This window comes from Phodopus roborovskii, unplaced genomic scaffold, assembly GCF_943737965.1.
Source record: "Phodopus roborovskii unplaced genomic scaffold, PHOROB, whole genome shotgun sequence".
NCBI classification, from domain to species: domain Eukaryota; kingdom Metazoa; phylum Chordata; class Mammalia; order Rodentia; family Cricetidae; genus Phodopus; species Phodopus roborovskii.
Window position 1 is genome coordinate 637 of NW_026125350.1, and position 72,089 is coordinate 72,725.

Here is a 72,089-nt window from a genome sequence, read left to right on the forward strand (position 1 = left end):
ACCACTCAGCAGTTCTGCAACGCTTCTGGTAATTTCATCCCCTTTCTAGGGCCTTCCTTTTTTTTTTTAATTTCAGAAAATGGTAGCATCACTTAACCATTGCGTTTGCCTCTGTTGGTGCCTGTTTGTCAGTGTTGGGGCTGCGTTCTCCTTCCCTTTCTCTTCTGTCTTCACGCAACCGTGGACTGCATGTCAAGCAAGGGCACTGGTAAGCCTCGGTAGACCTCTCATCTCGGCTCGGCTGACATCTATTGCTTTTCTCCAGACAAGCGACTGGAGTCTGTTCAAAGCATGCTTTCCTATGGTCTTGGGAGTGCCAAGATCATTGTGGAATTTTCTCCGTGAAAGCATGGTAGAGTCCTGGGCTCTGTGCCGCTCTTTTCACCCACATCAGGAGGGTGTGCTGTACGCTTTGCCTAAGACAGAAGACCTGGGCCTGACGTTTATTCAGCTATGAAATCACACGCACCTGAAGCTTTGGGAGGAGGGAAAGGTGCAGGGAATTGTACCTCATCTTACATGTTTAGATCCTGAGGCCCATTTTCTAACGATTGGCCCCTCTTTTGCCAGTGATTGGATTCCACCTGCGTCCGCTGCAGACCTCTGACTCCAGAGGGCAAACAGAGGCCACAGGGGAAAGAGTTCATGAAATGCCTGCCTATGTTCCTTTCTTTCCGATAACCCTAACCCCAAATGCGGCAAAGGGTAAGTGTTGCAGAGCCATGTCAGATAAGCAAGCATCCAAAGTATAGTTTTAACTTGGAAAGAAAAAGTCTGAATGAGTAGGCTTGTGGGGAAGTCCTGTAAAAGTAGAGACGCTGTTTAAAGAAACTCCTCAGTTTTTAGCAGATTTAATCCTCACTGGCACTCATTTTCCACGTGGTGTGGTTCCTGTCCTGCCCGGGCATGTGGATGGAGGCGGATTCACAGGCACAGCGTGAATGAACACACTGGAGATGGAGAGGAGAGGCCCACGCTAGTTCCATTGTGCCAGTGGGCTGAAGGGACAGCATCTCTGCTTTTGGCCATGTTGCCAGAGTTTAAGGTTTAGGTTCTTCTAATCCATGGTGAAAGTATTTTTCTGAGTCCCCAAATGGCCAGACTGCCTGTCTTAGGGTTTCTACTGCTGTGAAGAGGCACTACACCACAGCCACTCATATAAAGGAAAACATTTCATTGGGGCTGACTTACACAGTTTGAGAATTTTAGTCCTACATCTTGATCCACAGGCAGCAGCAGAAGACTGTGCCCACACTGGGCTTGGCTTGAGCATAGAAGACCTCAAAGCCTACAGTGACATACTTCCTCCAGCAAGTCCACACCTAACTCCAGCAAGGCCACACTTCCCTTTATGTGCTCATAGGGGCTAATTACATCTCTAAATTCCACACTCCACTCCCTGGCCCCATAGGCTTGTGTCAATACTATAATGCAAAATTAGTTTAGTTCAACTCCAAAAGTGCCCATAGTCTATAACAGTCTCAAAACTTATTTAAAAGTCTAAAGTTCCAAGTCTCTTCTGAGATCCATGCAATCTCCTAACTGTATTCCCTATAAAATCAAAATGAAAAATCAGATCGCATTCTTCTGACATATAATGACACAGGACATAATTGTGTCATTAAGGAACACACATGAATGACACATCACCATTCCAAAACAAGGGAAGAGAGCACAGTGAGGAAACCCTGGACCAAAGCCAGACCAGAAACCAGCTGGGCCAACCTTCAACTCTGCACCTCCGCGTCTGATGCCACTCTCTTCAGATCTCCTACTCCTGTCGGCTGTGTTTCACGGCAGCCCTCTTTCCCTGGGGCTGGTCCTTCTCCCTGTTATCAGCCCTCTTTCCTGGGGGCTGGTCCCTCCCTGTCATCACTCTTCCCTGGGGCTGGTCCCCTCTCCCTGTTATCAGCCCCTCTTTCCCTGGGGCTGGTCCTCTCCCTGTCATCACCCTTTCCCCTGGGGCTGGTCCCTCTCCCTGTCAGCCCTCTTTCCCTGGGGCTGGTCCCTCTCCCTGTTAGCAGCTCTGAGGCCACCCAATCCCTTTATCCCATTTCTCTAACTGTTTATCTCCTTAAACATGGACTTAGCTCATTCCACTTCCTGATGTGACTTTCCTCCTCAAATTGTACATTTTGTAATTTACCCTGCTCTGCTTGCCCTTTTCATTATCAACTTCACAGAGTCACCACTAATAACCACAGGACAGAGTCTATGCTAGCCTGTTCTGAGATTTCCTTAGCTAATGCAATTAATCCAGAACTACTCACTTTAGCCTCAGGCAGACTCTTCAGATATAGGGCAAATATCACTAAAATAGGCACAAGAACAATCCCTATGCCACATATTAATATTCTTCCCCTCTGAAACCAATCCGCAGTTCAAATTACGCCCAGCACCACTGTCTTGCATGTTCCTATAGAATGGCCCATTAAGCAGTGCTTAAAGCCTTCCACTGCATTCTTAACCAAAAATAACAAAAGTCACCTCAAAACTAAAGTTAGTGTCAGGCCTTTACAACACCCCAGTACTAATACCAACTCCTGTCTTAGGGTTTCTGTTGCTGTGAAGAGACGATATGACTTCACACTTTATAAAGGAAGCTTTCATTGGAGTGGCTTACAGTTAAAGAGGTTTAGTCCATTATCATGGTGGGACATGGCAGGCAGGCAGGCAGGAAAAGGAACTGAGAGTTCTACATCTTTGATCCACAGGCAGCAGGAAGTGAACTGAGACACTGGGCAGTGCCTTGAGCATAGGAGACCAAAGCCCAATCCCTATAGTGACACACTTCCTCCAACAAAGCCACACCTCTTAATAGGTGCCCTCCCCTGTGAGCTAATAGAGGCCACTACATTTAAGTTACCACACCACTTATTACCCACGTGGATAGGAACAGATGTCCCCATGTCTGGCCCAGAGATAGTAAAGATAAGAGGATTGATTTAGTAGAATTTGTAGATGAAAAGTTGAACATCACCTGGGATATAACTCACTGAATGTACTTGTTTTTTTAGTAATCTTTTTACTTGTGTGTGTCATGTCTGTTTTGACATTCCTGCTACCTCTGATGAAGACTACCTCTAAAAAGTAATAGAGTAGAGCTTAGAACTGGTTTTGCTTGTGATTATCGAGGTTATCCTGGAATTTTCTTCATGAAAAGCATGGCCACTTTGGGAATCAGTTAGAAAGTAGTAGCTAAAGGGAATATCTGCTGTGCAGTGTCATGCCAAACACCTCACTGGCTTTGATCCCTCTGTGCACTCCCAGCCTATGGGCATGAGCTGGTGTGCCCATTCACAGAGGAGTTGTTGGGGCTAAGGGGTTGAATCCACTCTGCCAGGGTGGATTCAAGTCCAGGTTTCCCACCTGTCACATAGTAGTGCCAGGTTAACTCTGCATCATGTTTGATATTAAGTAGAATCAGATAGAGAAACAATAGCGCCCATGCACCAGACAAAGTGCCACAGTAAGATAATAAGGCCTCCTGTAGGCCTCCTTCATCCGTCAGGCCAGGACAGGTGCCTTCACCTAGGGTGTTCATACTGTGCTAAAGCCATAGCCGTTCTGACACCCCTGGTTCTTCCTCAGGGAACATGCTGTTTACAGTTCAGCTGTTAATATCATCGGAGATGACACTTATGTTGGGGCCACTTACTTCATGACCTACCACACGGTCCTTAAGACCTCTGCTGACTATATTGACGCCATGAAAAAGCCCAGCTTGTAGCCAGTAACATCACAGAAACCCTGAATTCTAAGGGGAGTAACTACCGCGTGTTCCCGTACAGGTAAAGCAGGGATGGCTATACATACAGGGATGGGATTGGAGGGTGTGGGGGCCGCTGGAGAGCCCCAGCTCTCATTCAGACACCTGCTTCACCCTTAGCCGGGAGCGTTGTGTGAAGGGAATTTGAGGTGAGCATTGGCAGAATCTGGAGCATCCGCTATGCTCTGGGGACTAGACACAGACCTTGGTGTGCTGTCCCAGCCCAGAGAGACACACGGTGAAGTAACAAGCCTTGAGGAAGGGACGTGCCTGTCATCCAGTCATGCAGTCAGCAGCTGCCTGCTTGGTGCCTGGGACAGTACTTGATACAGACTTTTCATTTGCTGGGTTAGAGGTTTTTACTTTCTTGTTGCCACTGCTGCTTTTTCCTTGAAAAACACGGAAGATGCGGCAATCCGATGATTGCTTTTCTCAAGCCATAAGCGTGGTCTCCATTGAAGAATGGCAGCCTCTTCGTGTGGCCATTTAGAGTTTGTATTCTAATTCTCAGACGCAGCTGGGCTTACACTGCCATGGCCTAGGGTAGTTCCCAGACTGGCCCCGGATGCTTAGTTTTTTTCCTAACATAGCAGCCGATGGAATTTCTTTGGCAGGGTTTATAAGGCAGCAGGAATTGGGCGTAAGTAGAAACTGTATGCAAACACACACTTGGGGTTACTTTGGTCGTTTTTGGGTATCAGTGGCCATCAAAGATAGTTGGGAGGCTCAGTGCATTGTGCCGTCTCAGGTGGCTTTCTGGGGTGTCTGCCACATTCCAGCAGTCTCTCCACTTAGCGGGGTGATGGGGTAAAGCAGGAAGACCCCAGGAGTGCCAGCTCTAACCAGACACTCTCCTCCCTAGTGTGTTCTACGTCCTCTACTAACAGTACCTGACCATTATTGATGACACCATCTTTAACCTCAGTGTGTCTCTGGGCTCCATATTTCTGGTGACCTTGGTGGTCCTGGGCTGGGAGCTGTGGTCTGCAGTCATCATGTGTGTCACCATAGCCATGATCCTGGTCAACATGTTCGGGGGTTATGGGGCTGTGGGGCATCAGTCTGAATGCCGTGTCCTTGGTCAACCTAGTGATGGTGAGTCCTGCTCTAAGCTCTTGTGACCTGGGTTTCATGTGAGTTCTGAAGGGGCCTGAAATATGTGGCTGCCTTTTGCTCGTAGGTGCCCAGGGAGAGATGGGATGAGTACTTGAGTCCGCAGGGCACCGAGAACAGGAGTGCACTAGATCACCCGGGAGCAGGCGATCACTCAGTTTCTGAAGCTGGGCAGTCCCAGCCCTCAGGTGGCTGAGGCAGGAAGCTCGTAAGTTCAAGGCTTCGGTCTTATCTCCTTTTGTTTTTAGCTGTAGTGAGTTGTGTAGCCTTCGGTGCTGTGGCATGAAAATGTCTCCACGATCTGTTTGGGTGTGCTGTCCTCCGTTGTCCAGAAAGGACCGTAAAGCCACTTGACCTGGTATGATGGCACACGTTACAATCCCAGCAACCGAGAGGCCCTGCAAGCTAAGAGGCCAGCCTCAACCACAGTAAATTCCAGAACAGCCTAGACTACAAATTGAGATCCTGTCTCAAAAACAAAAAAAAAAAAAAAAAAAAAGGCTGTGGTAGCCAACTCAGCTTTGTAGAGTGCTTGCATAGGATGCATGAACCCAGACTTCAGTCCCGGCATTTTGTAAGCTCTGGAGTGTATACCTGTAGCCCCAGCACCGGGGAAACAGAGGAAGAGGGTCAGAAGTTTCTAAGTCATCATCCCTCAGCTACACAGCAATTTGAGGTCAGCTAGGACTCAATGAGATTGTCTGGAAACAAAGAAATTGTAGCTCAATGACATTAAGACACCCGAGTTTTACATACCAGGTTATTCTGTAGGACTTCCCCACAGTTGCCAGATAGAAAGTATTGAAAATGTAGCCAGGTGTGGTTGGCACACACACCTTTAATCCCAGCACTCGGGAGGCAGAGGCAGGAGGATCTCTGAGTTTGAGACCAACATGGTCTATAGAGCAGTTTCTCAACAGCTGGGACTACATGGAGAAACCATATCTCAAACAAACAACAAACAAACAAACAAAAAACCTGACGATGTGAGCTTGAAAAAGTATTAATGAGATGTCAACATTCAGATTGGAACATGTTGAGAGTGGCATGAGGCCCAGACGGAAGTGACCATGTGCTAGCTCAGTGGGGAAGCACATAGGTAACCTTGAAAGGGTCCAGAAATTCCCCAAATCAAAGCCATGAGGCTTAGAAAAGCTGGGTGCTGGGTAGTGCCTAGAGGACTTCCAAGCTCCCTGGCTGCCGTTGAGGGAGTTTTCAGCTGAAGAGATTGCTTTCTTTCAGAGCTGTAAGATTTCTGTAGAGTTCTGCAGTCACATAACAAGAGCATTCACCGTGAGTACTAAAGGAAGCCGAGTCGGCCGAGCAGAAGACGCGCTGGCCCACATGGGTAGTTCTGTGAGTATGCTAGGCCCCAGGATGGGTGGGGCTACTATTGTGGGTGCCCTCAGAAGACACACAAATTGAGTGGGTAAAACAGAATTGGGATCCATTCCTTAAATGGGAGCTCCCGGCAGTGACAGATTTTCACAGACTCCACTAAATAGCTAGCTACATCTTGAACAGACCTGCAATTCCTCAGAATTGTCCTTGTGTGGTCTCTTTTAGGCAACTAGATGGCTTAAACAGGAAGTCTAGACCTGTGAGAGCTGGAAGCCAGCATTATGTGGCGACAAGAGAAAGAATCTCCTGAGTTGGAGAGCTTGCTGCTCTAGCTGACGCCTAGAGGTGCCTGACCCAGCTCTTTATCCCATCAGTCCCTCTGCCGCTTAAGAAATACCGGTAGAGTGAAAACTTAAGCATCTGTTTTGCAACAATGTCAGATACTTAAACTACTTCCCCAGGCCAGCAAGACAACTGAGTCAGGTCCGAGGTGCTTGTTCCGCGAGCCTCTTTGACCTGCACACCCAAGTGGAAGATAGAAAGTGAGGACGGAACTCCATGCATTTCTCTTGTCCACCCCCGCCCGCACTATCATCTTTTAATTGTCCTAGTTTCCATTCAAGAATGTGTCTTAGTTCAGACACTGCTTGATTTGAACCGAAGCCAAGGCCGCTACAGTTGAGAAGTGGAAGAGAGAGTTTTCTAGAAAAGCATCTTTTACCCCCTTAGCTCTCTTCTGACCTTTTCCAAGACTTTTCTCTAGGGCTGGCTGACTCAGCCAGTGAGGCGCCCACACCAAGCATGAGGATCTGAGTTTGAACCCCAGCACTGGCATGAGGAGATGGGCACACTGGTATGTCTGCAACAACAGCTGTGGTGGGCAGAGATGGCTGGATCCCTGGAGTTCACTGGTCAGCTGTCTGAGCTCCAGTTTCAGTGAGACTGTCTCAGCACTGAGGAGATACTCAGCCTCCAGCCTCCACACCTTTGCACTCAAACATCCTCAGATACAAACAAAGCAATCCTTTTCTTCCGGGCTCAGAAAGCAGAGTTCGGCAGCTGTCCCATGGCCCTTTGGACACCGATACTGGGCAGGTTTGTGTGACGATGCATCCTCGTCAATGCTAACAAGTCATTTCTACCTCCTCAGGTGTTCAGTGGAATCACACTTACAAAATTTGGAGGGATTGCGGTGTTGGCCTTTGCCAAATCTCAAATCTTTGAGATATTTTACTTTAGGATGTACTTAGCCATCGCCTTACTTGGAGCCACTCATGGGCTGCTATTTCTTCCCGCCTTACTCAGCTACATAGGTAAGAGTACTTGCTTTTCACAGGCATGGGAGGAAAACATTTCAGAGAGAGCATTGTATTAGCTGGGCATGGGGTCACAAATGGCAGTCCCAGCCTTGGGAGGTGGAGGACAGATCCAGAGGTCAAGGTCATGTATAGTGTGTTTGAGGCCAGCCTAGGCTCAAAGACTCTTGATGCAGAAAGAAATTTTTAATCTTGAACATTCCTGTGTAGTATTTGAATTTGTACTGGTGGCCACCTGATAGTTCATACTGCATACAAAACTATAAAAGGAAAAAATAAAGGCTCCCTAGACTTTTAGTTAGCCAATTATTTCACTGTTGTTCTGGAAACTCCAACAAAGGCTGGAGTGAGTTTTTGAGTATCATCAGCAGGCTTGAGCTGCTGCCAGCAGTACAGGGCAGCCTGTTTTCCTTCCTGGCAACTGTCCAGAGCTGAATGTTACTGCTGCTCTTGGTGACTCTGCCGCATACAAACGGCCCCTGCTTGAAGAGAATGGGACTGACTTGTTTACAGCTTTGTTAGGGAGTCCAAGAATTAAAATAGAAGAATTGGAGGCCAGAGTGATGGCTCAGTGGTTAAAAGCCCTGGATCCAGGTTTGATTCCCAGCACCCACATGGCAGCTCACAGCTCTCTGTAACAACAGTCTAAGGGGATCTGACACCCCCCTTCTGGTCTCTGGGGGCACTGCACACATATTGTGCATGGCCATATATGCAGGCAAAACACCTGCACACAAAATAGAAAAACCAACAAAACCAGGGGCTTTCTTCCATACCTAAATTATTTATACTTCTTTTCTTTTGTCTCACATAGGACCATCGGTAAATAAAGCTAAAAGACACACCACTCAAGAGCGATACAAAGGGACCGAGAGAGAACGGCTCCTCAACTTTTAGCCTTGTAGCAGGCTTTGGTGACTTTGTCTATGTAGAGGTCAAGTTTCTGCAGAACAGCTGTGCTGGATGCCGCTTGCTCCTAGGCATTAGGCTGGGTCACAGCTGTGGCAAATGCAGCTCCACGCACACTTTTAAACTCAGGAATGCACCTATGACTGTGAAGCAGTATTATGGAAGCTGAAGATGACAGTTCCTGGCCCCTACAGCATTAAAAAAAAAAAACAAAACCTTATCTTGGGCAAGAGGAAGGATACTTGGATGGCTGCAAACGTGACCCAGTTACCATCTGAGAAGCCACTCAGTCCACGTGCTATCTCCTTTTTCAGGAAATAGCCACCACACACATTCTATAGCTTATTTTTTAGCAACATTTGAGGATATTGTAGGTACTTTATTACAACATTCTGTAGTTTAAAGAGCTTTATTAATGCAATAAATTAACTTTGTACATTTTTATATTTAAAAAAAAAAAAAAAACTATCAAGGGACTTCAGAATGTCGTAGGCCTCATCAGAGCTTGTTCTCCAAAAACCTGCTTGAAAAAGGCAACGTGTTCTTCACAGTGTTCTCCTGTGGGGAAATGTAGCCTCAGTCACCAACAGTTATGGCATGGGAAGAAGGGAATGCAGACAGAACTCATGGGTTTTAACTTATTTTTCTTTAATAAAATACCTCATCCTCCTAAAGTTTGAGATCACTTATCACTTTGTATTGCGACCCAGCCAACTGCCCTGTGTTAGACCGATGAGCAGCCTGTCTGCACTATATACACACATCCATACATACACATGCCCAGTAACTGAAGCTCGTTCCCACTTGCACCCCATTTACTACCACTTTCTTAAAAGACCCCTGAATTCCTCTCCTGAGTCTCAGAGGGTGGGTAGTTCTGATCCATCAGATTCTGTATCTTCTTGAATGCAGACCCCAGGCCAAAGGTGTTGGGAACTTCAGAATGTTTCCACCCAGGAGTATACTCTATTGTTTGTGGTCACCCCAGGCCTTCCCTTACCTGGTGTGAAGTTAGGGTTCCCTCGCAAACGCTGGTTTCGCTGTTCAAAGAAACGGAATATAGTATAGAAGAGCATGACATCATCTGTCTGCTTGGCAGCATCTAAGAATTTGGGTGCAGAAATGTTGTCATGGCCACCAATGCCCCGGATGAACCTAGGGCAGCCAACACTTGGTGTTTGGATAGAAGAACTTCTACAATCTCATCATTTGCTGTTGAAAGTCTCTGGAAGCAAGAAAGGAGGAGGTCAGGGCAACCACAGGAAGGGACGCTGGTGACCCCAAAGCTGTGGCAGGCAGAGCACTTACCTTCAGCATGTCCAGAGATAGCTGGTGGGCAGGAGGGTAAAAGCTTTCCAGGGACAGCAGCAGGCAGGCCTGAAAGACAAGAGTCAACTAGCGTCAGCTGCAAGGTTAGCACTGGGAGGTTTTGGTGGCTACAGCAGTGAAGACCCAGTGGTACTGACCAAAGGTTTGGAGTCGCTGAGCACGTGGTACTGCAGAAACTGGTGCAACATGTAAAAGAGGTTGTGCTGGACAAGTGTCTTGATGACAAGTTCATGGAAGTAATGCTAGGAACACAAGAAAGGTAAAGGACGTTACCAAGTCACCCAACCATGACTGGCTGAGGGCTGCAACAGCCTGGACCCCAGGCCACAGTTTAGGGGTAACGGCACTCTCAACCAAACTTTGCATTCCTGCTGAAAGCAACTGCCATGTTGGGGCTGCATGTGAAAAAGCCCGACAATACATGTCTGACCTGATGCCTAAGACAGCAAACACCTCTCTGAAGGTACCTGTACTGGAATCTGAAACTGGCTCAGAGAACGAATATACTCCGTCAGTACAGCTATCACTAACTTGTGTGGCATCTCCTATGGAGAAAGAAGGTCTTCTCGGTTGCAGAAGGGGCTGCAGGCACCCCACGGTCCCCAGGAGAGTGGTCCAGGGTCGTGCTTTGCTGGGGTTAAACAAACCCTTGTCTTTATTAGAAGCCAACCTGACTGACAGCCCCAGGCCCTCCCCCAGTACCACTAACTGAATCACAGTGTGAGTCCTGTTGCTGCCTCACAGTCGCCCATTCAGGAGGCCAGAAAGCATAACACACCTTATTTCCCACGAATGGGACAGCACGTGCGTGTACACGGGGACTGGTCCACCACCGCTTGGGTCCGCACCGGCCTTTTGAGAGGTGGGTTGCTCCGGCTTTGCCCTGCTTCTACTGCCTAAAGAGACAAGTTGTGACCTTAATCATCTTCCACAGGAATAGCACCCATTACAGTTAACCCCAGACTGAATTCCTAGACAAACCTAATGTGAGTAAGACACTTGACAAGCCAACCAAACCTTGCCGATGCAGAGCTGGTCCCCTGGCAAACACTCCAGGGTTGTTAGTAGTGCAAGATTGAAATTAAATTAAGTCACAGTTGCACTTTTTCTAACCTCTGAAGACTTGTAACCGATCCGGCTTCTTTTTAACCCTTTGAGCTACACCCACCCCCATTTATAAAGCTCTACTGGGCAGTAAACGGCTCCTAGACTGGGTCTATGCTGGAATTTTTTTTTACTCGTTTTTGTAGTGTTTGAAATGGATGCAGGGCCTCGCCCATCTCTGCTTCTACCACCATCTAGGCCACCATTGATGAGGTCAATGGTGACCAAGCGCTCCCCCAAAGACTGAGCAGAGCTGCTCCAGCTCTGTCCCTGGTGAACAGGTTCAACTTCAGTGTGTACGGCTTGTCCCTCACACCTCGTGATGACAGGGCGGGAAACAGTGTCTCCCACTGTCACAAGCCTCCTTGCCAAACTAGAAGTACTAAATGGACAGTAATAAGCCACTCTAATTCCCCCAACCTTTCACTGAACATGTGATGTCTATTAACTGGAACACACATTAACCAATGTCTCAGGGATCCTGATGGTGACAGTATCCTAGCATATCCTTTTTTGCTATTGTAAGATAAAACCATTTTGTGATGCTGCCAGTAAATGATGGTGAAGGCAGAGACCAGAAACATGGCTGCTCAAAATGCTAAGGACCACTGACTGTTAAATACTTAACTCTTAACTCTTTTCTGAGGCTCAAGAAGAAGCAATGTAAAAAAAAAAAAAAAAAAAAAAAAACAGCATTTGCAGCCCTTCCCCCATCTTCTATCTATAGAGCTTGACACAGCAATCACAACATGATCTTACAACAGCTGTGATGGCCCAGGCCTGTCAGCCATCAATCATGGATCTAGGAGGAGCGCATAGGACCCCAACCCTCCCTGAACTACTGGCTACTGATGAAATCTGGGGGAGAGACGGCTATGGCCTTCAGGTGTGCACCCAACAGTGATCCAGGCTCCAATGGACATTTTCAAGCCTGTGCACACAGTCCTTGTTAAAATCTGGGTCACAAAACAAAGCCATCAAAATGGGACAGAGACTTAGCCAGGCACAGGCTAAGTGGCGATGCCTTTAATCCCAACACTCAGGAGGCAGAGGCAAGTGAATCTACTAGTACAAGGACAGCCTGGTCTACTGAGGGAGTTCCAGGACAGGCTCCAAAACTGCAGATAAACCCTGTCTCGAACACCGCCCCCCCCAAAAAAAGACTTGTAGGGAGGAGGGGGTGACAGGAGAGAAAAGGGAGGGGCAAGGTAATAGGGGGAGGGTTAGAGTAAATAGTATGCCGCACACACATACGAAATTGTCAAAGAACAAATTCCAATAAAATGTGTTGGCGAGGTACCTTGGGACATTCCTTTAATACCGGCACTTGGGATTAAAGTGCTCTCTGACTTTTAAGGCCAACCTGGTCTACATAGCAAGTTCTAGGCCAGCTAGAAATACACAGGGAGACCCTGTCTAAAAAAAATGTTTAACTGGAATAAAAATAATTATTAAAATTTACTTGAGTTTTCATACAGGTACATGTTGTACGTTGTGCACACCTCACCCATACTTCTAGATAGCCTTATATTTGTAAATATTGCTAAAGTGAAGGGAAGAAGGCGTAGCTAATAATGGAGATCACACTTAATTTACTAAGTGCAGGCTCTGGCCAAAGCCCCGGCTGACTTTCTTCCCACAGAATAGAAGCAGACCAAGAGCATGTGCACAGGTGAGCTCAGACTTTGAAAAGCAGAAGCAGTGAAGGTGCTGAGTCGGAGCCTCATGCCAGCGGCACAGAGGGACCCTGGGTACACCACTGTCACCTTGCCCTGCCATGTGTCAAACCTCCGACATTATGCTATCTAACCCACACCATACAGCGGGACTCCTTCACAATCTAACTTACCATTGTGTAGCTCTGCTCGGCATCCAAGTACTTTTTATACTCATGGTTGAGTTTATCAAAAACAGTGGCTACCACCGGCAGCGTGGCTCTGTCTGACTCGGTCAGCACTGGAAAGGACAATACACAAGATCGGACCCAGTGTAATCAGAATCTCAGTGTGGCGGTGACAAGGAAATCTCAAAGGGGAACCAATGGAAACACTGATTTAAAGGACCTTCAAAGAAATGTTTTAGAGAACCAGCACCTCAAAATCAGTCAGGACCCCTGTTGGTGACGAGAGGCAACAAGCAAGGCAGGTGTCACTAAAGGACACTGGCTGTGCAAGCAGCTTTCCCCTGGAGCCACCTGCCTACAGCTGCTCTCTACCAAAGTCTACAAGTCATTTGTGTGTTTCCCAATATTTCCGATGGGTTAAGTAACCCATCCTTCAAACATGCAGCCCTGAGTACAAAGATGAAAGATGGATGGGTGTGCCCTGGCAAAATGGTTCAGCAGGCAATAAGCAAATACTCACCAGGCCTGGCTGTGTTCAATCTCAGGGGCCCGTGCTAGAGAGCAGACTCCTGTAAGTTGTCCTCGGACATCCAGCTGTGTACCATGGTACGTGCTCACACATATGCACACAAGTAAAATTCATAGTTGTTTCTAAAGATGGTGGTGGGCTGGGCAGTGGTGATGCACACCTTCAATCCCAGCACTCAGAAGGCAGAGGAAGGCAGATTTCCTGAGTTCAAGGCCTGCCTGGTCTACAAAGGGACAACCAGGGCTACATAGAAAGCCTGTCTTGAAAATCCAGAACAATAACAAAAAAAGTGGGAACACAGAGCTGTGGGGAGGGTGAGTCCACTTACTCTGTGAACAGACAGACAGGATAACCGTCTTGCACCCTTCCTCTGGAGAAGAAAGTCCATCAACCTCCCCTTATCTGGCAAGAGATTGACTATGGGCTGAAGTTTCACCTGGAGGTTCCAGAGGTAACCTAGGTGTTAAGAGACAGCAAGTTCAGCAATATAGTACAAGCCAGAGCCAAAGCCAACAAAGAATGCCCTCGACCTCTTCAGGTTAAGGACTGCAAATACAGTCAGTGTCCCTCTCTTCCTAATCAACGTGGAGCCAGGAGATTCAGGGAGGTGGCTGATTGTGGAAAAACTGAGTCACGCTATCTTGAAAACATGGCTCACAATGAACAACATTTACAGCCACACCAATGGTTATCTCCATGGAGACAAGGACAGCAGCTCAATTCCCTAGCTGGGCCTAGCTGTGTATGCTAGTTTCTCCTCTACTAGTTCATGGGTGCAACAGGTAACTCCACAAACTGTCAGTGAACTCTCCATCCACTCATCGGCCTATGCATGTACTAACAAGCAACCTTGTGTCACGTTTCTCAGGGTCCCATGGGAGAAAGGTGTCACATTAAAAATAATTTGAGGGACCAACTTCTCAGCTTTGCAAATCTAGCACTGTTGTCAATGTATGGGGAGAAGTGATTTGGTTACTTGCAGTGGGTGTCTGACATTCAAGCTAACCCTCCCCGCTAGAGGATGAGACTAGAAGATCCTCAAAATGATTAAGGATTAGTACTAAGTTCTCAGATGCAAAACCAGAGAAAACGGGATGAAGGAGACATCACCAGCAAGACAGAATAAAGGATGAAGTTTCTTAGGCAGAGTTACATGGGAGGTGGGGTCAGAGGTGAGAATTTGCACCCCTCACTATGGGACGGCTTTTTGAAATGGCTATGGGAATAGAATGGACTGGCCATTCTTAGTCACTTGAGTTATCACACATGTTCATAAAAAATAAATAAATAAAAATAAATAATGACGCTACAAAGGACAGTGTAAGGTGAAAGGCAATCCCACTCAAGACTGAATCACGAGAAGATTCATACTGAAGGGCACTGGCTGTGATGAACCTAAGTCAGCACTGTTTTCTACACTGACAATGTACCCTCAGACCTACCTTGGCTCGCACTGATAATGATGTCTGGTTGAAAGACGATCCATGATGAAGAGTCTATACGTTAAAGGAAATTCCAAATTGGGGGAAACAGATAATAAAAGGCAAGTCCCATTTCACTTAGCACTCGATCAGCTCCCACATGCTGAGGCCACAAAAGGCCTGCTTCCCCAGGAGTGGCCCCCAGGGCTGTGTGGTGGGGACACCGGCTTTGTGAGGATACAGAGTTTACAGGGAACTGGAGACTGGTTGGTCACAGCAGCAGGACCTACAAATCAAGAACACAAGTATAACCAGGCAGCCAGGAAATCCTGCAAGAACTCCAACAGACTCGAAAGGAAATGCTTTGTACTTACTGCCTTGAGCAGACATTACTAGACTACATTAAGTGAGGAGAAGGATGTGACTATCCTGTCTCACTAATGACACACCTTGGAAGAAGGACAGTGTCAGCTACAGTCCATGCAAGTGTGTCCCCAGGAAGAGGAGGCATTTTAAAGTTCACTTTTAAATGTTTCATGGGTTGAGTGTTTTGCCCGAGTGTGTATGCATGCACCACAAACATGTATGGAACCCGATGAGGCCAGAAGATGGTGTTGGATCCCTGAAACTGGAGTCACCGGACAGTCGTCCACCACGTGGGTGCTGCGAACCAAACCCAGGTCCTTTGCAAGTGCAGCAAGCGCCCTTAACCAGTGAGCCATGGCTCTGGCCCCAGGTTTGTTTCCAACCAGAGATGACACATCACCATTAAATGTGTACATTAAACCCTGAGGAACTGACCTGGGTGACTGAAAGGAATACCCAGATTCACTGGTGGGCCAGATGAAGACGCCTTGTGGTTTCTTCACCTAAACAAGCTCCATTACCCACTGCACGGCACTGAGCAACTCTAGGCATAAGAGAACTCACCAAAAAGCACCTCCCACCTCATGTGGCAGGGACCCATCCCAACCAGTTCCAACCAGTTCTTCTGACTGTGTGTCCCGCTCTTCAAGCGAAATAGGGCAGTCAGTGTTGGTGAGCGGCCTAGGGAAGATGGTCACTCTGAAAACATCACCCCCCCAGATGAGGGCCGTGCACAGGCAGACAAGCTTCAGGAAGGCACTGCACACCACTCTGGAGAGGAAACTCCGCTGCCTAGGCCATGCCTCAGTGCAGAGCCTGGAAGTTCAGTCTTCAGAGACCCCAGGTGACTAACGCAACTAAACAAAAGCCACCTGTTCAACAGACAAAACCAACACATCTCTCAAAATCAGTTCCAATGTCAGCACCTGGTGGGCAAGAGTCTTGGATTTTTCTAGGGGCTCATGGTCCAGCAGGAAACACAGCATGAAAGGCCATCATGCACGAATGCTCTACCCGTGCAGACACCCTCGAAGCCCAGGAACCAGCTGGATTCTTCACCTCTGCTACCAGCCGTTCCCCCGCACTAATCCAACACTCTTCAATGAGCAGCCTTGGTCAAGCACTTAGCTCTGTACTGATTCCTTACTACTGCAGCAGAGTCGAGGGTTTTCCCAGTCAGTCATCTGCCATCATCTAATACATACTGCTCATGTTATTATCCAAGGGAGCCAGATGCCAGGAAGCACACAGGTCCTCTGTGCCTTTTGCTGAGCCAGCAAGATGGGTCACCTGCCCCAGTACTAAATGCTTGCTGATCGACCACCTAGAGCGAGGCCTCAACTGTCTCTACAAAAAGCACAAGGCAGTCACAGGCTGAGCAACTGCCACATGGCGGCAGACATGCCTGCTGCCTAAGGAAACACAAACCATGGGTGACTCAGGACTTCAATCAGCTAACTCACTGCAGTCTCCTAAAAACTGCAGGCAACACAGTTCCACTGGAGACTCTGTCCTGAGTGGGTTATCTCTTTCCTCAATCCCTGACCTGCTACTACTCTGATTTCCTCCCCGGCCTTAGCAGGAGGAATGATCTGGAATAAACTCAAGAACCATACCTGTACGCAGTTAGTGTGAGCACTGGCCATCTACTTAACCCAACACAAGGGTGTGGCTCGGTGGTTAGGAGCACTTGCTGCCCTGACAAAGGACCTGGGTTTAGTTTGCAGCACCCACGTGGTGGTAGACGACTGTGACTCCAGTTTAGGGGATCCAACACCCTCTTCTGGCCTTGTCAGGCACCAGACATATATGTGGTGCACACATACACTCTGGGGAAAACAGTCAATCCATAAAACATTTAAAAAGTGAACTTGAACATCAGCCACAGCAAGGGAAGCTTTGACATGCTTCCTCTCTAAGGAGATATTTTCATGGATTGCTGGGAATGCAGCACCCTCTTCTCCCTTCTGACAGTACCCATACATATGCAGATGCACACAAACACAATAAAAGGCAACCTAAAAAAGTAACATAGAATGTTAACCATAAAGAGCCATGTGACTCCATTAAAATAACAGCCTCAATGGGCTGAATTTAATTCCAGGGTCACAGAGCCAGGGAAACAGAAAATGCTAAGGAATTATCAACAATAAAAGAATACATGGCAACCAGGTGTGATGACCCGTGCCTTTAATCCCAGCACTTAGAGGCAGAGGGTGGCATATCTATATTGAGTTAGAGCAAGTTCCAAGACAGCCAGGGCTAACCAGAGAAACCCTGTCTTGGGAAGGACAGAGAGAGAGAGAGAAAGAGAGAGAGAGAGAGAGAGAGAGAGAGAGAGAGAGAGAAGGGCGGGAATGGGAAGTTACTTTCTCCAAGGGAAGATTTCTTTCTCATACAACGGCAGCTCAGAGAGGCAGCAGCAGTTTGTTCTGTTTTCACAAAACAAGACTGGAGATGTAGCTCAGTGGTCAAGCATTTGCTTAGTGAGGTTAAGGTCCTGAGTTCAATCCCCAGGCCCAAAGCAAGCATCCCTCTGAAAACAGAAGACCTGGGAGTCTCTTTCTCTTGTTCCACCCTGAACAAGGCCCCTGACGATCCCAGAGGGATACGGCCACATGGGAAAAAAGCAGTGTTGCTAACTAGTGAATCGCCCTTACCTGCCACGGGGATCTGGTACGGTTGAATTGATCGGGCTGGAAGCACAGGATGATGGAAAGTAACAGTGCCATCGAACTCTCCCGTAACTTGATGTCAAATATTACTGAGGTCTACAGAGTAGGGGAAATGCATCACGTGTCAGTTTGGAAGCCTCTGCCTGCACCCACCCCATGGCCCAGCGCACCGGTGGGGACTGCTGTTGATCGCAACTCTCCTCTCTACTCTGGTCACCTTCACAAAGACTCCCTGCACTGGGGCCTGCTTCCTTGTAAGGAGGTAGAGAAACACAGGCGGCTTCAGAGACAGAGACAGCAGTGTGACCCCCTCCACCCCCAGGAAGCAGGGAGGGGGGAGGCTGGCCTGCTACCAGGGGCTCAGTTAGCCATTCAGAGAAGATCTGTCGCAGACTGGCGGGCCCGACATCCGCAAATACTCTTATCCACACCCACACACAAAGGCCACAGGCTCAAGTGACATCACGGATCTGAAGTGAAGTCCCAACCCAGCTGGCTCAATTGAGGAAGAGTTCCAAAGATCAAATCAAATCTTTTCTCCAAGTTTCTAGCCTCTTTGGTTCCTTTGGACAGGGTCTCCCGTAGCCCAGGTTGCCCTCAAGTGCACTACAGTGCAAAGAAAGACTGTGAACCTCCGACCCTCCTGCCTCTGCCTCCCAATAGGTGTGCCCATCACGGCTGGTTTTTAATCTGGGGATGGGACACGCTAGGGAAGCACTCAAGCAAGCAAGCTCTGTGCCCGTACAAGGTGGATCTGAGTTCAAGGCCAGCCCACTCTGCAAAGTGAGTTCCAGCACAGCCAGAACTACGCAGAGAAAGCCTGTCTGGAAAAAGAGCCCGGAGCAGACAGCAGCATGGCTCCCCTGCACAAGCCTCCTACCTCTGTGTCCTGATGGTGGACCACTACCAGGTTGTCCACGACATTGAGAGCAAACTTCCCCGTCCTGTTTAACTTCAGTATGTGCATCTTCTTACATGCACCCTCCCTGTGAGAAAACACAACACAGGGGTGGTGGCAGGAGGCCGGCAAGCCTTAGCTCGAGTCTAAGATCAGAGCGGGAGAGACCGTGAGGCAGCACGTACCGTGGGAGATGATACAAAACCACCTCTGCTCCCGCACTATTGCAGGTCCGAGAATGATGTCGCAGGAAGAGGACGTAGAGCTGCCCGTATCTAAGCAGAGACAGAGGCACACAGTCACATCTGGACATGTGAGAGCCCCTCCTCCCCTGAGCTGGGCATGTAACTTGGTAGAATAAGGCTTCCTAGCTGCACAGAACTCTGGGTTTGAACACCCAACATAGCATAAACTTGGTATGGTGGCTTAGCTCCTAATTCTGACACTCAGGAGGATCAAGAGTTCAAGGTCATCTTGACTGCAAAACAAGTTCCAGCCCTGCCTAGGCCATATAAGCCCCTGTCTTCAAGGGGTAATAAAACCCCTCCACATATGGATTATGGTCTTCTGTAAGAAAGCCACAAAGCCAAGCACTGAATGCCAAAGCAGGGAAGAAACAGAGGCCAGCAGTCAGGACAAGTGACACTTATTTTACTTCTATCTTTGCATGTTCTTTCATAGTCTGAGGACGTATCCCATTTAAAAAAAAAAAAAAAAGGACAGGACATTCGCTCCTCACAGTAGCTGTCACCTCTAGCTCTGGAATGTGCTCCTCTGTCCCAGCAATGAATTCAGCGCTGGGCCTGCCTCAGTGGCAAGGAGACCAAAGGAAGGGAACAAGAACCCAGCCACTCCAGCCAGGACTGTGCTCACTTCGCAGCTCTCAGAAAGGAAACGGGGAGTACATTCTACTAAAAAATACAATACTAGCCTGGTGACGGTGGGCACCTTTAATCCCAGCACTCAGGAGGCAGAGGCAGGAGGATCTCGTGAGTTCCCCGACAGGCTCCAACACTACAGAGAAACCCTGTCTCGAGAAACCCTGTCTCGAAAAACCAAATAGTAGTACTTTTTTAAAGTTAAGTTGGGAAAGTGAGCGAAGAGCTAAAAACGGTTTAGAATTTGGTTTTCGGACTGGGGATAAACCTTACACATGCTGGGCACTATATTTCACCTCAGCTCCTGGAGCCAAACCGTGACAACTGCCGATGCAGAGACACAGCGTAGAAATGGTTCTTTGTGTCAATTCCATGTTTGCTTGCCAGTTTTCAGTATGAAACTCTTGAGCTATCTGTATTTCCAAGCAGTTACAGAATTTTCCACATAAACAATTCCACTCCATGTTTGTTAGAGGTTTAAAATTTATATTTTGAGGGCCAGGCAGTGGTGGCGCACACCTTTAACCTGAGCATTTGGGAGGCAGAGGCAGGAGGATCTCTGTGAGTTCAAAACCTGCCTGGTCTACAGAGTGAGTTCCAGGACAGCCAGGGCTTTGCAGAGAAACTCTGTCTCAAAAAAAAAAAATCAAAAGAATTAATGTTTCATTGAAATTGTTTCAGTGTTGTCATTGTGTCAGACAAGAGAAGTTAAAAAAAAAAAAAAAATCATCCTTAGACCACAAACTAATACAATAAAAAGAAAATGCCAGGCCTGGAAAGATGGTTCAGCAATTAAGAGCACTTGCTATTTTTCAAAGGACCCAGACTCAATTTCCAGCACCCACAGGGCAGCAGCTAATAATTATTTCTAACCCCACTTCAAGGGAACGTGATGCCCTCTTCTGACCTCTGTGGGCACTGCACACAAGGTGCATACACACACACTCATAAATAATATTTAAAAATAACTATTTTTTTTAGAGTGGCAAAGGACCTTAGATTTTTCTGTATTTGCTAAATTCAAGTACAAAACCAAAAAAGGGAAGTTCTTGTTATTTGTTTTAAGGGTTTTACTGTGAGCTCCTAACACACTCTTATTACTTAGGTCACTAAAGGCAATTACAAAAGGAACCCTCTGAAGACATACATGATTGCCATTGCAATGTCTCGTTCTGAAAGGCTAAGTTTGGTTGACTTCGGTGCAGCTGGTAATTCAATCTCAAACTTGGGGAGTTTCGACATGGTGCCAGCCTGTTTGGGGGAAAGTTTGGGAAAGTTTACAACCACTCCTTCCATGTTTTAGTTTGCTCTACATTAAATCAACAAAGACACACACTATCTTCTAATCCTCTCCATAGTCCCAGCCAGCCATTCCTGGAACTGGACGGTCGGTGAAGTATGCCCCCTAGTGGTCAGAGATGCAAGGTTCATGTTTAGGACAGGGTTCATTTCAGGGAGAGCTGAGTGAGGGAAGGGGGCTGGGGAGTTATTTTAAGGGGGTTGGGGCTCACGCTTACCCTAAAATAAAAAGGCTGCAGAACATTTTCGAGAACTGTGGTGGACAGCAGGATCACGGAACTCTCAGGACAGTACATGTACCAGTTCACATTAATGTTGTGGCTCTTCAGGAGTTTGAGACTTCGTTTCTCAGGCAACACCTGGGACCAAGGTCAAGAAACAGAACAGAATCTTCAGATTAAAAAACTGCTACAACAAATTAGGTAAAGACAGCCCAAAAGGCCACTGAGGGCTAAGGACAGGCCCAACTGGTAGAGTATGGTGACTTTTTTGTTAATGATCTAACAAATAAAGCTTTCCTGAAGATCAGAGTGCAAAGCTAGCCACAGCCATAGAGGTCAGGCAGTGGTGGTACACACCTTTATTCCCAGAGCTCAGGAGTCAGAGGCAGACGGATCTTTGTTAGTTCAGGGCCAGCCTGAGCTATGTGAAATCGATCCAGTCTAAAAGAGAAACAGCACTCACACAAAGGTGATCTCAGCACTCGGGATCCCACACCTTTAATCCCAGCACCAGAGAGGAGTATAAGGAGGGAGGAGACAGGAGCTCAGTGCAGTCTGAGGTTTGGTGGAGAGCAGAGCAGTCTGGAGATGCCGTCTGAGGGCAGGATCGCCCTTTGGTCTGAGCGTTGGTAGAGGGGAGAACTCTCTAGAAGCTGGCCACTTTGCCTCTCTGATCTTCAGCTTGAAGGCTAGGCAGTATTGGCACACTCCTTTGATTTCAGCACTCAGGAGGCAGAGGCAGAGGCAGGTGGATCTCTGAGTTCAAGGCCAGCCTGGTCTACAAAGCAAACTGCAGGACAACAGAGCTGTTACACAGCTGGAAGAAGAAGAAAAAAACCAAAAAAAAAACTGAAACTGAAAGATCCTAATACCTTCTACATAATCGCCAATTAAGAGATCACAGAGGCAGCGTCTACAGGCCACAGAGCGTATTAAAGGATGGACAGATGGGGCTGCTATGGACAGTGAGAAAAGACCCCCACAGGCAGGAGAAACACACCTGCGGTTTTAGCATATACAAACAACTACAACCCAAGAGCAAATAACCCAGTGGAAAACAGGCAGGGAGCCGAAAGAGTGCTTTCCTCAAAGACAAGACACATGGCCCCAGCTCACAAAGCATGCTCCAGGCTGGCTGAAGCCATACCAAGAAGCAGGCCCTAGGTCTGAGCTGGGCAGCTGTGGGAAGGGGGTGTTGCTAACCGTCGGAGAAGTGGGCGTCAAAACTACAGTGAGAGCGGGGGGGGGGGGGGGTGTCCTTTAGACAGATATTAGCAAAGCAAAACCAAGACTGCCAGGCATGGCGACAACCCTGATCTAGCAGCTGAGAAGCTGAAGCAGGGAGATTGTCAGGAGTTCCCAGGCAGCTTGCCCAGCATGCAGAAGAGCATGGGTTTGAACCTCAGAACAGCAGTAGCAAGTGCTGGCAAGGAGTGTGGAAAACTAGAGCCCTGTATGCTTCTGCAAGGGGACAGATCGATGATCCAGCATGGCAAAGTCTAAACTTAAAACAGAGCTACCACAGGGGCCAGCAGTCCACTCTGACTACACGCATCTAAAACAACAGAAGCAGAACTGTGACAATTTATCTGCACACCCATGATTCACAAAAACATAAAGAGGCAGTCAAATGCCCACCATTGGATGAGTGGACAGAAAAACATAGTCCAGTGACTGTATCCCAGCCTTAAGATGGAAACCCTGTCATAAGCGACAACATGGAGGAACAAGACAGTTCTGTATTCACTGATATTATGTGAAGAACACTGTCACACTTAACTGAGAGTCCAGTGACGGTGGCTGTAGGCTGGGGAAGGGAGAAAGGAAACTAGGAACACTTCACAAGGAGACTAAAGATGCTTCTTTCCTTTTTTGTTTTTTTTTTTTTTTTTTTTTTTTGGCACAGGGTTTCTCTATGTAGCTTTGGAACCTGGAACTCACTCACATAGATCCGACTGCCTCTGTCTCCCAAGTGCATGCACCTCCTCCTTACCCCCCAGCTGCTGAAGATGTTTAATGCTACTCAACTACAGGCTTTCTCCAAAGCCAAAGAAAATTAAAGTGGTCCAATAAGTGGGCAATGTCCAAATGAGAAGATCCTTCTTTCTAGATCAGTGGTTCTCTGTGGGATGTCCTGTATGCTGCAAATATGTGTTGTTTTTATTGGTTAATGAATGAAGCTGTTTCAGCCCAATGGCCAGGGAAAATGTAGCTAGATAGGAATTCCAAACAAAGATACAGAGAACAAGTAGGCAGAGTTGAGGGGATGCCATGTAGCCTTGGGGGAGGACATCACCAGTAAGCCACAGTCACATAGTAATACAGATTAGAAGAAATGGGTTAATTTATAAGAGAGAGAGCTAGCCAGTAATAAGCCTAAGCCATTGGCCAAACAACTATAAATATATATTAAGCCTCTGAGTGGGTTATTTCATAAGCGGCTGTGGGGTCCTGGTGGGCAGAGAAAAGGCCCAGTGGGACCAGGCAACATGGAGAAAAACCTTCCAATTACAGTTCTCAACCATACTAAAGCTGCAGCCCTTTAATACAGTTCCTCGTGTTATGGTGACCCCCGCCCCCAACCATAAGTATCTGTGTTTCCTGATGGGCTTAGGTGACCCGTGAAAGGGTTATCTGACACTAAAGGAGTCAAGACCACACGTCGAGAACCACTGTGATCGTCAGACAGTGAGACTCTTTCTCTTTGATGGCAATAAGATCCAAGACCAGCAACAGTGTGCAAAAAAAAAAAAAAAAAAAAAAAAAAATGCCCACACTGCTACTGAAAGTGCAAACTGCTTGGCGGTGGTGGTGCACACCTTTAATCCCAGCACTCGGGAGGCAGAAGCAGGTAGATCTCTGTGAGTTCAAGGCCAGCCTGGTCTACAGAGTAAGTTCCAGGACAGCCAGGACTCTGCAGAGAGACCCTGTGTCAAAAAAACAAAAAGAAAAAAGAAAGAAGGAAAAGAAAGTGAAAACTTCTACGACAAATATAGGTACTGTTTCACCCATGAACATGAAGAAACATGTGAGCGGGCTCACTGAACTTTCTAACTGTAATGATAAAACGGTGAAACGGAGCCAGACATCCTTTTAACAGAAAGTGGTGAGCAGAGATGTTCTCAGAACAGCCTGGAAAAACAGTCTGGGAAAAACAGCCAAAGCAGACAGCTATGCAGGAAAAGACTAGGCTGCAGAAGTTTACACGCAAACAACAACGACAGAGGAAAGGGGAAGGAGGTGTGAAGCCCCACTATTGCAACTTTTGCTTTCTGTGCAATGCTTCCTCAAGTAAGAGGCTGGTTCCAGAGCCCTGTGTACTACACGGGCTGCCAAACTGCCCTTGCTTTCTCTAGCAAACCTAACAACCAGTATGATACCTGGTAAAATTCAATGCCTTGATCCGTTATGAAGACAATTTCCGTAGAACTGGTCCAGCAGAATCCTAGTATGTTGGCATTCTTGGTCTGGAAGAATTACAGAAAGAATGGTTTTAGCTGGCTGTGGCTGTGCACGCCTTTAATCCCAGCACCTAGAAGAATCAGGAATTCAAAGCCATCCTTCAAGTTGAAGGCCAGTCTGAGCTACATGAGACATTATGTCCAAAAAAATAAATAAATAAAAATTAACAAAAGGGGCAAGGGAGACACCTTTCGTGGGTAAGAGCACCTGCTGCACAAGGACTTGAGTTCAAATCCCCCAACACACCCAAAAATCACCAAGAGAAGCCATAACCCTAGCACTGGGGTCAGGGGAACAGAGACAGGAAGGCCTCTTGGGCTTGCTGGCTGCCAGCCAGGTTCAGAGAGACCTGCCACATGGGTCTAAGATGGAGAGCACAGAGCAGGACTGAAATGATTACTTATACTATTCTATTATTAAATACAACTGGGGAGTCAGATATTGGGATATAAACCTAATTGGTCAGATAAGCAGTGAAAAGTGGCCAATGTCCTCCTCTCTCTCTCTCTCTCTCCTTCCTTGATCCAAAAGGGCCTTCAAATCTTTCAATGCAAAGGGGCCGACAATCCTACTAAGCCTCTCCATACTACTTCCTCTCTATATGTCCTGGGTCCTCCAAAACCTCTATGGCTAATTCTGGTTAGCTAGTAGCTAGCTCCACCCTCTGATTCAAGGTAAACTTATTGGCAGTCTCAGGAATGTCAGGGTGCGATCAAAATATCCCACAACACATCATCCACTGACCTGCGAGGGCATGCATACCACACACAAGTAAAATTAATATAGTAGTTTTTAAAAGTTTAAAGTTTCTAATTTGTTAATAAGAAAGGTTGTGCTACTCTTCCAAAGCTCAAGTGCTCAGACGTCACTGTCACTTATTAATGAGTTTCTCAGAATGGTTACTCATTGACAAACTTCCCCCCCCCAAACAAGATCTCACTATTATAACAGAGGCGGCCTCGATCTACATCCCCGAAACAAGATCTCACTATTGTAATAGAGGTGGCCTCCATCCAACAAGATCTCACTATTATAACAGAGGCGGCCTCGATCTACATCCCCGAAACAAGATCTCACTATTGTAATAGAGGTGGCCTCCATCCAACAAGATCTCACTATTATAACAGAGGCGGCCTCGATCTACATCCCCGAAACAAGGTCTCACTATTGTAACAGTGGTCTCAGGCTGTGCCTCCCAGTCCCTACCTCCCGAGTGTACCACCACTGTCCGGCTCAAATTCTCTTTTAAATACAACTTTCCTGATTTTGTCCTAACACAAAATTCTGAACCTTAATTCCTTCCACTCTGCCTAACAGAGGAGGAAGCCTGCGTTTACAAAAAGATAATACCCAAGGCACAGAAATTCCAACTTCTGCTTTCAAACTGTTGACATTCTCCCAGTCATTACCATAACGCAGGGCCTGATTGTACAGTGAACACAAAGATGAGCTGCAGCAGCCTGAGACCAGAGAGGGCGGTCCCAGGGCAGGCAGGCCCCGCCAGGCCTCAGACAAGGAGCCGTTTCATACTTAAGGCCCCTGAAGGGCTGGGAGGAACTTGGCCTAAGTGGTGGAGTTTCCTTCCATCTTGAGTACCACTTACCAAGAGCAGTAAGATGCCAAAGTCACTGCCATCTACTGACAGCTCTGGTCACCCTCCCAGCTGCCCCTGGGAGCTCTCTTCGGCCTCATTTATTAAACCCGGCTAATGTAATTCGGACAGACTAGGGTCTATGCCTACACAGAGTGTAAGGAGCAGGGAGGGGACTCATCAAGGGAAGAGCACTTCCGAGAACATCACAAGAAGGCACGGTGGGTCCCTGGCCGGACACACAAGGCAGGCGGCAAGTGCCACAAGGGAGCCCCACCCAGCACTGTGGAGAACCTTTTCACCCATGCATCCCTCCAGTCTACAGCTGAAGAGACAGAGCTCCACAACAGGGGCAACAGTCCAGCATGACAGTTAACCCTCCCACGCCACCTCCGAGGCTCATCACCAACAGACATCTCCCCAGATGGGGACCCCCAGCCTGTGTCTCCACTACCCGACCCAACAGTGGAAGATGCAGGCCAGGAATGAGGCGCCACCCCTCCCCCCCCACCCCTCCCCCCCACCCCACCCCACCCCACCCCACCTCACCCCACTGTACCTTGCATTCTTGTGTGTACTCCAGCTGAGAGTTATCAGGAATGAAATTACAAAAGTCCTGAAAGACAGAAAAGAAAAATGAAGGGAAAATGTCAGATGGAACAGACTGCTATGAGATAAAATGGACAAATGCTTTTGTTTTGTTTTGAGGCAGGGTCTCACGATATAGCTCTGGCTGTCCTGGAACTCGCTGAGAGCTACCTGCCTCTGCCTAATAAGTGCTGGGAGGAAGTTAAAGGTGTGAGCCACTATGCCCAACAAACAGATTTTTTTTGGTTTTGGTTTTGGTTTTTCAAGACAGGGTTTCTCTGAATAGCTTTGGAGTCTGTCTTGGAACTCACTCTGTAGACCAGGTTAGTCTCAAACTCACAGAGGTCTGCCTGCCTCTGCCTCCCAAGTGCTAGGATTGAAGGCCTGTACCATTACCAAGCTCTGACAGGGTTTTTTTTTTTTTTTTTTTTAACATTTATTTATTATGCAGTGTTCTGCCTGCATGTATGCCTGCTCGCCAGTAGAGGGCACCAGATCTCACTACAGATAGTTGTGAGCAATCATGTGGTTGCTGGGGATTGAACCTGATCTTCTGGAAGAGTAGCCAGTGCTCTTAACCTCTGAGCCATTTCTCCAGCCCCAAACAGATTTTTTAAATGATTAGAAAATAGTTCATGTTGGGCAGTAGTGACACACTCCTTTAATCCCAGCACTCAGGAGGCAGAGACAGGGGGATGTCTGTGAGTTCAAGACCAGTCTGGTCTACAGAGTGAGTTCCAGGACAACCAGAGCTATACAGTGAAACAAAAACAAAAATAAACGAAAATAGCTAAACAAACCCCCACAGACAAAACACATAAAGCCCAATTATGGTCAGCTGTCAGCAGCACAAAGTTATCAGTGGTGGTTTGAAAGAAAATGACCCCCAGAGGGAGTGGCTCTATTAGGAGGTGTGGCCTTGCTGGAGGAAGTGTGTCACTGTGGGAGTGGGCTTTGAGGTCTCTTTTGCTCGAGCTTCATTTACAATGGCACACAGTAGAATTCTTGGCTCTTTCTCCAGCACCATGTCTGCCTGCATGCCACCATGTCGCACCATGAGTCGCTGTGGTCACAGTAACTCTTCACAGCAATAGAAATTCTAAGACATCAGTCAGCTAAAGAGTCCATCCAAATACTCAGCTGAAACTCATGAACAGACTTTGAAAATTCATCCCTCAGATCAGGTATGGCAGCTCACACCTAGGATTTCAGCACCCAAGAAGCTGAGGCTTAGAGGCTCTAAGTTCAACACCAACCTGGACTGTCGTAAGTTCCAGGCCAAGCTGGGCCATAAAAGGAGGTCTTGTTGGAGAGAAATAGAGAGGAGAAAGGAAGAGAAAGGAAGGGCAAAGGGAAAGAAGACAAAGTAAAGAGGAAGCAGAGGGAAGGGGGGAGGGAAGAGGAAGGGAAGAAAGAAGTAAATTCCTCATATTAGTGACATCAGGGAAATGTACCGGCTTTCCCTCGGGCTTCCTGAAAATATAATACTAAAGCAGCAGCGAGCTCTGGAGTCTGCTGTTACATGATATTTTGATTGCATTCTGACATTAAATCTCCTTTGAGTCAGAAGGCAGAGATAGCCACTAGCTGACCAAAATTAACCATAGATGTTTTGGAGGACTGAGGACAGATAGGAGACAGGAAGGAGTAAGGCAGAGATTAGAGAGGATCTCAGCCTTTGGATGGCAGAAGAGAGAGAATGTCACTGGTCAGTTCTCTGGTCATTCAGGTCCTTACCCTGATATCTGACTCCTGATTTCTTATTGATAAAGAATAATTAGATAGGGGCTAGAGAGATGGCTCAGCACTGGCTACTCTTCCAGAAGCCCTGAGTTCAATTCCCAGCTACCGCATGGTGGCTCACAGCCATCTGTAATGAGACCTGGTGCCCTCTTCTGGCAATACAGGCAGAACACTGTTTACATAATAAATACATCTTTAAAAAAGAATAATTAGACAAACACATTAGTGTGCTTATCTTCCCTGATTTACAGGCGGCAATAGAGAACCCAATGAGCAGCACTGGTTTAAATGATGAATGTGAGTAAAGACAGGAGCTCCTGTATGCTAGGCTAAATTACAGCTGCATCCCATCCCAAGATGGGAATGGTGATGATTTCCAAGAGATGAGCGCCAGCAAGCCGCTGCAACTATGTTTATCTACCTATTCCTACCCAATCCGGCGAGCAGACATGAGAAACACCGGCTGAAGAAGTGACTTGAATAAGATTAATTCACCAAGCTATGTTGTCAGCTAGGAAGCAAAGATGCAGGACAATCCAAATTACATTTTAAAAATAGAGGCTGGAGAGATGGCTCAAAAGTTTAGAGCAGTGGCTGCTCCAGGAGCCAGATTCAATTCCCAGCACCTACATGGCAGCTAATAGCCACCTGTAGCTCCAGCTCCCGGGGATCCTATGACCTCTTCTGAACTCCCTCAGGTACTGCACACACATGATGCATGGACGTACATACAGGCAAAACATTCATACACATAATCAAGTATTCATTTGTAGAAAAGGGCCAACTTGGAAAGAGGGACGTGAGGAGAGGGAGACGGGAGGAGATAATGGGGACAGAGCATGGGCACAGAACATAATACACATGTATGAAAAATGCCATTACACTCATCCCGTTAAATCATGAGGACACACTGTTTTTGAAAGTCAGACTGATGCTGAGCTCATTCATCCACTCATCTGTCTTTCTTGTCTGAAATTGCTCTCAGCATCCCTACATGACTGGATGTTGTCCATCATCAGGGAGAGGAGACAACTAGAATTCAGCAACTCTGCTTCCGAGCACATGTCTATGTTCTTCCTGGCACTGCTCTAAGCTGTCTTACCACTGTCTTCGCAGTCCTCTGGACAGCCAGTATCTTATTTTCTAAAGAAAACTTAATGCACTTCACTTCTCCTCTGTCGTCCATTCTGAAAGAGAAAGAACTTGTTAAGAAAGAAACCGCCCTGAATTCTAGCTCTTATCGCTATTGACAAGAAGTCACATAACTCTTTGGGAAGCAGCAAGCCCTAGCCTGAAGCTGTGAACAAAATTTATTGACAACAACTTGCTAGTGAAGTGGACACAGGACATAGCCAAGTGGTTGGAGAATTAGGGTCACACACACACACCACCTGAGACGTACTCATTAACATGATGATAGTAACGTTTCCTGGGTGTATAAATATCTCATTATCTAGTCAGTGTGCAACATACTGTGAGCCGATTATAACTCAATAAAGCTGTTTAAAAGAAATGTTTGGGCGCAGTTGGCTCACAGAGACCTGAATGTGATCTCCTAAATGTAAACCTATGTTTAAAAAAAAAAAAAAAAAAAAAAAAAACTTGACACTGTGGCATTATAATTCCAGTGCTGGAGATGAAGACAAGCAGGCCCCTGAGGGTCACTTGCCCTGCTAATGTGAAGGAGACTGTGTCTCAAAACACGAGGACAGGAAAAATGCATACACACATACACAGGTTAAAGGCTGTATCCTACTAATACTTCAGGCTCCTCAGAACCCTGTTTTCCCATGCCTGTGCCGGCTGTCCACAAGACTGCACCTCAGAGCCCCATGGCCTCTGGTAACACATAGTCTAGCAGAGTTATTGCTGTCTCTGCTCCCAACAGCATCAGGAATGCAGACATTATTTCCAAATGCTGAAGTAGCCTCACCACCCCTGATCTGACAGATTTTCACCATCAAGGAAGAGCCCTGATCCCATAGGGAATGTATAAGGTTAAGGCAGGACCTGCCAGTGGGTACATCTTCCATGTGTCCTTCCCTACACAAACACCCTGTTCATGATGTTAGCTAGGTCTAGTCTCCAAGCAGAAATCACTCCTGTCATACCTTAAAGCCTGGCTCAACCCCATCTTGAGGCCAAAGCTGCTTCCCCTAAGGCTCCTTCCCACATCCTGAACAAAGCCTCTAGCACAGAGCTTATCATAGCCAGCAGTATTTGCTGAATCTCTTCTCTCCTACTTTAAGTCTGGGTTCTGGAGGGGGCGCAGGCTAATACAAGATCCCCACCATTTGCCACCGTCGGTGTGTGCTGAACAAGGACAATGAAAGAAGACCACCCTGGCTGTTTGCTACTTCCAACAGCGGGTGCATGGCAAAAGTGATCTGTTTTTCTGATTTTTCCGTTTTTGAAACAGGGTCTTGCTATGCTGTGCAGACTGCCTCTGCCTCGGGACCTGCAAACTACCTCTCTGAGCTTCCCAGAGGGCTGGGATGATAGACAGGCCTGTGCCACAACTGAACTGAGGCCACAAAAATTAAGAATTGGTGGTACTGGGCTGGGAGAGATGGCTCAGAGGTTAGGAACACTGGCTACTCTTCCAGGGGTCCTGAGTTCAATTCCCAGCACCCACATGGTGGCTCACAACCATCTGTAATGAGATCTGGTGACCTCTTCTGGGCTGCAGGGATACATGCAGGAGGAACCATGTATACACAATAAATAAATCTTTAAGAAAAAGAGTTGATGGTACTGCTTATCAAGGGACTGCTATTGTCAACAACACTCACACAACTCTTATAAAGTGGGACAGCCGGTCTGTCACTCTAACCTCAGGGGACCCCTGATTTTTCTCCATTACATTAGGAAGACTACATTTTCCTCCACCCTGCAAAAACTCTAGGAAGCCCTGGGATAAATGAGGAATTGAATGCAAGGACACAAGGACTCGGTTACCTCAAGTACCAAGAAGCAGGTGCCCTGGTAAATTCTGACCCCCACAATTCACTCTGACAGTTGCAAACTGCACCCGCAGGTGCCTGCTGCTTTCCCTACACACGGGATTCCATCCCAGGCTGCTTAGACGAGACCAGAACAAAATGATTCAACTCTGTGAATCAGAAAATCCTAGTGTTTACACGTGAATATTATTCTGAAAAGGGCAAATTACCTAAAAGAGATGGGATTCCTATCATCTGGCCCTTTAACGACCACTCCAGTAGCTCCGCCCGATCGAACAGCAAAAACCTGAGGAAGACGCAACGTTAATGGTCAGAGCTTTGTACAGACCTAGACTCAACCCCTCAAGGATCTCGCTTACCGCACCACACCCTTGATTCATCTTATTTCTAGGTAGGTGCTTAGACGAATTTTAGGAAGAAAGTGCGCACACAGAGCGCCGTGCAAGGACAGGCCAGCCCGAGTCAGCTCGCTCGCACTGTGGCACCGCCCGTGCACTGACGGGCACACCGGGTCGCAGTTCCCGTACGGAACACCGGGCTCGCGGCGCTAACCCTGAGCGCGCACCGGGGCCACGGCGACGCTAACTAAGCGCCTGGGCGCCGGGCCTCGCACGGGCGCCGCTCACCTGCTTGTTGGCCTCGTCGAAGAACACGCAGTTGACCGGGTTCGCCTTCTCGAACTGCACCGGCCGCTCGCACAGCTCCAGGTAGTAGTCCTCGCCGCCCATGGCTGGGACCCGCCGAGCACCGCAGCCCAGGATGCCGACCACGATCGCCGGCGCCGCCGCTGCCGCCGCCGCTCAGGCCGCTGCCCTAGGCCCCGCCCCTCACTCACGTGACTCGCGGCTTCGGCGCTTCAGTGGGCCCGGATAGGTCCCACCACCGTGGCCACGCCCCTAGGGGGAGGAGCTGCATCATGTGACCCGGAAGCCTGCTGACTGCTGGGAGACTGCCGGCTTTCAACGGTGACTGGTCGCCTACGCGCAGGGTTTCTGCCTGTCACTTAGTCAGACAGGCGAGGCAGGAGGCTGGCTGTAATCACACAGCAGAGGAGGGACCAGGCAACCTCTCCCCTCACGGAGATCTGTGCCTCTCCCCGGGAACTGAGGTTTTGAACGATCTGTCAGCTAAACCGGCAGTGTCTGCCCCTCCGCCCCAAGTTTGCGTGTTGAACTTTTAACCCGCAGTATCTCAGAATGTGCCCGCTTTTGGAGCTTCAAAGACGTAGTTAAGGCAAGATGAAGTCATCAGATGGGTCCCTAAACCGATATGACTGGTGCTTTTATTTAAAGAAGAAGAAAAAAAAGACTGATAAGGGCATTAAGTTCCCAGCCTACCGGTGTCCATCAACAAGATGGCTCGGAAAGGAAAGGCATTCACCACCCACCCAGTATGATGACTTGAGTATGATCCTTGAGACCTACAGGGATGAAAGAACAGAAGAACCTCAGCAAGCTGCCCTCTGACCTCCACACATCACTGTAGCAAGTGAGCGCCTACATGCATACACGGACACAAACAAATGTAATAAAATAATAATAATAATAATAATATAATAATAATAATACTCTTTGTTGAGACAGAAGCTCTCTAGGTAGTACTGTTTTGCCTGGAACTCACTATGTAGAGCAGGCTGGCCTCAAACTCAGAGAGATCATCTGCCTGTGCCTCCCGAGTGCTGGGATTACACCTGGAAAAATGTAATAAAATTTAAAAAAAAGAAATGGAACAGGCCTGCTGACCCTAACTTTGAGCCGTCTGCCTTAAGCGGTGATGGGATAACTGTTGAAGCCCCTAACCCGTGGTACGTTGTCGCTGCAGCAGCAGCAACAGCGAATAACATGGGAAGCCCCTGGTCACAGTGTTCTTGACAAGTGCTGTGGGCTCAGGAGAGACTCCAGCCACCACAGCCTGCAGGAATCCAGACGTCCAGAATCAAGTCTTTTGCCCTCCAGGTATTGTCTCTTTCTAGTGCAAACATAACTTTTATTTATTTTTAAATGTGTATGTGTGGTGCATTGACTATGAGTAGTTAGATATCTGTGTGAAGGTTAGAGGTCTGCATTGAGTGTCTTCCTCTGACACTCAAGTTTTTGAGACAGGGTCATTCATTAACTCAAAACTCATTGGCTAGAATGACTCCCCAGTGAGCTCCAGGGATCTGCTTAGCCCAGCAGGGGTTACTTAACGTTTACCTGGGTGCTGGGGATCTGAACTCAGGTGCTCATACTTGCATTACAGGCACTCTACCAACTAAGCCATTAAGGAGCCTTGTCGTGGCGCCCCCTGCTGGCCTGACATGTACTTCTGTTTTCCAAAGATTTTCCCCAGATTTCTTTTGCTACTAAAGGAGATACCTTCTTTTCCCATTTCTTTTTTGTTTGTTTGGTTGGTTGGTTTTTGTTTTGTTTTTCAAGACAGGGTTACTTTGTAGCTTTGAAGGCTGTCCTTGAACTCACTCTGTAGACCAAGCTGGCCTCGAACTCACAGAGATTTCCCTGCCTGTGCCTCCCGAGTGCTGAAAAGTGTGCATCACAGATGCCCAGCTTTTTTTTTCTTTTTTAGGTGTGTGTGTGTGTGTGTGTGTGTGTGTGTGTGTGTCCACATGAGTGCAGATGACTTTAGAAGCCAGAAGAGGTATGCATGCTAGGCCCCCACATTCCACCTACCACTCACCTCTCAAGAGCCAGGATTACAAAACTACTCAACAACTTTTGCTTCATCTAAAAGCTAAAATATTGGGACATGAACCAAAAATTATCAAACTAACATCATCGTAGAGTCCTTTTACTAGTCATAAAGGCCCTGGAATGCTCCCAAGACAGCCAGAGCCTAAGAGGCTGAGCCTGGGTGAATGCTGACGCTAGCCGCCACTTTGCTCCAATATGAGTGTGCTGATTTGAAAGTGGTAAGTGAGGGGCTGTGCCTAATGGAGAAGATAAGAAGTTGAAGGACTAACCCAAACACACAGGGCTGGAGTCGTAAAAACAAAACCCAAACCAACAAGTAAAGGAAGGTTTAGTTAGAGCCATAGAGCTGGCAAACACCAAACTTTCTATGGGGACGCTAGGGGAGATTCCTACCTGGGAATAGGTGAGTTCAGATCAGGGTGAGCATGCCCTGACGCCCCAGGGGAGAGTGAGTGAGCAGCCCCTTACTTGACTCCTGGCCGGTGTTTTCCAGAGCTCAGAAGCTCTGGCCTGTGTGATAAGCAGGAGAGCCTGACATTGTCTAGAACCTGAAAGTGCATCGATTTCCTGTTGCTGTTTTCTTGTTTTGGGTTTTGTTGCCTTGATGGGAGATGTCATTCTGTAAATAAGTTTCTCTTATTGGTTAATGAATAAAGCACTGTTGGCAAATAGGAAAGCAAGATAGGCAGACTATGAGACAAGAGGGATTCTGGGAGATGTAGTAGTAGGAGCTTCCAGATTTAGGGACTTGAGAGAGGAAGAGGTCCAGACCCTCTCTCCGGTAAGATAAGACCACGTGAAAATACTTAGATTGATAGGAATAGGTTAATATTTAAGACAGAGCTAGCCAATAAGAAATGCTAGTAACAGGGCAACAGCTTTATATCTAATACAGCATCTCTGTGTGTCATTTGGGGCTGATGCGGCTGTGGGGCCATGGGCCAGGCTGGTGGGGAAACTGCACATCACATAACATTGCCTATTCTTTCTGAGACTGTGTGACAGACGACCAAAGGACCGTTTACCATAGTTCCTAGAGTGCTTCTCACTGCTTAGTCACTGTTTGGGTGACTTCTGCTTTTCTCTCTGAGCTTCCTAAATAGCTTTTGGTTAGAAAGTAAGCATGAATATTATAAGAGGAACTAGTTTTAGAAGTATGTGTGTGAGGTACAGCCCAGTATTGCTGCCAGCAGTCTGGAGGAGTTCCCTTCCTATTGAGAGGACTAGTCAGGGCAGCTGGTTGACCCTTGACCGTGAGGCACAAAAGCTAAGCCAGAGTGAAGAAGTTAGTGAATGTGTTTATTAAGATTAGGGAGACTGTGTTTGTAGGTGTGGGGGGAGAAATTGAGAGAGACAGAGAGAAATGTTGGCAAATTACAGCATACAACAAAGACAGGTGTAGGCTCTGGAAGACAATGTTCCCAGGTGCCTTCACAGCGTGTGTGTATGGATACATGATTCATGGCTTCTCAGAAGCCTATAATTTAAAGATTGGGTGTTTAAAAATTAAGTAATACACACATATATGAGCTGCTTACTTATTTGCTTAGTTTTGTTTTTGTTTTTTGTTTTCTTGTTTTGGTTTTTGAAGACAGGGTCTCTCTGTGGCTTTGGAACTAGCTCTTGTAGACCAGGCTGGCCTCAAACTCACAGAGATCTGCTTGCCTCTGCCCCCCCAAGTGCTGGGATTAAAGAGTGTACCGCCACTACCTGGCGTATTTATTTCCTCTTAAAGAGTATCCTTCTGTAAATAAAGTTCTGAAAACATACACTGTCTGTTGTGGCATCTGTGGCCTTCTCAATTGTGTTGATGTTTCCTGTCAGTCACCAGGAAAGACAAAGTAGATCCTAGCATAAGTGTTTCTTTCCCTTCGTAGTCCTTAATGTTCCATCTCCCCCCTTGCTGCCTGTCTACCTGTGTCTATTCCCTGCATGTTACCCATTCTTCCTAGCAAGCTTTGAACATGTGTCACTGCTTTCTGACCTGCTGCACTTATATGTTCTGGGTCACAGGGCAAGTTTCTTTGCATAGTTACATGCAAATATAAAAATTGTGATGAAGTGTTGCTGGGTCCTAAAGGCTTCCTCAGGAGGGGGTGATAAGGGGCGTTGTCAACAACACAGACACCAAGAGTCAGATGAAAGGAAAAACAGGAGACTCATTAATTTAGCAATGGGGGGAACCTTATATATGAAGAGACCAGACCCTTACCCAGATCCCTGTTAGGAGTAGTTTTTCCCTGTAGCAAGTCTGGTCCCACCGCCACACCAGCCCCAAATAACACACAGAGACCTTGTATTAGGTATAAAGCTGTTTCTTTTATCTGGTAAACAACAACATTGCTAAAATGAAATCCATAGCTGTATTAGCTGCGGTCTATCCAAGATGGTGGCGGGTACTTTTACTGCCAGAACTGAGAGCTGTGCTCACTGCCTTGGTCTCTGCTACCATCCAGCAGCATGCTGCCAGCTTAGAGATGTGGTCACTGCCATTGCCAGCTTTTTTTTTTTTTTTTTTTTTTTTTTTTGGCTGCTTATACTGAGTCAGGAAACCTCCCTTAAAGGAATCCCACAAATCTCTGCTTGTCTCTAGCAAAACAGAATCCACCGAGAAAAATGCTGTTACCAAGAAGCCTTGCTTATCTCTGTTCTTTTGTTTCTAAAACCATTTTTTAAGCTTTTGTTAAGTTTTAAGTGTAACTTCTTATTAGCCACATTGAAGGCACCAATATGTTAGGAATAGTTTTTTCCCTGTAGCAAGTCTGGTCCCACTGCCACACCAGCCCCAAATAACACACAGACACACTGTATTAGATATAAAGGTGGTGGCCAGTTTCTGATGTTTCTTATCAGCTGGTTCTGTCTTAATGATTAACCCATTTCTATTAACTATTTCCACATGGTCTCATCTTACTGGAGAGAAGGGCTGGTGTTCTCTCCGTCCTCAGTCCTCCATCTTGGAATTCCTCCCTACTACTTCCTCTCTCCTCCTCGTCTCCTATTCCCGCCTATCTTGCTTTCCTATTGCCCAACAGTTCTTTATTCATTAACTAATATGAGAAACATATTTACAGAATGACATCTCCCATCAGCTCCCTGCTTTAGCAGCCTTGACAGGCTGCAGAAAAGACCCAGCAAGATGTAGATCTCTGATTCGGCACCTGTTGCTGAGTTTCTGGTTTTCTGACCTTGCCAGACCTGCCCTGGTCATTAAGAGGTCAGATAACCTCCATGTGACAAGGAACCAATCAGAAGTTAGCTGGCAGCTCTGGATGTGCTTTATGGTAATAGTGGCATACAGAACATAGTAACCACCCTGGGAGGGCCTTCAGGCCATAGCAACCAGGTAACTAATCAGCACAGAACAGGTTGCCCAAGCCCAGAAGTGATCCTGAGACTGCTGTGAACCCCTAGAAACTCTTCTTGCTCACCCCAATAAATTCACTGCCTCTTGGGACCTTCAGGTCCTTCTTGTCCTACCTGCTGTGTCGTTAAATAATAAAAGATTCTTACTTTTGCATCAGAATCTTGGTGATTTGGGGATTCAGAATTTGGGCAAACAATATATTCTCCCAGCACCCAGGCAATCTGATCAATAGCCTGCCCTCATTGGCTAGGCACAATCTGGACCTCTGACAGTGCCAGGCAGACTCCAGGTTGGTTCATCTCTTGGCCTGGTAGGCCTTAACTTCTTATATATCCACCCTTTTTATTTATTGCATGGACACTCAGTGGGAGCCAGAGTTCTTTGCTCAGGCCATACTGATCCTGCCTCAGGAGGGCACAGGAACTGGACTGTGCCTGTCTGTCGTAGGTTGGTCTGTGAAACAAACTCTTACCCATCATTGACTACCAGCCCTCAAAGAACATCCATTCCTGAAGAGCTGCCTGGGCAGGGGTGGGAGGGCAGGGGTGGGTAGCCTTTTGAATTTCAGGTAGCCAGGCAGCATAACCTCCTGTGGAGGACTTTTAAAGGAATCCTAAGAGCCATTAACACCTGAAGAATTGCCTTAATTGCTGCCTGCTGCTGTCAAATATGCTGCAGAAGACTAAAGAGAATGAGGATTAACGATACCACCTGCCAATTAAGGCATATGTGAGCATCCAGGAGGAATCAATTAGCCATTTTATATTATGCCAAACTTTAAAAAGCAAAGAGTCAAAGGTCTTAATAAATCAATGTCTTTGGGGGGTGGCAATGAGAACAAGAAAGGGGAGTATATACATTGCCCATCGGGGTTATTTCCCCTTCCTGGAAGCAGGCTGATCCAGGGCCGGGCACACATCTCTTAACAGGACTCATATTGGTGATGTGGCAGTCTCAGGAAATACAAGCATATCCTAGCCTACTGGTTAGTAAGGGCGCTGGCAGCTGCCATTGGAGGGAGGTGGGATCTCACTAGGGGCAGGTGTGTTCCTTGGCAGAAATGCACATTGCCTGTAGGCTGGGCTGAGCCCTTGTCATCAAAACTGAGAAAGTTCATATGGGAAAGGACCTCTGTTAAGACAGATGATCTCTCCTAGCCTGTGGTGAAATGGTCCTAGCCAACAGTTCCTTAATAGCTCTGTTGGACCTCTCCACAATGGCTTGTCCCTATGGGGGCCGGTCTCATCCAAAGCACGGCACTGGCCTTTGTCCAACAACTCAGAATATCTTTTTTGACACAAACCTGCCTGCCTGCTGTGCAAAACATATAGCCAAAAAGAGGTGTGGTGTTCCCATTAACGTGTTATTGAGTCTTATCACACTCCCTACCAAAAACTCTAGCACCTGAGACACCAGCACCCGCTCATGAGTGGGACTACTTTGGATTGTCCAGTCCCACTCAGCCCTTTGGATGACTAGCATTCAGCTGACCACTGTTTCTCATTCTATCACGTGAAACTCAGGAGATCAAACTCAGGTTATCAGGCTTGTTAAAAAGTGTCTTTACCCACTGTGCCATCTCACAAGCCCCAAATCTTACTAAATCTTAATGTAGGTCCTACAACAATCCAATAGAAAAATATATACCTCCATAAGCCATAAGTATAATCAGATGAGTGTCATCTCCGTATTTCAAAGGTGCTAGAAATGCTTGGAATGTGCAGTCAGCAATCTCTTCCGATGGCCAGTCTGGAAAGCCCACTCCCAGTGACACACCTCCTCCAAGGCCACTCCTCCTAATAGTTCACAAACAGCTCCATCAACTGGGGACCAAATATTCATAGATATGAGCCTGTGGAGGCATTCCCATTCAAGCCACCTGTCCCCATCTTCCCAAGGGAGTCAGCCTTATGTAACATCTCCCCATCAGCTGCCTGACTTCATTCTGCTTCTGTCCATCCATTTTATTTTATTAAGATTTATTTATTTCATGTATGAGTGGTCTATCTGCATGTATCCCATGAGGCCAGAAGAGGGCATCAGAGCTCATTACCGATGAGCCACCATGTGGGTGCTGGGAATTGAACTCAGGATCTCTGGAAGAGCAGCCAGTGCTCTTAACCACTAAGTCATCTCTCCAGCCCCTTATTTTGTTTCCCTAGGCAGAATCTAGGGCTGGCCTCAAACTTGTAGCAGTCCTCCTGCCTCATCTCCACAGTGCTAGGAATTTTTTTTTTTGTGAGAAAGGGTCTCTAACTATGTGTCCAAGGCTAGCCTGGAACTCATTATATATAGACTAGGTTGACCCAAACTTAACAGAGTCTTGTAGTGAGGTAGTCCTTCTGTAGCACTGACCACGCCCATTGGGGGGTGGAGCGATGGGCGGAGGTGACCTGAGGAAGGAGGTCGGAGGGGGCGAGGAAGGCGCTCTCTTTCTGGCGTGACTCGGACAGGAGAGGATCGGGTTGAATTTCCTGGTGTTCATCTGTCTAGGTTGTAAGTTATTTCTCCCTGAATAAACATCTATTCGGCTTATTTGTTTATCCTGACCCTTATTTACCGCAATATCTGGTGTCAGAAGCGGAATTTACCTGGGTTTTGCCCCCAGGCGGCAGAAGCCGCCCCCTCCCCCACCTTCCCCAACGGGCAGGGTTTAACCAGGTGGACTCACCACAGCTTTGGGACATTTGCCTCTTCCTTACTGCAAAGGAGATCTTTGCCGCTAAAGCAGACCTGAGAAGGCACTTACCGCTTAACATTTTTTGCCCATTTCCGCACGGGACTTTGCATTCGCGCAGAGCCTCTCGGGCGGCACCCGCCCGGGGCGGCACCCGCCTGGCGGCACCCGCCCCGGCTTGCACGCGTTTGGTCTTGTGTTACAAGTAACTCCAAAAGTCCCCTTTTAACAAAATTCTGCTTGCCATAGTTTGTTAAGAACTTTTTACAGGAACCGGGATCAGACGAGCCTGGGCGGCTAGGCGCTATTTGATGACACACCTCCAGGCGTAGCTACCACAAGCGGAGATATACAACTAAAAGCATCAAAGTTCCAGGACAGCAGAATTACACCTAAGGTAATTGTAACATCTTTTGCAATTTAAGCTGATATAAAATCTGAGATAAATTGTTCTATAACTATGGCAGATAATTTTACTATGCAGAACTTTAGGAATTATTTTACTTCATATGTAGAAGGGATTTTAGCAGAAGAAACTTATGACTGGACCAATATATACTTTTATTTTGTAATAGCAATGGGTTTCATCATTAACATGATATTCTTAAAGAAATGGTTTGAGATTACAGCAAACAATAAGGAACTTGTACAAACTATGGGAGACTTAGTAACAAAGATTCGAAACATTGAAAATGATAGAATTCAAAGCATAGAGACAAGGATTCAAAACATTGAAAATGATGGAATTCAAAGCATAGAGACTAAGATTCGAAACATTGAAAATGATAGAATTCAAAGCATAGAAAATATAGAAAGAAAGATTCAGAATATTGAAGATGGCGTTGGCGAGCTGAAAGGTATAATTTGTTTAATGTCAGATACTTCAATAACCAGAACAGAAACAATGCAATGCATTAACAAACTAGCAGAAACAGCCCACTCCTGGTCGGAGGAAGCTACTAATAAGTTTAAAAAACTGGAACATCAGATAGAAAGACTAGATGACAGAATCTCTTCCATGTCTGAGGATAATGACAAGCTAGCAGATAGAACATTGTTTCTGGAAGGCAGTTTACACGCCATTCAGATAATATCTAAGGATGATAAGATTAAAAACATGGAATCATTTGTAGTTGGAGAAAGTAAGAAACTGACTGATACAATGAAGTCTCTAGAAAGTTATTTGATTCAAGAAGTTCAGACACTCAAAGAAACAATGGTGAATAGATTTCAGGCTTTAGAAGACCTTCAGTCTGATACATCAGAAGAAGAACTACAGGTAATAGGGCATGAAAAAGATTTAAAATTTTCCACACCATTTAGGGTCAGGGGAGCTTTCCCTGTATCTATTCATGAAAAGCCAGCAACGAAGAAACATCCAAAAGGTGTCGTTGCATATCAGTGGGAACCAATACGTATGAAAGATTTAAAAGGTATAAAGGAAGCAGTAGTCTCTTATGGCATGCATTCACCTTATGTGAAGCAATTAGTAGAATCATGGGCATGGAATAACAAGGTAACCCCTAAGGATTGGGATCAATTAATATCAGCTGTCCTTGAAAGCGCCTCTCAAATAGAATGGAGGGCTTTATGGAGAGAGGAAGCAAAAGCTCTTGAACTTCAGGGCTTAAAGAAAGGGTATAAAGCTCCCCAAGATAAAATTCTTGGTGAGGGTCTCTATGCTGACCCAGAAACCCAAGCTGCCTATGATGAACACATCTTGTCTCTATGCAGTACAGCAGCTTTGAATGCTTGGGATAAGGTTCATGAATTAGGAGAGAGGATAGAACCTTATACCAAGATAAAGCAAGGACCTAGAGAACGTTTTAGTATCTTTTTAGAAAGATTATCTAGGGCAGTACAATTAGAGATAGCAGACATAGATGCTAGGCGAATACTCATAGAATCTTTAGCTTATACGAATGCGAATCCTCAATGCAAACAGGTGCTTTGGCCTTTAAAAATGCGATCAGCACCCTTGGATGAATGGGTCCTATATACAGGCAACATTGAGTATAATGACAATAAGACTGAAGCATGGATAGGAGAAGCCATATCTAAAGGTCAGAGAAGATATCAAGATAACAGAGTTCCTTACTATGGTGACTTAGAAGCTTGGGTAGGAGAAGCCATCCCCAAAGGTTTGAAAAGATATCATAATGTCAGATGTTATAACTGTGGTAAGATAGGACATCTAAAAAGAAATTGTAGGCAAAGCTTCCCTAGAAGTAACACCCCCAGGAATGAATCAAACAGAAGGCCTCAGCCTTCTGGGTTATGTAGAAGGTGTGGCAAAGGCAGACACTGGACAAATGAGTGTAGATCGACCAGAGACAAGCAAGGAAACCCTTTATCATCGGGAAACTCCTTGGGGGGGCTCTCGAAGGCCCCCACATCACAGGTGGTTCGAACATTCCCAGTCACAGTGGAAGACAATCTCCCACAGGACAATTAGAAAATTCTGTGCCTATTATAAAAACTCATACTGCTCTGGATGACGAACTAGTGACGGAAGTTGAATCAAACATGACAGAAGGAAATGAAAAACGTATATTTTGGCAAACTGCTATAAATAGTCATAGGCCTAGATTGATAGTTAAGATGAATAATAGACTGTTTGAGGGTCTGGTGGACACTGGAGCTGATGTAACTATCATATCTAATAAATCTTGGCCTCAAAGATGGCCCCCTGCATGAGGTAAATGTTCAATTCTTAGGGATTGGAACCCTGGCTCAGGTAAAACAAAGCACGAGATGGATTGACTGTATAGGACCAGAAGGACAGAGAGGGAGGTTGAGACCATATGTGGCTGATGTAGTGATAAATTTATGGGGTCGTGATCTATTACAGCAATGGAATACACAGATTAACATTCCTCCTGTATTAGATAGGAACCATAGACGACCTCATGATTGTGGAAAGAATACTGTTAAGTACTATACAAGACAGAGACCAAATATCCAGGCAGTACAAAAACAAAATACAAATGCTGAACAAACAGAGGAACCAAAAGCCCTACCTTTAAAATGGCTAACAGAGGAACCTGTCTGGGTAGGACAATGGCCTATGACCTCTGAGAAGTTAGAAGCTTTAGAAAGCCTGGTTCAGGAACAGCTAAATGCTGGACATATTGAGGAATCAACCAGCCCTTGGAATTCTCCTGTATTTGTGATCAAAAAGAAATCTGGTAAATGGAGAATGCTTACAGACCTGAGAGCCATCAATAAAGTTATCCAGCCAATGGGCTCTCTACAGCCTGGAATGCCCTTGCCTTCTTTGATACCCAAAGAATGGCCTATTATAGTTATTGATTTAAAGGATTGCTTCTTCACTATACCTTTACAAGAACAAGACAAAGAGAAATTTGCCTTCACGGTACCTAATTATAACAATTCTCAACCGGTGAAGAGATATCAATGGAAGGTTTTGCCACAGGGAATGCTAAATAGCCCCCACCCTGTGCCAATATTTCGTACAAAAGCCGTTAGAAATAATTCGTAAACAGTTTCCACAATCCATAATCTATCATTACATGGATGATATATTGTTAGCTGACTCTAAAGGAGAAAGATTAGAAAAAATGTTTGAGAAAGTAAAGGAAGTTTTACCTCGCTGGGGATTACAAATTGCACCTGAAAAAATACAAAAAGGAGAGTCTATCAACTACTTAGGATATAAAATAGGTCTACAGAAAATTAGACCACAAAAAGTACAGATCAGAAGAGATCGCTACCAGACTCTTAATGATCTTCAAAAATTACTAGGAGAGATTTCTCAACTGCAAACCATAATTGGAGTAGAAGGGCATGATTTGAAAAACTTGAAAATGGCCCTAAAGGAGATAAGGACTTGAATAGTCCACGAATACTATCAGCTGAAGCTGAGAAGGAATTAGAATGGGTAGAAAAGAGGATACTAGAAGCACATGTGGACCGTGTGGATCCAAACCTAGACTGTATTCTGGTTATATTACCATCTAGAGAATATCCTTCAGGGATTTTGATGCAGAGAGAAGATATCATATTAGAATGGATATTCCTACCACATAAACAGAATAAAAAACTGAAAACATATATAGAAAAGATCTCTGACTTGATTATAAAAGGTAAATTAAGACTTCGTCAGCTAATAGGAAGGGACCCAGCAGAAATTATAGTACCTTTAACTAATGAGGAAATTTCTTCCTTATGGAAAGATAACGAATATTGGCAGAGAGCTTGCAGTAACTTTTTGGGAACAATTAGCAACAACTATCCCAAAACTGAGAGAATCAAATTCATAAAGAAAACGATTTGGATTCTTCCACGCATTGTAAGAAAAACACCTATTTCTGGAGTTCATACATTCTACACTGATGCAAATAAATCAGGTAAGGCAGGATATAAATCAGGAAATATTAGTAAAGTGGTTCAAAGCCCTTACAATTCTGTACAAAAGGCAGAATTGTATGCCATTCTCATGGTACTTATGGATTTTAAAGAACCCCTCAATATAGTTACTGACTCTCAATACGCAGAGAGAGTCGTTTTTACACATTGAGACTGCAGAATTTATTCCTGACAATACAGAATTAACTTCATTGTTTATACAGTTACAAGATACTATCAGAAAGAGGACTCATCCTATATATATAACACACATCAGATCCCATACGGGTCTGCCAGGTCCTCTAGCACAAGGCAATGATGAAATTGATCGTTTATTGATAGGAAGTGTGCTAGAAGCCTCAGAGTTTCATAAGAAACACCACGTGAACAGCAAAGGTTTAAAAAGGATTTTTCTATCACTTGGGAACAAGCCAAGGAAATAGTAAGGAAATGTCCTACTTGCTCATTCTATAACCAAACTCCTTTACCACCAGGCAGTAACCCTAAAGGTATAAATAGGAATGAAATATGGCAAATGGATGTGTTTCATTTTGCAGAATTTGGAAAATTAAAATATGTACATCACACTATAGATACATTTTCAGGGTTTCAGTGGGCTACTGCTCTGAGCTCTGAAAAGGCTGATTCTGTTATAACGCACCTTTTAGAGGTAATGGCCATTATGGGCATACCTGCACAAATAAAAACTGACAATGCTCCAGCATATGTCTCCAGCAAATTGAAACAGTTTTTTGAGTATTACAAGATAAAGCACATAACTGGTATACCACACAATCCTACAGGACAAGCAGTGGTTGAGAGATCCAATCGTACTTTAAAAGAAATGCTCCATAAACAGGCAGGAGGAACCAAAACACCCAAACACAGATTACATAATGCTTTATTAACATTAAACTTTCTTAATGCTGATGAAAAAGGAAAAACAGCTGCAGAAAGACACTGGACAATAGAAAAAACTTCTGAACTAAATCAGCCAGTGTATTTCAAGGATGTACTGACCTCAGAATGGAAAGCAGGATATGTGTTACGTTGGGGTAGGGGTTTTGCATTTGTATCTACAGGAGAAGAAAAACTATGGATACCATCTAAGTTAATCAAGATCCGAGTTGAACAAGAGAAGCATCTTAATGAAGAGAAATGACAAGTCATCCAACAAACTAGGTCCTATGAGGTGTGCGGAGGCCTCTCAAAGGTAGGGGAAGTGTTCTGTTCTTGTTTTTACAGGAAAACAGAGAAAACCTATCATCAAACAGCCAAAAGACACTGAACATGTAGGTGCCTACAGAAGAGAAGACAGCTTTTCAGAAACAATCACTTAAGGAAGCAGAATCTGATATATGGTAAAAAAAAAAAAAAAAAAAAAAAAAAAAAATTTAATTGTAGTAAACTATTTCTATATAGAAATCTATTTCTCTCTATTATCTAGTATTCCTGAAGTCCCAAATTTTGTAAACCAATGCTGGCTTTGGAGTTGGATTTGGCTTTCCTTCTCTAAATTCAAGCATGTTGTTAAGATTAAATTCATGGTTTCTGCCTTAAATCAAGAAGCCAATTGGTGTAAGGCAGAAGAAACAAAATCTGGGGACTCATATCTTATGCAATTTTCTCTCTGAAATCCTAATTTTCTCACATACTTTTAATGCTTATTGTTGTCTTTCCCTAATGCATACCTTAAAACTTGAAAATTTTACTTTAATATTGATGTGTAACTTTTCCACAAGGAATAATAACGATTCCTAACAGCAGTCTTTGAACTTTCCGGAAAGAAGATGGGGCCCCACATCATCATTTCCACTTGACTCAACCTGATGCATCGGAACTACAAACATCACCCTAAAACCGGTTTGAGACTGTTTTGCTCGAGACAACTCATGACTAGCTAGCTGTAATGGTGCACCTTTTTATTACACCCTGGCCAGTTTCAAATAGAACTACAGTCAAGAATTTTCTGCCACACAGTGACTAACTACATATGTCACAGCCAGTTCTGTTGAGAAATTTCGTTGCTAAAAATTTTCTTCCTACAGGATCCATTGGAGCAATCATCGTCCCATTTCAGCAGGAAGTAATCTTAATATGACTACGCCCCCTTTCCCTACCCCTTGGAAATTTGGGATAATAGTCATCGTCTTTGGGTTGGTTTTAGTTATTTGGGATTGGGTGATGCTTACACTGGGTTTATCTTTTTAGACAGGAATAGGGAATGGTGGGTAAAGGTATGGTTTAGATGGGATATAAGTAGATTAGCCTATTTCCTTGAGAATTTGAGTATGAATGAGATAGTATTTTACAGCTTACATTGTTATGTATTCCTATGTGGTAAGCTATGTAAAATTAAGTTTATATTTTGTTATATTGTGTTAAATGTTTCCACTTATAATATTTATGCACATTATTTTTTACCATATTCTATGTATGTATACTTTTCTTGTGTTCAAGACATTTTGTATATTGATACAATTTGGGATATTTATCTTGCTGCCCTTTATAGTTCTACCTCTTGTCTTGACACTTATACTCTACCTCTATTTTAGGGATTTACATGTAGGTATATGTAAATAGTTATATTGTTTAAGTATTTGTTCCTGCTTTACTCAGGAAAGTTTTAATCAGTCTTTTTAGCTAAGTTCCCAGTATTATAGATTATCTTCACTCACATTTCCTGTACCTATGAGATTAGTCAGATATAGATGCTTAATCTTCAATCCTTCATAGACATGCAGAACATGGCATTTAAATGTTTTAATATTAGTACTCCTTTGACATGAGACACTGTTGCTCCTGACAGCACCGTGCATTTTCCCGAAAATATGTTGGACACTGTTGTTGCTCCTGCTGGAGTTCAATCTCGCCTCAGCTAATGGCCTGTTGGGCATAGAATTGCCCCCACCTTGACCACTGATTTGGACATGCAGTCCTATGTGCTTGCAGGAGACAAATATAGAAGACTGCTTGACCTTGCCAAGTCAGGGTAAGACAGCCATTCTATTTCCCTGCTGTTGTTGTGGTCTGTCAAGTTCTCTTGGCCTTAGCCAAATCTGGGTGTACCAACGTCGCTGTGAGACCTAGGGGTGACTGTTCAGGTGGCTTGCTGTTTCTGTCCTTGCTGCACCGTTTTGGAAGTTGTCCATCCGCATTTCCTGTCTACTCTAGTATTGTTATTTTCCTTCTCAGGTCTTGATGAGGTTGAAGATTAAACTATCACAATTATTATTCTCTCTTCCTAGTTAGATATATTAGGTACTAGACTTACGTTTTCCAGCTTAGGACAACTCTATTGTAAACTCCATTATGCCCTCACCCTAGGACTAGATATGTAGGTCATTTTGTTCTCGATTTTCCTTTTCTTAGAGCACACTTGTTATTCACTGTTTTGTATATAGTTTTGTATTAAGCCTAAATCTTTTCTTTAGACTAAAAGGGGAATTGTAGTGAGGTAGTCCTTCTGTAGCACTGACCACGCCCATTGGGGGGGTGGAGCGATGGGCGGAGGTGACCTGAGGAAGGAGGTCGGAGGGGGCGAGGAAGGCGCTCTCTTTCTGGCGTGACTCGGACAGGAGAGGATCGGGTTGAATTTCCTGGTGTTCATCTGTCTAGGTTGTAAGTTATTTCTCCCTGAATAAACATCTATTCGGCTTATTTGTTTATCCTGACCCTTATTTACCGCAATAGAGTCTACCTCTACCTTCAAGTACTGGAGTCTAATTCTTCATATATATCAAGGACACTGAAATAGAGGTTCTTTCCAATCATCCTTATGTTGGAAACTTATTTTTATAGTCATTTATATTCAATGTCAATAAAGTGAGGCAAAACATTTCTATTTACTTATACATACACACTCTACTGGAATATTTATCAAACCACTACTTTCTACATCATTTTCCTGCTATGTGAAAAATGTCCTTACCTCATAAGAGGGAAAAACTTATTTATAATGTAAGATATTTTGTGAGTAAAACTCAAACACAAGTGTGTGTGTGTGTTTAAAATAGCACTGCTTACTTTGCTATGGAAAGGCTGTCTTGAGGCCACGACATTAAAATAAGGAATAGGAATAAACCACGCAAGGAACCAATTCTAAAATGATCTCATTTTTAATTCTTGAAAGGCAAATTCAGAGCACACTCCAAGCAATGGTTTGAAAATGAATATGTCAAGAAAGAAAACAAAGTTTTAAATGATTATTTCAAGTGAGTTCTTTGGAATTTCTGTTCAGCCAATAATTAATCATCATTTAAATCTTTGTTGCAAAGCAGCAAAGTGGAACAAGCCACCTCATGTCACATTCTTCTGAAATGCAACTAAAAGCACTATAACAGAAACAAAAATAAATAGTCCTACAAAGAACATATTTGACGTTTTAAGATATTGTTAAAATCTTTCAAATATAAATTACGTTTTTAATCTTTATAACCAGACAGAGTTAGGCTGTTCATTGGATCCAGTCTGACTCCCCGGACCTGGGGTAATAGGGAAGCTAAAGCGAGAGCAAGCAACCAATGGCTTCCAGAACACTGCTCACTTTTTCAAAGCAGAAACTAGCCTGTGTAAAGACTGGTAAACAGAGGCCAAATGGATAAGTTGGTTGGGTAATTTGCTACTTGAATTGTTCTGGACAGAACTCAAGTTGTTTTGCCCTTATTTCACAGCTCCAATTACTTTGCTCTCTCTCTCTCTCTGAAAACAACTAGCAATCAATATGTGAACAATTTTAAGAAACGGCACACTGAAATTAGTTTCATTGCCTTCTTAATATGTGTCAAATACAATTCTTAAGTCTGTCCTTCCAGATAGTTTGCACTTTCTTTATAAATGTACATGAATTACATCCCAACCTAAATGAAGAAAACCCAAAAGTTAAATTTCAATATTTAATTAGTTAAGAAATCCTTCTACATTTATCTTTCAGAAAGCTGCCATTTTCCTGGGTATAAGATGGAAGTGCAGAATTCCATACATTTTCGTGATGTACCACTAGAAGGACATTGCTTGTATCTATGTCCACTGTCCGTCCTGAAACAAATCCCCACTTAAGGACAGGTGAGGAGGGCTAAATTAGAATGGTAACATTTGCAGAAAGATGCTACACAAGCAGGGGAGAGGAGCACGGTGCAGCAGCAAACCTCCCCTGTAAACGCCTCACAGCTCCCCACGCTCCAAACACTACCTACGCTTAAAAACCCTCAAGATGTTTCAGATCATGAGTTGTGTAAAATCCAAACTGGAACGAGACATTATACCTGTTAAAGAATTATCCTTTTTATGAGATGAGAGGTAGTGACATTTTATTCTTTCAATGCCGAGTTAAAAATTCCACACATCTGGCACGTGGGTTCCACGTGGGAAGCACAGGAGTGGCACTGTCCACTCCTGCTTTGGTATTTCAAGTCACCCACACTTGTTGGCTACCGGCAGCTGGCGATCACTGCTGTTGGCAGGGGCAGGCACTGGCGCTATTCTGCATCCAGCACAGGTGGACCTCCATCATCTTTCAGAAATGCAGCTGCTTTCCTCCCGTTCTTCTGCACATGATCTTCATTCATTTTCTCCAAAGCTTCTATCTACAGAACAATATATTAAATCCCTTTGTCAAGTTCTGATTGTATCGACTGATGTCGGGTATTTCCCGGCTTCTAACACTTGGCTGGTCTTTCCTGATGTGCTGGTCTTGAAAATTAGAATCTCTCTTCCTCTTACCTGCCTTCTTCCTCTCCCCACCCACGTTGCACATACGTGCGTGATATGTGTGCAAATATACCTATTTGCTTTTCATTTGATTATATTACTGAGGTTAGTACTGAGTATCTTTATGAAGCCAGAAACTAAACTCTGATCAGTCTTGCTATGTGCTGTAAAAAGCTTACATTTAAGAGTGTCAACACCAGCTGACTGAGCTACCAGATTTCTGCCACTTCCTACCTGGCCTTATGTTCTCCCAGAGCTTGGCCAAACTCAAGTCACACATGGGAATTCCAGCACAGACTAACCACTCTCTGCTTTGTGGGTAAAATGCTAGGAATAATGAGCTGCGAGCTGCGCCCTCTCTCTCTCTCTCTCTCTCTCTCTCTCTCACACACACACACACACACACACACACTACATATATATGTTTTTAAAGAGAGCATCTCACTATGCAGCCTGGCTGGCAGGCCTGGAGTTCTCTATATAATACAGTCCAGGCTTTCTGCCTCTTTGTCCCTGTGGCTCTGGCACTACAATGAAGGCATGTCTGCATGTAGTTACTTCTAGTTTTCTAAGTTCTGCGAAGGGCAGGTACTCTTTTGATATCACACTGGGTGTTGACCAGTCATCATCCTCATTCTTCAAACTGGAGAAATGAGAGTAAGTTGGGAATGTGCTATTGCCCATCTTTTCTTTTTAGGCCCTTGGCATGGAACACACTATGTACTATGTAGGCCAAGCTGCCCTAAAACGCATAGAGCTCCTTCTGCTTCTGCTGGGATAAAAGATATGTACCACACCCAGCCTGTTGTTACCCATTTTAACCAAACTATGATGAACTCTGTGAAGACATGTGTGTTTGGGGTATGTTGGTGTGTGTGTGTGTGTGTGTGTGTGTGTGTGTGTGTGTGTGTAAGTTTTATGCCTGAAAAGAAAGAAACCATGTAGAGAGAAGGAAGAGCCAAGGTTTGGAGGAGAGTACTGAGCTCCTCTGGGCAGCTCTCCCCAGCAGCAGCAGACAAAAAGCTGTGTGCCAGCCACTCACCTCAGCTAAGAAATCAGCTTCGTTGTCTGCTGAGATGTTCAGGCCAGAAACAGCATTGAACAGCTCCCGCTCATTAAGGGCTTCCTTCACGCCTCCTTTCTGGAAAAACTAGCAATGATGCACACACAATCAGAAGGCCAGCAAAGACCTTACACAGCAGACACATAAGCTGCACTTCGGCCCTTCACCATTTGCAGCCATCGTGCGTTCCCTCTCAAGGTTAACCAGCCCAGGCTCTACACGGTATTGTCTGTCTTCAGTAACTCTTCTGCTTCCTACTACGTCTTCTTCAGTTATGAACCTGTGCCCTGTGTACAATGGCTTTGGCACTCTTATGTGTGGAAAGATGCAATGCATTCACTAAACTCCCTGAATTACAATTTTAAGCAGGCCCACAGATTACCTACAGGTTATTCTTTCGCTTGCATCTGTTACTAGCAAATCCTTTCCCTTAGAAATGGAAACCACCAGGCTGGGCAGTGGTGGCACATGCCTTTAATCCCAGCAGCACTTGGGAGACAGAGGTAGGCAGATCTCAGTGGGTTCAAGGCCAGGCTCATCCACAGAGTGAATTCCAGAACAGGCTCCAAAGCTACAGAGAAACCCTGCCTCAAAACCAAACCAAACCAAAACAAAACAAAACAAACAAACAAACAAACAAAAAAAAAAAAAAAAAAAAAAAAAAGAAAGAAAGAAATGGGACCAGACTTTGTGCTTAAGGCATGAATTTCAAAATGTTTTCACTCTACTTCAGAGTGACAGTGAGTATAGGACAGACAGTGTCCCGTTGAGGAAGTTGGTCTCCTCCTCCTCAGAACAGTAATGAGAGGAGTAATGGTCCAGCTTTGGTGCAGCACTACACATGCATTAAGTCTACTTGCTCCTTAAATAGCAGGCGCCAAACCAAAAATTAATCTCTTAGAAATGGAGGCCACTTGAGTCCATGAATGAGTTCTGAAAATTCTCCTTTATCTCCTTACCCTAATAGTAGCCGACATCCCTCCCTTCAGTTCCCATAAATATGATTCTCTTAGAGGGGAGAAAAATATTTGAACCTGTTACATCCTTAGAAGACATTGCTTTGCACACTAACCTGTGAAACATTCCCACAGTCACGGAATAAGAACTCCAGGCCATGAGGATGGGTTGGTTCTACAGACTGACTGACATCAATCAACCAGACCTAGTTAACATAAAGCACAGACTGAGGTATTTACAGCCAATAATTTACACCAGGAAATGTAATCTGAATATTAACGGAAATATGTTACTTACCTTTCCAGAGTGCCACAACATGTTATACTCGCTGAGGTCAGCGTGCACAAGGGTACACTCATTGTATAATCGCTGCATCAACTGTGAGAAGGGAAATGAAGGCACAACTCTAATACATCTCTATTAAATAAACCAGATCACTAGTTAAAATGAATGTGTCAACAAATACAAGTTAAAAACCTATTTCATGGGTGACAGTGACACTTTTAATCCCAGCACTCAGGAGACAGAGGCAGGCAGATCTCTGAGTTCGAGGCCAGCCTGGTCTATAGAACTAGTTCCAGGACAGCTAAGGCTACACAAAGAAAAGCCTGTCTTGAAAGACAACACATCTTGTTCCTTCCTTTCTTATTTTTTGTTTTGGTCACACTAATGATTGACCTCAAAGACACATACACACATTCTACAGCTGAGTCACAGACTCATTCCCAAACCCTTATCTCCTCTCTCTTTTAGTCAATTAGGACTGCATTTCTGTTGTTGTATTAGTGGTGTTTGGGAGAATGAGGGAACAGCAGGATACTGTCACTGAACTCCTGTACGACATTCTACTTCCTTGCTGTGACCAGCAAGGAACCAGGCCAAGGCTCAGATTCCAATGGCATCTGTCATCTAACCAGGGGGACCAAGACAAGCCACTTCCTCTGTAAAAGGACAAGTGTTTCACTAAGACCTCCATGGAGGAGACACAATCCCAAGTAGAAAATACTTCCTGCCAGTGATGGTAGAAGACGTTCTTGTTTGTGAGCCAGTGTCTTGGTATATAGCCTAGGATGGTCCTGAACTCATGAACTCATGCCACAGACTCCCAGAGGGTAGCACTAGCACATGTGGTTTCCAACCTTTAAATTAAATAGCATCACAAATTCATCATCAATGATAACCCCTAACTTTATACCTGAAAACTTTGTTTGCTACCTCTCACAGACTCTATAAGAGAAGTTCATGACTTCACCTCTTCCCCAGCCTCCACACTGCCCAAAGCATCCAGAAAAGGGTTTCTTTTTTCTTTTTTTTGGTGTTCTCCTCTTGGCAGCGAAGTGTCTCTTATATTCGTGAATGTACATGTGGGGTGTGCAGGTGCACGCATGTGGGGTTTGCAGGTGCACGCATGTGGAAGCCAGAGATGCGTGCCGGGTGTCCTTCCCCATTGCTCTCCACCTTAGTTCCTGAGACAGCGCCTCTCACTACCACAGATTCAGCTGGAGTAGCTGGCCAGCAAGCCCGGGGGCCCTCCTGTTTCCCCTCAGGGCTGGGACTAAGGCACACACCCGGCTCTTACAGGGTACTAGGGGTGCAAACTCAGTCTTGGGCTTTGCACACAAGTATGCTGGCTTTGAGTCCACTTCCTCCCCTGAAAACCCTGCAGAGGGATCATGACAGCATCAGGGACATTTTCTTAAGCAGGAGGGAGGCTTCAAACTTAATTTAGTTGTTGTCCCCAAACACACGTAACTGTCAAGATCCTGACATGGGCTCTCCAACCTTAGCACCTGGACCCCGTTGTCGCCCCCCTACCTTCCTTAATGTCATCATCACTTTGCCACAATGACATCACTCTGCTTCCCTCTGCTTCCCAACCACAGCTGCAGGCCTGCCCTTCTCTTGCTCTTTCTTTGGTTTTTTGAGACAAGGTTTCTCTAGGTAGCCCTGGCTGTTCTGAAACCCTAGACCAGGCTGGCCTTGAATTCAGAGCTCTGCCTGCCCCCACCTGACAGGTAGTAAGCGCTGGGATTACAGGTGTGCACCACCATCACCTGGGCCCTTCCATTACTGCTAAAGAACCATAACCTTTAAGGAGTCAGACAAAGGGATTCCATCTGCTAAACTTGACTGGAAGTGCTGCGAAATGGTTTCATATTCTAAGTCAGTAATGCTAAGAATGAAGTGTGCCTTTGCTCCATAAATATTTTAGTTTCCTGAAACCATTCAACACACAAACAGATTGACAGGAAAACCACTCTTTCTGTTGAGATGGGGGTCTCACTAAGGAGGTCAAGCTGGCCTTCAACTTGGCAATCCTTCAGCCTTAGCTGCTCAAGTTGTGGGGTTACAGGCAGCTTTAATGTTTAAATAAAGATTATTTATGCTTACTCTGTGTGTATGTGTGAGTTCTTGCATGCATTGTATATGCATCAGATCCTCCAGAACTAGAATTACAGGCGGTTGTAAATCATCTGACATGGGTGCAGGGAACAGAACCTTATCCTCTGTAAGAGCAGCAACTCTGTTCTTAATCACTAAGTCATCACTCTAGCTGTCTTAATAAATAGTTTACTTGACTGAAGCTTAATATAGACAAGGCCAGCCTCCAACTTGTGACTATCTTCTTCTCTTTGCCTTCTCAAGTGCGCAGGTGTGTTCCATCATGCCTGTCCAAAAGACAACTTCAATATCAACAATCCTTCGCAAGATTCTGTTTATCCTTCTTATGCTACTTCAAAAGTATGATTCCATGATTTTTTTAAAAAAAGTATCACCATTAGTAAGATAGGTTCTTGTGCTATGTTCCTCCAGGTTGGCCTTGAACAGCTGCACTTATGTGCCTCAGCCTCCCAAGTAGCTGGGACTACAGGCACACTCTAACCTGGGTAAAAGAAATGTATTTATGAGACAGTGTGTAGGAGCACAACTTACATGGAGGGTCTGACAGTAGGCGTCCTTCATTTCTTCACTACTAAGCTGTACTTCTTTTAGTTTAGGGGCTGGAACTTGATCATGGCCAATGAAAGACATAACTAAAATGTGCTTCTTAAGTAGCACAACTGTTGGACAAGGGATTCCAGCCTTCTGCATTCTGTATAGAAAGAAATGATCAGGAGTATAAAGATCAGAAGGAGAAAACATGCCACTAACTCAACAAATACCTAACGAGGGTCTGTGATGAGCTGCTACTATGTTCCACCCAGGAGGTACGGGAATGCAAAACCAGGTAAGATACAGCCCCTAGTGGTAGGAACCCTGACAGGTGTAAGGGCATTGTGTAAAGATTGGCGTGGGTGTGGTGGGCGCCCTGCAAGCACTGAGATCCCTCAGAAAGACTGTCAGAGGTTGTCATATAGGATGGGACATCCTCACAGAGGACACCTTAGCTTCCTTGAATGTCACTAAAGGAAAACGCCTCTTCAGTCACAACCTTTGAATTCTGGTTCAAAGCATGGGAATATTTTGTGACAAAAAGCCTTCTGAGCACAAGACAGTCAAGGTCTTTTGTTATTTCTGTAACGCTGCTTAAAAGATAGCATGGGGCTTGGTCTGCCTAAGTCCTGGTACAAAGGGCAATTCCTAAGGTCACCTGCCACACCACTGTTTTCTTTACCTTGTGAGATTGTGCATTTCTTTCTCTGCCCACATGCGGATGATCTTACGTGGATTTAGTTTACTGAAGCGGTCTTTAAACCTGAAATCATCTTTAATGTATTTGTCACGATTCTTAAACTCATTAAGGGTTGTTTTAAATACCTTGATGGCACATTCGGTTGGTATAGCTTTTACTGCCTTCCCTGTGATCCTCCAGGCTGAAGGAAAAGAAGAACAAAGTGATTGAGTGAGTGAGTGAGCGGTTCCCAGGGAGACCATCTCTGACTCTACCCCAGTGAGACAGTCTCAGACTCCGCCCCAGTACACCCACCGCATTTCAAAGCGTCATCCTAGTTTGTCTTCTTTAAAAAAACCTTCAAGTTTTGTATCTTAAGGGAGCTTGCTATGTTTCCTTGGATGGCCTGGAATTCCTAGAGCCAGCCACAGCTTTCCCAGGATCTGGAAGTACAGATACTGGTGCTCCTAGCTGGTGGGTTTTTTTTGTTTTGTTTTGTTTTGGTTTGGTTTTTTTGTTGTTTTGTTTTGTTTTTTTAAGTAAAACATCCTGTCAGAAGACTTTTCATCAATCTACAATATAATGTTCTGTATTTCATCGCTATAGAATCAATTTTGACAAATGGAAAAACACACATCTTAAAACAAACTACTATGAACTCAACAAAATCAACACATAGAGTAGTCCTTCTTAGCAGATGTGTAAGGACCCTGGCCTGTGAGTATGCAGACAGGGAGACAACAGAAGCCCCAGAGAAGCAGACAAGGCCGCTGGTGAGGGCACTGCAAACAGCCACATTTAAACAGTATTAACAAGACACGGGAGCTGCCTGAGGAACCCAGACAAACAGCCACATTTAAACAGTATTAACAAGACACCGGGAGCTGCCTGAGGAACCCAGACAAACAGCCACATTTAAACAGCATTAACAAGACACGGGAGCTGTCTGAGGAACCCAGACAAACAGCCACATTTAAAACAGCATTAACAAGACACGGGAGCTGTCTGAGGAACCCAGACACTGCAGTTAATCTTGGCTAGAGAGAGGACAAGGGGACTGCACAGAGCTTGGACATCTCTGCAAAGCCAGCAGGGATCATGAGGGCTTGTGAACAAGGTACTCTCAAGGACACACTTCATGCAGATCAAGTGACCAGAGTGAAGGGAGGCAGAGGCTGGGCTAAGAGGGAAGTAAGGAGGTGAGCTAACCCATAGCACTACTGACTTCCAAATACTTGCAGGCACACTTAGCTGAAGAGAAAGGGAATGCTTCCGGAGGACAGAACTGAGGATTAAAGCAGCAACCTCTCTCTGTATTACACTCTAATGGTTACTTCTCCATTCAGCCTCAAGGTCAGCAGAGCCCTTTAGCAAACACTATGAACCTCTTCCTCCTGTAACATGCCAAACCCAAAGCCTGTCCTCTATGGAATGGCAGGCCCCTTTATCCGACCCATACTTGGTTTGCCTGGATGTCTAGCAGGTGTCTTCAATTTTCCATGCCCAGAACAAACCCGGATGGCAGCTGCCTAGATCTACTTTCTCCTAGGGTCTCACCCCACATCCAATTGAACAGAAGACTGTTGGCTGTACTTTCCAAACATAGATTACTATTCTTTGTTGTTGTTTTGACAGGGTCTCTCTGTGTAACTCTGCCAGTCCTGGAACTTATTCTGTAGACCAGGCTGGCCTCAAACTCAGAGATCTGCCTGCTTCTGAGTGCTAGGATGGTGTGTGCCACCAATGCCTGGCTAGATTCCTATTCTTTACTTCCATTACCACTGGTTTATTTACACTGCTATGACATCTTTCTAGGGCATTAGGATTGAAGCCAGGACTCTCCATGCTACGTAAGTACTGAACTACATTCACAGCCAAGACTTTTTAAATTACCATTCGTTTTCCTTCTAGCAGCCCAAGTTGTCTTTTGAAAATAAAAATCCCACCTCTGGTTCCCACTGTGCAGATCCCTTCCAGGTATGCAGCCCTTCCTGTCCCAGCCCCTGCTGCTTCCAGGCCTCCTCTTTGTAGTCTGCCAAGCGGTTCAACCTGATCTTCCATGTATACAGGGTATGTCCTCAAGTCACTTCATCAGACGCCCCTGTTCTATTCATCAAAACCATGACATTTCCCCGCTTAAATGCTGGACAGCACATATCGGATGTGTCTATGTATTAAGACCTTGAGTGCAGGTTGGTGTTAGAGCAGGGACTTCCAGAACCCAGGACCCAGTCCATGGAAGCTGCTTAAGTATTGGCAAGTGGATGAGGCAGTTTTCAGAAAGAGACTGGAGACTGTACACAGAAATGTCCCCAATATCCTAAATTATTAGACAGAATAGGCTAAACCTGACATGAGCTTCCTGTCATTGGATGTATTCCACAGATATACAGAGTCCCATTTAAACATCTCATCATTCTCCTAGCAAAACACTCCATGTACCTTAGACAAATTGCATATCCCTCTGCTAATCTTCTGAAACAGGGACTCAGATAGTCCAGGCTTGTCCCACACTTACTGTGTAGCTGAGGATGAGCTTGAAATCCTGTCTGAGATTATGTATGTACCACATGCCCAGCCCCCTTTTCTCCCCAGAACAAGGGCTTACTGTTGGTCCAGTGGACTCTAAACTCCTAAGAAGCTGGGACTACCTATGTGCACCCTGTCTGGCTTCCCTTTGCCCAGCTTCAGGCCCTTCTTAACTACATCTATTGTGTTTAGACCACACTATATTCTGTACCTCTACCATTTACTGTCAGGTAAAAATATACATTTGGTAATTAGCACAAAATTATAGGCAGAGCTGAAGCCTGTACTACAAGCCTGAGGCAGCCTCCTCCTGCCCTAGCTCTCCCAATACTGTCACAGTTCTGACTAATCTTGGCTGTCAACTAGAAAACATTGGGAATCAATTAAATCCCCAGCAACTTACACACTATCAAAGATTTTCTTGAGAGGTGGGAGGATCCACCCCAAATCTGGACCACACCTTCTGGTGGCAGCCCACAGAAAAGGACAAGGGAGGCCTTCTTGCCCTCACTCTCCTGGCAAGTTCATCGACCTGCTGCTGAGCACCGGTCAGTAGTGTTAGAACCTACTTCTTCATGACCCCAGTGCAGACTGAAGACCAGCTGCTCTCTAGGAATTCCCAGGGACTCCAGCACCAGACTGCGGACAGCTAAGACATCCAGTCTCCTGGACTGAACAACTGACAGGTCCTTGGCCTTTTCTATCAGGAGACATCCATTGTTGGGCTAACAGACCACAGCCTGTAAGCCACTCATGTACATGCGCATGTGTGTGTATAATTCTATCATTATCTGTTCCTTTAAAGAAACCTGACTAATACATATACAGAAATATCTATATAGACAAGCCACTGCAGATGATGTATGTGCTATGTACTTCTTCAACTAACTTTTAGCTGTCAACATTGGGTTTTTGCTTATTTTTAAAATGTGATTGGAAATCTAACTTCATCATGATGCCTTCCCTGAATGTGTCTGGCAATGACCTTGCTATATGTCTCTTCCTAACCTACTGTGGCCTTATAGAACTACATGCTTTGTCATATAATTATCTTTCACTGGTCGTAACTATTCTTACTGGAGTGACTTCCTCCTGTTATGGAGAGTCTGACTGTTGTAACATACTAGGAAATAAGTATTTTCCTTTCATGTACATGTTGTGTGAGTGCGGGTCAGTAGACAACCCTGGGTGTTGGTCCTTGCCTTCTACCTGGGGGCACAGACTCGTTGCGTCCGTGTAAGCCAGGTTGCTGACCTGTGAGCTTCTAGGAGTCCCGTCTCCACCCCATTCTACCCTAGGAGTACAGGGAGCTCCAGTCCTCACCCCTGCAAGACACAGCACAGCAAGCGCTTTACCTCTGAACCAACTCTCTGACCCTAAGAAATATATTGTTTAACTTTTAATTAAAACTTTCATATATTAAAAAAAATCAAAAGGGAAGAATCATGAAATCCCCCCCAAAAAAGCCTGATGTACTAGCAAGCTCAGGATTGAAACGGGAGGAAACCCAGCTCTCCATTTCGGGCCTTCCACTATTTAACAAAAAGGAAAACAAGGCATACAGTACTTCCACAGCAATTTCATTAGGAATTTAGCTAAAGGGCATGGCTATAAAATACATCAAAGTTCAAGGGTCTCCCTAAATACTTCCACACTGTCATTTAAAACAGCACGGTCTGGGGACGGGGAGGTGGGGGGGGGGGGGGGGGGGGGGAGGGAGGCGCGGCTGAAGTCAAGAGTACATTCTGAGCTTCCAGCTCCAGGACTGGGATTTGGTTCCTAGCACTGATGTCACACAGCTCACAGCCACTTTAACTCCAGCTCCAGGGAATCCAATGCCTCCTGGCCTACTACCGTCACTGGAGTGTACACACATACACATAAATAAAAAAAAGTCTAAAAGGTATAGTGTAGTCCACAAAAGTACTGTCTACTAATACCTAAAAGTCAAAGGTATGTAACTGGGGGAGAAGATCACATAAACAAATGCATACAAACTTTGAAAGATTGAACTAAAAATTATAAAGGAAGAAATAAATGTTTAAGATTAATAAAAGGAATTATAAAATAAGATCTCACTGAGCCCCACAAAAATCCCATGAGGTGCAGGGCAGTTTCCAAGTGAGGTTTTATTATAATTTGTTCCGGGTCATAAGTACAAAAGTGTAAACCCCTTCCCATACTGCCTTTTCTTTTTTTTTTCTTCTTTCTTTCTTTCTTTCTTTTTTTTTTTTTTTTGGTTCTGAAGATTGAACCCAGGGCCTTATGTATGCTAAGCATGAGCTCTACCAATGAGCTACATCCCCAGACCCAACACTGCTTTCTATTCTCTTCCTTGTTAGAACTTAACAATCCAGTTTAATATGTTTGTGTGTTACGGGTCTGTGTGTAAAGGTAAATAGTTAAGAAAACTAAAGGCAAAGGCTTAACCAATAGGCACTTGAATTCTTTTTAAGTACAAAATAAACAAATAAAAAGTAATGTTCAAACTTTCTACAATAATGACTCTTCTTGCTATGCAGCATAAGTTTGAAGATATGAAATCCATCAGTCCTGAGGAGAAAGGTGTTTGTTCATTTACCTCCCTCCATACGCATGAAAGACAACAGATTCTTTCCTGTACTAATACAGCCAGTGATTGTCTCCAACATTCCAGAGTTGACCATTTTATACATAAGTAAGCTTGTCTTAGGATCAACTGCTTTTTCCTGTAAGAGATAAAGTACCGTAAGTGGCAATGGTCATCAGAAAAGATTCTCTTTTGAAGCCAGGCTCTTAGGAGAGCATGGTCACAATACAGTTCTTTCCCCAGGGGCCACTGGGTTTCAATTCCAGTGTCATGAGGCCCAGGAGCTGGGTTTGCTGACTGACAGTCCCAAGTCTGGACCACAGAGTCACTGCTTCCGTGGCAGACAACCTGGGGGCAGAGCTTCTTGAGGAATAGCCCCAAAGAGATGTTAAGTGCTGGCAGTAACCACAGTAACCCATTTTCAAAGGTCAGGAGCCAGTGAGGGACAAACCCCAAGATGGTAGAGCATGGAGCCCGAGGGATGGAGTGTTTGAAGTGACTCGGGCTCAGTTCACTCCCTGGCAGGGCCCACATAACTGCTCTGGAAGCATCTGAAGATGATGAACACTCATCAGCTGCCTCCACACTGAGCTCCAGGGAGAAAGCCGCCATTCTCCTGCAATGCACCATAGCCTCCACTTGCAGAGGGGGAGATGCTCTGGTACATCAGACTGCTTCCCCAAAGGACATCTGTTCCCACCAAGGGCTTCTCCTTCCTTCTCACCAAGGGCACTCCTGGCTTCCTAGCTGTCTCCCCACTTTGTGGAAGACGATGTGGGTCTGGAAAGCAGTCTCTTTAAGGAAAACCAAACCTTGAGTCCTGCTGGGACCACACATTTACACTCATCCACTCTTCCCTCCTAGAGGACTAGAGGAGTATGTGTGTGTGTGTGTGTGTGTGTGTGTGTGGGTCATATTACCTTCCATCCCCTTCCTAGTGCATCAATGTGCTCCTCCCCAGCCCCCACACTACTGCCAGCAAACATGGATCAGGGCAGGTAACTGGTACAATTGAGATGCCAGGCAGGTGTGTATAAATTTAATATATACACAAAATCCCTCCCCTTCCCCAATCCCTGACCTTTCTTGGTTCCCCGGTAGCATCTTTATCTAGCTAGGTATCATCCACTGAGGACTCAGTGTCTTTTATGAAGGTAGAACTCATACAATACTTACAGAGTATATTGAGACTATGATACAATTTTTCCATTCTAGTCCTGATCCAGTTATCAAACTTGTAACATCTTACCCTGTGTACCCTGAGCCTTTAAGGGGGATTTTTTGGCTAGAACTTCCACATTCTGTCCTTAGAAAATAAACTGGAAGTTAAAACACATCAAAACCCAAACACTGGTTTAATCGCATGCCTGAGGCATCCCCTCCAAGCTGGCTACAAGCAGTTGTCAGCTGCCTGGTGGGGTGCTGAGCCATCTTCAGCTCTTTCAGTTTTTTAAAGGGGTTTAGCAAATTCACTTGTTAAAACAGTACAATTATCTTCATTGATATAAAAGACTAGTGTTTTAAAGAATCTAGTAATTTTGTTATTTCCAAAATAGGTATTATCTTTTTAAATGTAAAACATTAGAGACCATTAAGTACAAGTAGTTACAAGTGTCAATGTAATATGCGATTTTTTTCTTTCTTTTTTTTTTAAAAAATCTGGAACATCTGAGCTGGAGAAATGTCTCAGCAGTTAAGAGCACTGACTGCTCTTCTAAAGGACCTGGGTTTAATTCCCAGCACCCACATGTCAATTCACAAGTGTCTAACTCCAGTCCCAGGGAATCCAAGGGCACCAGGCACCCACATGGTAAAGACACACATGCAGACAAAACACCCATACACATAAAACAAAATTGATCCTTAAAAATCTGCAATATTCAACTATTGTCACTAAACATTTTTGCATTAGCCCAGAGAACTACTATAACTATACTTTCTTTTTCTTTTTTAAGGCAGTCTCACTTATCTAAGCTGGCCAGGAAATGACTGTGACACCCACGATAGCCTCAAACCCACGGCAATGAATACTCCTGTGTTAGCTTCCAACTCCAAAGCTCTGGGATTATAGACACGAGCCACCTCAGGTCACTTTGAACTCCCTCACCAGACTAGTCCTGGGCAGGCCTGAATGGCTTCCCCCAGTTACTAACATACTAGCAGGGTTAACCTCATACAGGTCCTCATACACACTCTAAAACTTGTGGGAGCACATCAAGTCCAGGGCCACCAACTGTTTCTGCTAAGCTCCTCGGGTTCCTCAAGGGTCTCGGTAAATGATGGCTCAACAGTACTACCTCCCCCTGAAGTCTCATGGGACAGCATGGCCAGTGTGTGCCTGACAGGGGAGTTGGAAGCCACACCACCAGCTACAGTGGTTGCCACCTGGGCCATCACGCCTGGTCCCTGGGTACAATAAGTGAGCCAGCAATAGATGAAGGCACCCTGGAGGCTGAGCTATGGCTGCTGCTGTGGGCACTGCTCTCCTGAGGGTCATACAAGAGTGGCTTCACCTTCTATGCCAAACCAATCCTAAGTGCTTGGCAGCGCTGTTTCTAGAAACTTAAAACTCCATAATATGGGTTTTAAATAACTGATTAACTAAATTATGTTAAGTAAAATATGCCAAAAAGCAAAAGTCATTTGAGTAGCATTGATTTGAAAAGATAGTTTCAGGGGTGGAGGGGAAAGAAGTCATGAAATTTTGTCTTATTCTTTTCCCTTCAAACATTAGTTTCTAACATGAATTTCTCCATCAAAGTGAGCGAGGTGCTAAGAATGCTTACAGCGGTAGAATGTTCCTTCTTCTCGTGGAGACGGGGCACTTCGACGCTCTTCCGAGTAGGCATGTTGTTTTAAGGCATTGAAAACATGGTTGGATAGTTTTAAATCCATTCCAATTCCATCCCCTACCTGAAAGCCAGGTGCAAACTGACAAAGACAAAAACATCAGCAGTTAAATGTTTTCATATGGGAATGGTGTTGCACACATCGAGAAGTCAGTCTTGTAGATGTCCTGCTCAATAGATGAACTTGTGCAGAAACAGACCCTGTCACAAAGAGGAGCAACACCCAAAGAAACTGCAGCCCAAAGGAAGGTGTAGTCTTCTATGCAGAGAAAACACCTTACCCCATTACAGTGAATGTCTCTCAGCATTTGTTTTATATCTTGTTTTATGCCAAAGAACAATGTTATATTGGGAAGCCTTATGGAAGAGATATAATTTCATAATTATTTTTGAAGAGTAAGTTGCTACAGCAAACTATACCAATCACCTCCATGACAATTATAGAGATGCACAGTCCATTTAGATAGCTACTAGCCACTGTGTAGATATTTAAATTTCAGTTAATTAAAATTCAGTTTCTTAGTTGCACCAAGTGCTTAATAGCAAATACAGCTATCATATCAGAAGACAGAGACAGGCAAAGTTCTGCTGAACAGCACATTCCAAAAGTCACACAATATTACAACCCAACCATCCTGAAAACATGGCCACAAGATACAACCCAACCACCCTGAAAACATCTCCAACACAACCATACTGAATAAGATATTCACTTATCAAATACTTGTGCACTAAGGTCTGCATGTTTCTTACTGGCCACAGCATTTATAAAAGAAAATACTTTTAAAAAGATTTATTTGGGACTGAAGAAATGGCTTCCCAATTAAGAACACTTGCTGTTCTTCCAGAGGACCCGAGTCAGTTCCCAGTACATGTCTACAGGTTCACAACAACCTGTAACTCCAGCTCCAGGGATCTAGCACCCTTCTGTGGCCTCCACAGACACCTGGACATCTCTACACGACCCCCACCACCACGCCCGCCTCGACATACAAGCACACACACCACTAATAAAAAACAAAAGAAAAAACTTTAAAAGCGTGTGTGTGTGCTTGTTTTGCTGGAGCTGGAGTTTACATAGAGATGGTTGTGAGCAACCGATGGGTGCTAGGAATCAAACTCAGACCCTCTGGAAGAACAAGTGCTCTTAACCACTGAGAAACATATTTTTTTTAAGTGGTAATTTATTTTTAACTCTGGAGAAGTAGTTCTAAAAGCGTGGTGCTGGGTGGGAGTGGAGCTCCGTGGCTTGCCCAGCATGTACAAGACACTACAGCTGAGCACCAGTACCACAAAGCCAAAAAGTCTAAAAAGTACACAAATTTCTTCTCTTCTAGTTCTTGTTCCATTACCATTGCTATGCTCTATAGAAGTGCTATTTTATAAAAAAAAAAAAAAAAAAATAATGAACTAAGGATTAAGATTCATTCATTCATTGGTTTATTCTTTTTTTTAAAGACAGTGTCTACTTTAGTCCTGGCTAGCCTTGAAATCACTGTGTAGCCAAGGATGACCTTTAATTCCTTATCCCCTTCCGCTATCTCCCAAGTGCTAGATTACAAGCATGTGCCACTGTGCTCAGCTTTACTTCTTAATCTTAGAGTCTTATAAATCAAGTAAGATTTGAGGCATCCTCATAGGTTTTACTCTACAGGACTCTATTCTCTGAGTGGCTGAGTTTCTGAGTTATGCCATCCTCTAGAGCCGCCTCTGCAGCCTGGTATGGGGACACCGGCACAGAGGTGGCAGGTGGGTCATGAGCTTCAGACTCATATAAAGTAGATTTTTAGACATTTACTGTACAGTATCCAGAATGCTGTTGGTTTGTTTGCTTTTGTGTTTGAAGAGAGGGTCTCAGAAAGTATCCTCAGAAAGTATGGCCTGCAGCTCACTATGTAGACCATACATCTCTGCCTCCCATGTGTTGGGATTAAAGGCATGCTTCACCATACCTGGACTAGAATGCTGTTTGGAGAATATATTTAATACTTTCTGTAACTTACATTTTCCATTCTTGCTGTGTTCTTTCTCCCACAGACTATTTCATCATGCTTAGTGGTGATGTCTTTCCCTTTTCCAATAAAGCCCTTTTTGGAGTAGGAATTGGCTTTGCTAAAGGCAATTAAGAAAAGCCAAGAATATAAAAACAGCAAAGAGCACTATCTGGAGAGATACTTGAACCTAACTGAGTGAATTATCAAATGAGGTCAAATCTAAGCACAAAACTAAACAAGTTCATTGGGACAATTATCTTCTTCTGCCCTCCCCCTGCACCCCAGAAATAGAAAGCACCTGGTCTGTAGGGGTCACCTTCCTCTGCCCTCCCCCTGCACCCCAGAAATGGAAAGCACCTGGTCTGTAGGGGTCACCTTCCTCTGCCCTCCCCCCTGCACCCCAGAAATGGAAAGCACCTGGTCTGTAGGGGTCACCTCCTCTGCCCTCCCCCTGCACCCCAGAAATGGAAAGCACCTGGTCTGTAGGGGTCATCACGAGTGTCCTGCCAGTCAACCTCATCTTCAGAGCTGTCACTGTCTTCAAAAGGATGCACTTTGCGATAGTTTTCAAATGAGATGCAAACTAAAAAGGTAAAAATAGTTGACTGTTTATTTGGGAGTGTGTACAGGCATTTCCTACCACCCAACAGAAACGTCACAATAAGGTCAGGTACCTTTGCTATCACCATTGAACTTTTTTTCTTCACGCCTAAGCTGTGCATCATATTCTCTGTCAAATTCCATCTGTAGCATCTGAGCCAGCATTAGGTCACTGGAAGTGTCAATGTTTTCTCCAGAAATGAATGGTCCTTCAGCAACACTATTCAAAATAAGATGATATAAGCTGACGTGATGTGCTGTGCAAACAGCTACTGACCGTGAGAGTAGGCATGCTAAAATCTCAGTGAAGAAGAGGTGGGAGTCTATTTACCATCTCGTTTCCTCAGCCAGCCTCAGACCCACCCATGGCAACTCAGAGAGCCCCAGTGAGGTGTGACAGATGAGAGAAAAAAACGTAAGCGCTATGGAATTATGGGAAATCCATACTGAGACCCAGAATGCTTTTTTCATCTACTTTTCAAAGTAGAGAGAAAACTAATGAAGGGACAAACAACAGACACTAGAAAACTACACCTAACAGTTCAACTGTTGCAGTAACAGGAATAAAACCCACAGAAACAGCGGTTTGTCTAAAATCATGCAAACTCAGACTCTCTATCTGAATTGTTCGGGACCAAAAGTACTAAGGACTTTGAGGTCTTCAGATTTTGCAATGATTTACGCAGACTCAGCTAAGTCCTCCTGATTGAAGAATTCTAGTCTGAAATTTCCTGAGCACTTTTTGACGTGTTCAAATTTGTAGGGACACTCAAGTCTGTGCTGAGTCAGGGATGGAGCTCAGGGCAGGGATTGTTCTTGTGCACTCCGTCATTTCTAACACTGTGCCCGGCAGATGGCGACGCTCTGTTAAAGCAAACGCTCAGCGACACGTACACAACTTCCAGGAAAAGCGGCTGCTTCTTCTTCTAACTGCAGCTCTTTGGCCAACTCTTCACTCATCACCTCGGTCAATGAGCAGGATGCTGTGTTTTGAGGGGTAGCCCATGGGCACTAATGAAGCAAAAGAGAAAAACTTTATGACAATGATTTAAAAACTCAAAAGTGAGGTTATCTTTTGAGAATTAAACTACTTAAAATGACCAAACAGAATAATTAGCTATTTACAAAACTCATCTTAAAAGGAAGCATCTCTCAGAAGTTTTTTTTTTTTTTTTAAATTACATTTTCACTTATTTACTCTTGTGTACAAGCACAATGCCAGAGGTCAAAGGACAACTTGTGGGAGTTGATTCTTTCCTTCTATCATGTGAGTCCCAGGGACTGGCTGAACTCTGTCAGATAGCAGCAGGTGCCATGTGGTCCAGCCCCCAACTCAAATCCTATTGGGTTAACTGTAAACTTAGCCAGACACACCTGGCTTGTTTGGCAGGCCTGTTCTAAAGGCTGAAAAATGTAATGGGCTGTTATACAGCATCCCACTAAGCAAGGAGCTCTCAGCTCAGGAAATTCTTCCTTCCTTCCTTCCTTCCTTTCGGTTTTTCAAGACAGGGCTTCTCTGTGTTTCTGGAACCTGTTCTTGTAGACCAGGAATTAGTTCTTATAGATCAAGCTGGTCTCAAAACCACAGAAATCTACCTACCTCTGCCTCCCAAGTGCTGGGGTTAAGGCGTGTGCCACTACTGCCCAGCTTCAGAAAGGTGTTTGATAAGAATTTCCTGAAGCTGGGCGTTGGTGGTTACTAGTTACTTTTACTGCCTTGGTATAAAGTATGAACTCACTCCTTAATGAGTGTCTACGTTAGGGTTAACAGTGACACCTCTATCAGCCACACAACTTTCTAACCAAGGTGAAGAGGTGAAGGTACACGTCATGGTGTCTGAGACAAATGAGCAAGAACCACCCACATGTGGGCTCCAGAGCACTAAAGGGGGTCAGAACTGACTTGGGTGGGCTGCCTGGGTGGAGCCTGGGGACGGTCAACAATGACAACTACCTCATGCCCAAGGGAGCTGACCCCAGCCATCGAGGAGGCAGTCCATCCTCTTAGAAGGCCCACCAAGAGAGAGCAGAGACTCCCTGCAGGTTGACTGAAGCTCTCAATCATGTGTAGAACATGGCTTTCGTTGGCATTCTATTCTTTAACCTAGAAATGCTTAGTCTGGCACAGAAGCAATGGCTCAGGGGAGGGGGTGGGGTAAGATCACTGGCTGTTCTTCCCGAGGACCTAGGTTCAATTCCCAGCACCCACATGCCAATTCACAATTGTCTGTAACTTTAGTCCTGGGGGGATATGACACCTTCATACAGATATACATGCAGATAGAACACCAATGCACATCGAATAAAAATAAAGAAATTCTCAACCTGATCAGTTTCAGTCTCCCAAAGCAGATGACTGTTTCCCCCCAGTCATGATTCTTACCACATTGGACACTGACTAACAGAAAGCAGTTAGCACCTCCTGCCCCTTTTCTTTTGAAATGGGGGGACTGAATCTAAGGTCTCACCATTCCAGGCAATTACTCTAGCACGAGCTACATTCCCAGCCCAATGGATAACATTTCCCTACATTTAGTATTATTCACTTAGCTAACTAAGAATATAACCTAGGTGATTTAAATCACGCCACCCTGGACGAGTCTTACTCAGTACCTTTGGCTCCCCACCAGCATGTCTCACCCCGCCCCCACCCTAACCCTCTCAGCCCAGGGCCTGGGCCCTTCCCCAGTTTCTGCCTCCACATAACCAGCGCTCTTGGCCTCATGGTCTTTGCCTTCTCTTGATCTGTTTGTCCTGTCGTCCATTCTCTTGCTCCTTTCTCTTCTCCTCCCAAGCACCTCCTCTCACGGCCCCTTTCAGTCTGGACCCTTCCAGATGCCGCTGGCTGTACTCTCCCTTATTTCTATAATAAAGCCCTTCTGCTCAACATGGAGCATCATGTCCTTATTTTCATTCGGGTCTCTCTATTTTGTGACTCTGGCTATCCTGAAACTCCCCGTGTAGACCAGGCTCTTCTTTCAAGTGCTAGGATTAAAGGTGCGAGCTGTAGACTACCCCAGAAACACCATCTGCATTTTAAAGGCTTAGAAACTGAACTGCAGAATCACCCCGGAAGTTTATCACCAGCCAGGACAGAGCTAAAGCCCCTTGAGGGGCGGAGCCCTCTCAACCCGAGGATGCAGCACTGAACTTCAGACAGAAAACATTCAAGTGCGCATTGAATGATACTTGCCACAGGAAACAACGAAAAGATAACCAAGTGTAGTCAGTCCAAAGCTGCAGAGGCCTTGGCCTTTCCTCACCTCCAATGATCTCCTCCATCCTGCACACCTATTTCTGAGGCTCATGGTCTACTGTCACCTGCCACCACATTCTAAAAGACCTTAAATATAAACTATTAGCTGACAAACATCTCCCAAGAGTCAACAATGTCAGATGTAATTTTGTTACTTTGAGGTGGCCATTTCTCTATTCCCAAAACACGAACCACAGATATAACAGCACACTGGAACTGTGCCCTCTCAAAGGCACGGATAAAGCAGCGCATGGGGCTGCCCACTCACAATGATCCTGTCCTTTGGAATCTTACACTTCCCCTATCTCTGCCAAGCAGTTCAACTAGGCACCTCACACTGAGGCAACCTCCTCAGGTTAGGTAAGTCACATTTCAGACTCCCACAGTTTGAAATATAATCAAAACATTTAAAAGTAGCTAGTAAAATCCTTCCATAAAATTATTCTGGGCTCTGTGAGGGACAGCTTTGGGAAAGGGAACACTCCATCCTGCTGAAAGGGGCTTCTCCTATGAACTGGCACTGGGGATAAGTAGTGGAGAGTCTGCTGTTAATTTCTTGTGAGTCTACACATGGTAAATCAAACTCTTTACTGAGTAGTTAAGAGGTACTGGGCCAGTGATGGCTCAGCTGATAGACAAGAACAAGCATGAGAACCTAAATTCAACCCCTAGAACTCCCACAAAGATGGAAGAATCACAAAACTGTCTTCTTATTCCCACATACAAATCATGGCACGCATGCACTGCTCCAAATGCACCCATAATACACACACTGATAGTAATGGTTTTAAAATGTTAAAGTAACAGTAGCCTAAAGCAACAGGAGTCTGGGACACACCCCTCACCAGTCCCTCTTACAGTTCTGCTCATCAGTGCACTGACTCCCCAACACAGAGCTCACCCGAGAAACAGTACATAGCCATTTCTGAGTGTCTAAGTCAGTTGTGACCATCAATAGAATCAGATTAAGAAATGCCTAGACTCAAATCTAGGTGTGTCTGTGATTAAGAAATGCCTAGATTCAAATCTCTAGGTGTGTCTGTGAGGAGCCTTCCAGGGACAATTACATCATATGGGTTCTTCCTTTCTGCTCTCCACCCTGGTCTCTGGCCAGCTCTGATTTCCACGACATGCTATGGACCCAGAAACACAACCAAGTGGCCACGGTCTGAACCCTCTGAAACCATGAGCCAAAACCTTTCACCTTCTAATTTGTTCTCTCAGGAATTTTGTCTCCAGCTACGTAAACCTAACCAAGACTGTACTGATAACCCCATAGCCAGCTCCTAACCTCCCCACTGAGACTCTTCCCACCCTCTAGTCTGGCAGCCACCCAGCACTGCAGACTGCCCTTCACTGTCTCTGGGTAGCTGAGGCCTGGAGTGGACTCAGCCTCCTTTCCTTCTCCTAATGGTGACTCTCCCTGACTGCTCAACCCAACTGACAGACTTCAGCCCTCCACTTCAAGCAAGAAAATTACAACCCACAGGAAGATCACTTTCAAACACCATAACCCAGGACACATGTTTGATTCAAACATCTGGGAAAAGTGATCTGGGTGTTTCCTGTGGGTCACAATTAATATAACCTTTTTTGAAGACAGAGTATATAGCCAACGGTTACTGTCTTGAAACTTCCCCTCCCACCTGCCACCCCCCACCCCCCCTCCCGCCTCAGCTTCTATACAGGTGGACACCATCAGGCACAGCTAGTGAACCAGTATCATTTTGTTTGAAACAGGATCTCACTAGGTCGCCCAGGCTGGCTTTCAACTCCTGATTTTCTTGCACTTAGCCTTAGGACTACAGGCACACAACACAATGCCTGGCAATCTGTCAGTGACAACTAAAGTCTATACTTAATTATTAATACTTCCTTAGTTTCCCCTAGTGCCTTTTTTCTCCTATAGACAGACACCCAGGACACCATGTTAGACTTGTCATGTTTCCTGAAGCTCCTCTGGGTTTCTACTATAGATAGACACGCAGGACACCATGTTAGACTTGTCATGTTTCCTGAAGCTCCTCTGGGTTTCTACTATAGATAGACACGCAGGACACCATGTTAGACTTGTCATGTTTCCTGAAGCTCCTCTGGGTTTTCTACTATAGACAGACAACCAGGACACCATGTTAGACTTGTCATGTTTCCTGAAGCTTCCCTGTCTTTTCTACTGTAGATAGACAGCCAGGACACCATGTTAGACTTGTCATGTTTCCCGAAGCTCCTCTGGGTTTCTACTATAGACAGACACCCAGGACACCACGTTAAGACTTGTCATGTTTCCTGAAGCTTCCCTGGGTTTTCTACTGTAGATAGACAGCCAGGACACCATGTTAGACTTGTCATGTTTCCTGAAGCTCCTCTGGTTTTCTACTATAGATAGTCACCCAGGACACCACGTTAAGACTTGTCATGTTTCCTGAAGCTCCTCTGGGTTTTCTACTGTAGATAGACAGCCAGGACACCATGTTAGACTTGTCATGTTTC

General features: G+C 45.2%; 1 protein-coding gene, 1 long non-coding RNA gene and 1 pseudogene across 2 annotated transcripts; 1 reads left to right on the plus strand and 2 right to left on the minus strand.

Annotated features, from left to right (window-relative positions):
* Positions 1 to 6,146: 6,146 nt before the first annotated feature.
* On the plus strand, positions 6,147 to 9,122 carry LOC127214391 (uncharacterized). Its single transcript, XR_007833831.1, has 3 exons — positions 6,147 to 6,238; positions 7,374 to 7,536; positions 8,354 to 9,122. It is a non-coding gene; the product is annotated as an uncharacterized LOC127214391 (long non-coding RNA).
* On the minus strand, positions 8,906 to 32,177 carry LOC127214382 (regulator of MON1-CCZ1 complex-like). Its single transcript, XM_051174815.1, is given in 24 exon segments — positions 8,906 to 9,006; positions 9,449 to 9,607; positions 9,610 to 9,673; positions 9,757 to 9,825; positions 9,915 to 10,019; positions 10,245 to 10,322; positions 10,556 to 10,591; positions 10,593 to 10,673; positions 12,731 to 12,837; positions 13,582 to 13,617; positions 13,620 to 13,709; positions 14,696 to 14,749; positions 14,916 to 14,960; positions 17,701 to 17,784; positions 17,787 to 17,811; positions 18,596 to 18,701; positions 18,799 to 18,888; positions 20,639 to 20,742; positions 21,009 to 21,149; positions 24,392 to 24,478; positions 26,624 to 26,680; positions 29,498 to 29,582; positions 31,568 to 31,644; positions 31,985 to 32,177. Coding segments are annotated over 24 exon segments (1,962 nt in total). The 5' UTR covers positions 32,087 to 32,177; the 3' UTR covers positions 8,906 to 8,926.
* A 16,382-nt stretch (positions 32,178 to 48,559) lies between these two features.
* LOC127214398 (serine/threonine-protein kinase RIO3-like) lies at positions 48,560 to 66,710 on the minus strand (annotated as a pseudogene).
* Between the last annotated feature and the right edge of the window lie 5,379 nt (positions 66,711 to 72,089).